Here is a 63,709-nt window from a genome sequence, read left to right as displayed (position 1 = left end):
AAAATGATTTGATCATTATGTACATGTATGTTGATGTATGTCATTATGTTGGATCATTTCTTATTACTTTGCCAAATGTCTTGATTGTTTGCTTATTTTCTTTGCATTGTAGTTTTTAAGTATGCTGTAATAATGTTTCAGCTTTCCTGTTTCCTTACTATAAAACTACCAGCAGAGGGAGTAAGTATCACACAAACCTAAACTGAATCTTGGTGTTCACTTCAACACCACTGCAAGTGAGACAAAGACCATCAACTGCTATTAAATGTGAATCATTTATGAGACAATAAAATAATTCTGTGGTTGGAATTATTTTGTATTGTATTATTTAATTTACTTTCCAGACATTATTAGGAACATTCTTCTTTAAACCATGAAGAAATCAATGAGCAAAACTGTAAGTTTTGTGTTGAATTATATGGCAATCGTGAGTCTTCACATGCTTTTATTTTAACATTTTCTTGTGTTTTCATGTAAAAACAAATGGCACGAAAGTCCCACATCAATGACTTCCACTTATAAATACTGACACCAAGGGGCTTAATAAGTGAACCAACCAACCTTTGTTGATGTTTGTCAAGGAACAAAGCTTGCCTTATTTGACCCAGGTAGCTTTAAATAGGTTAAATTACTTGTGTAAATGTCAGACTATTATTTTTAGCAACACCTCCTTGTTACTACACATCCCTACGTTGTTATTGCCTTACAGAAGCACTTAGGATAATGCGATTTGAGGTTTATTGTGGGGCAAATCCTCTTATGTGTGTGTTAACAGAAACCTTGCAGCCAAAACAGTTCCATTTGACAAAGAACCTCCTCGGCTCAACAACCTCCACTTCCCATCTACTCACTTTTTGTCTGACTAAACTGACAAAAATGGCAAAGGCTATCTTCCTGATAGCACCTCTGCTAGTTTTGGGGAATGTTTTCTTTATCCATGCCTCGTTTGCCCCCGGACTCATGATAGATATGGCAAAAATCGTCATGGACAATTACTGCTCACCAGAGAAGCTGGTGGGGATGAAGGAGGCAATTGAAGCAGCCAGCAGCAACACAGAGATTCTCAACATCCCAGACGCTGAAACGTTGGCTACTGTCCTCAGTGCTGGAGTCCAGACCACAGTCAGTGACCCACGCTTGATGGTCTCCTATGAGCCAAACTACATCCCTGTGGTTCCCCCGAAGATGCCACCCTTGCCCCCTGATCAGCTCATTTCCGTCCTCCAGACCTCGATCAAGCTCGACATCCTTGAGGGAAACATTGGCTACCTGAGGATCGATCACATCCTTGGGGAGGAGGTTGCTGAGAAGGTTGGCCATGTGCTCCTAGATCTGGTCTGGAATAAAATCCTGCCAACCTCAGCTCTCATCTTTGACTTGCGCTACACCAGCAGCGGGGACATCTCAGGAGTCTCCTACATTGTGTCTTACTTCACCGAAGCTGAGCCTACGATTCACATCGACAGCATCTACGACCGTCCCTCAAACACTACCACTAAGGTGCTTTCTATGTCCAAACTGCTGGGGGACAGATATGACATTACCAAACCCCTCATTATCCTTACCAGCAAAAACACCAAGGGCATTGCCGAGGATGTTGCCTACTGCCTCCAGAACCTAAAGAGGGCCACCATTGTGGGCGAGAAGACCGCCGGGGGCTCTGTGAAGGTCGATAAAATCAAAGTGGCCGACAGCGACTTCTACATTTCAGTGCCGACCGCAAAGTCCGTCAACCCCATCACCCACTCCTCCTGGGAGGTTACAGGCGTGACCCCTGATGTGGAGGTAAACGCCGAGGATGCCCTCGCTACCGCCATCAAGATCGTCAACCTCCGTGTTCAAGTTCAGGCCATCATTGAGGGATCAGCGACCCTGATTGCAGAAAACTACGCCTTTGAAGATATTGGTTCTGATGTTGCAGAAAAGTTGAAAGGGCTCCTGGCAAACGGCGAGTACAGCACGGTTGTCTCCAAAGAGAGTCTGGAGGTTAAGCTGTCCGCTGACCTGAAGGCGATGTCCGGGGACAAGAGCCTGAAGACCACCAGCAACACCCCAGCCCTGCCACCCATGGTGAGACCTTTGTACATAAGATTTCTGGTGGTGAAAGTATCTTTCATTTTCAATTATTAATGTTGATTTCTGTTTTCAATCGTTTTCATTTAGTTATTTTAGTTTTTCACTTACACCTCACTTAAGAAAAATGCCCTTGTGTTTAAAAGGATTGATTACATTGTTGTGGTGATGTAGAGTAGATGAACAATGGAATTGTCAAAATGTTTTTTTTGCTTTAAATCAATCAATTAATCAATCAAACTTTGTTTGTAGAGCACTTAAAAAAAACACAGTAGATCAATGTGCTGTATAATACAATACATAAAATACAATACAAAAAAACAAATTAAGAGAAATTAAACATGAGAAGAAAATATAAGGGTGCAGCAGCTCAGAGATGTAGGGTGGAGTAAGACAATTGAGGGATTTAAAAGCAAATAAAAGAATTTGAAAGTGGATCCTAAAATGTACGGGCAGCCAGTGGAAGCTAAAATGGGGGAAATGTGCTTGTGTTTACATGTGCCAGTTAAAAGACGCACAGTGGCATTTTATACCATCTGGAGCTGGGCGACAGAGGACCCACTAACCCCCACATACAGTCAAATTAACACAGAGGATTTTGTAGTGCACTGAATAAACATGCTTAGTCTATGGAAGACATATCAATATTATACATTTGGAAACATTTGTAATATGCTGCAATTGAAGTATATTTCATTTTTATATGTGAAAAAGTGACCTTTTTCTTAATTTATTTTTAGGGATACATATTTGCCATGTTCATATTACAAATTCTTGAGTTGTTGTTTGTTCGTCTCCCACAGGATTATTCTCCAGAGATGTACATTGAGCTGATCAAAGTCTCCTTCCACACTGACATATTTGAGAACAACGTCGGCTACCTGCGCTTTGACATGTTCGGAGACTTTGAGGAGGTCAAGGCCATTGCCCAGATTATTGTTGAGCACGTCTGGAACAAAGTTGTCAACACTGACGCTATGATTGTTGACCTCAGGTGGGTAATCCTGCTGACGAAGCAAGTCAAAGCCTCTATTCAAAATGCAGTGTGTCCATTTTGGTAAACAAATCATCCGCTAAAGCTGTTAATGCTCATTAGACTAAATATAGAGGAAAAAAGGTTTTTTGAGGATTTATTTATTTACCTACTGGTAATCTATACACCATTTTCAAATATGGACCACCAACAAATCTAGAGGATGAACCAATTTAAAGATAACCTCTTACTTAAAAAAACATCTTGACAAATCATGCATGTTTTATCAATGCGTGCATTAATGAAAAGTTCACAAAGGACAATTTCTAAAATTGTTTGTCTAACTGTTTTTGCAGAAACAACATTGGTGGCCCTACTACAGCCATCGCAGGCTTCTGCTCTTATTTCTTTGATGCCGACAAGCAGATTGTGCTGGACAAGCTGTACGACAGACCGTCCGGCACCATCACAGAGCTCCAGACCCTGCCTGAACTCACTGGTAATTTAAAAAAGAATATTATTCAAGTCATTATAGTTTACTCATTGTGGATAGCGTGTGCATAGGTACCTGTTAGCAACCGAGTTAGCTCGTAGCTGATAGAAGTTTCCTTGGGAGTTGATGGAGACCAAAAACAGAGCTAAAAAGAATGTTTTATTGGCCTTAAATTCACCAGGTGGCCAGAAACACGACTTCAAATGAATGCTAACATTGCTCCGTATCTGCCCGATTAGCAATTAGCAACTGTTTGCGAGCAAGTTTGGCTTGTGTTTCTACTAGCACCCAAATGGCCAAAAATCAGTTACATGCAAGTTCAAGAATATAAGAACATAGAAGCACGTGCTTTTTAAGATGAACTGTCCAATTGGCCCAATAAGCCATAAAGCTGTCTGGATGTAATACCTCATTCTTGTTCATGTAAGTGATGGGTATTTAATGTCGTTTTGGTTTGCCAATTCACTATTCAAAGCAGCTTTGGTTAACAAGAAAGCTTTCTTTTCCAATGCTAATCTGTTTTTTGCATTCTTTTGAAAAGGAGGTGTGATTGCTACGAAATAGCTTCGACCTAATAGTCACCCTTCAACTTTTTTCTTTACATAACTCACTTTCATAATCGTACCATGATGTTCATCCATGACTCCTTGCCACTTCCTTCCTTCAATTGAACATTGGCCCTTTTCACTATCCACCCATTCTCTACCCCTTCCATCTCACAGTTTTAACCCTGTTCTGCCTCCATCTTATCCTCTTCCTAAGGCACAAGGTACGGCTCCAAGAAGAGCTTGATCATCCTGACCAGCGGAGCGACTGCTGGCGCCGCAGAGGAGTTTGTTTACATCATGAAGAAGCTCGGCCGCGCTATGATCATCGGAGAGACGACCGCCGGGGCCTCCCACCCACCAGTGATCTTCCGTGTTGGTGAGACCGACATTTTCCTCAGCATCCCCACCATCCACTCCGACACCTCCGCCGGGCCAGCCTGGGAGGGAGCTGGCATCGCACCTCACATACCCGTCCCAGCTGACGCCGCCCTCGAGGCAGCCAAGGGCATCTTCAACAAGCACTTTGCAGGGCAGAAGTAAACCACGTCCTGAACAAGGGGGGGGGGGTGTTTAACATGTCACTCTTGCTTTGGCAGCCAAATAGTTTCAAGATATAGAATAGACTTGTTTAAGAAATGAAGAGTAAGTACTAGCAAGAAGCTTGAGTACAAATTGTAATCGGTTATTCATTATCTCAAAACCTTTTTAAGCCTGTTTGTAATGCAGAGCAAAGGTTCAACAGTAGGATTACTCTAGCTGCTGAAGGTTTTGAGAATGAATGGTGCTGAGAAGTCGATTATTTTATGGCATGGGTATGAATTATTTTGTGTCAAAGATCAGTTTTAACATCGAAACAACTTTACTTCAAATTTAGATTTTTGAGTCACATGCAAAAGAGAGAAAACTAATGAAGTAAACACACACAAATGGTTTCAAACTATGTTTGCTATTCATGTATTATGTTGGAGTTGGGACCTCTGTGTAGTAATCCACTTGTTGCTCTGCTCAGAAACCCATCATGCAATGTCCTCGTTGTGTATGGAAATTACAGTATGTCCATAATGCCAAGTGGGCCTGTTTCGGTTGTATCAATTCCAGTGGTGAGACACAATAAAAAGACAACTGAAATACAAAAGAACGTTTGTTGGTCATGTTTTACATCAACAGAGACAACAGAAATATCTGTTTATAATAAACAGCAGATTTGATCAAGATTGAAAGTGAACTGTACCACAAGCAGAAACTGCTTAAGGGAGCGTTCTCGTGTCAGTGACAGTACAATTGTGAAGATTACACTGTGTTTAAGGGCTATTATATAAAGGCGTGCATGGACATGTTTGGTCTTTGGTGGGTGACAGTTTTGGTGGTTTCAGTGGTTTAGGTCCTGAGTTATGGGACCATGTTGATCAGAACTCGGATTTATGCAATGCATCTCTCCTTGTTCTTATACAAGGTTAATGTTTACATGTACCCTGTCTCGTTTAAAAAAAATGACATTACATTACATTTTGACCAAGTGTTAAGGACCAGCCATGTGGTCTTGGTATGAAAGAAAAAAAAGGAAACATACATAATAACCCATTTTATTGTTGTGCATACTGAATGCCAAAATTGAACCAATCTTTTGTATTAAAAAAGTGCTTTACGAGTGTTCTAAAGTGTTCTATTGTAATCTGAACCTATGAATTCTCAGGTTTTGCAGGACTTGTGTTAAAAACTCCCCCACTCATCTCATCTGAGGCCCACATCCACCACAAAATCATTTCTCCTGGCTCTTTGAGGAGGACTGGACCCTCTACTTCATAAAACAAAGAAAAGAACAGAATACGTCTTTAACACTTTTGGTGTAAATCTTGTTTAGCTTTAAGTTACGAATGTGTAAGTAAAACATTTTGAAATCAGTATTTGGCTGTGTTATTGGAATTTGGTTGTGTTTGTGCAACGTGACATCATGACTTTGCGTAAACATACACGCCACTTTCTAAAGCCAAGTGGCGTGTTATCTGTACGCATTTTGAGCTATCCGCGTGTATGTCTACGCCGTATACAGCGGACGGGTTGGATTTAGGAAAAGAAGAACGGGGCGGTTGGGTTTAGGGAAACAATAACGGGACGCGGGACAACAACGGCACGGTTAGGTTTAGGAAAACAATAACGGGACGCGGGACAACAACGGCACAGTTAGGTTTAGGGAAACAATAACGGGACGTGGGACAACAACGGCACGGTTAGGTTTAGGAAAACAATAACGGGACGCGGGACAACAACGGCACGGTTGGGTTTAGGAAAAGAAGAAAGCGACGGTTGGGTTTAGGAAACGTGGTGTCTCCTGGGTGAAAGTCCTGTGTTGTTTGACCCATCCACCACCCCGACCAACCTCCCTATGTGGATTGTCTGGCTTTCATACTACTCGCTACCGTTCTTTTCTAGGGAGAACTTGGCATAAATTGACATGCAATCGCAAGGTAAAGTCAATAGAGGCCAAACGGCGTTGATAAACACGCTAAAAAGTGATTATGCGTCTTGAGAACACGCCAAAATGGCATACGAATTGGCGTGTCATACATACGCCACTTAGTGAGATCAGTCTGGTTTGTGTGTCTGTATAAAAGAGAATTTCAGAGAGTTTGTTGTGTTGGAGTACAGAAACAGTAGCTTTGTGATGTGACTACTATTTCTAGTCATAGTTCCATTATCTTCATTGTTACAATAGTTGCCACTGGTCATCACACCCCCAACCGCCACCGGCAGATGCCCGCCCACCAAGAGCCTGGGTCTGTCCGAGGTTTTTCCCTAAAAGGAAGTTTTTCCTCGCCACTGTTGCACTAAATGCTTGCTCTTGGGGGAAGTACTGGAATTGTTGGGTCTTTGTAAATTACAGAGTGTGGTCGGGACCTACTATTTCTGTAAAATGTCTTGAGATAACTCTTGTTATGATTTGATACTATGAATAAAACTGAATTGAATTGACTGTCTAAAAGATTTTCAATTGCACATTTCTGGATTGTGACAACGAACTGTCGTGTTACACTTTGCGCAGCTTTCATAGACGTTACCATTGGATACAGGCTGAAGTTGTGGTTAGTTGTGCTACAGCTACAGATGAATCCTAAAACTCCATTCCAAACACTGCCAAAGAGGAGAAGAAATCGTATATCATAGCACATTTTTCTTAAGAAAAATGCTGTTCCAAGAGTGGAGAGCTGCAGACAGAGCCGAGGTTAGCTGATCGGTGATCAGTGATCAGTGTTGATCAGTACTTACACACGAAAGCATGGCGGCATAACGACAACGTCTCTATACATCCATAATGTAGTCAGACACTTATAACAACAATCTGAGTCTGTCAGTCACAAAAAATAAGCACTTTTAGTGGACGTACAGCTCGGTTCACAGCTGCCGGTTGCAGTGTTCTCGCCCACTTTGAAGATTATTGTTCCCATTAGTCACTTCTTAGACACCTAAGTCCATGGGGAAATTAGGGACCAGGGTGAAAAAAAAATCGAAATTCCCCTTTAACAGAATGCAGAGGTATTGATTGGGACTAATTGAATGTTGTAATGCAAAGACGGCCAATGTGACTCAAACAGACTGACTGCAAAAAAAAATGTATCTTGTTTTGAATGAACTTGAGAATCCATACAGACATGCCAGGACTGTTTTTTTTCTTTTTTATCAGCATATTTACACTGGACATAAGTGTTTATGAGTGTGTTGTAAGTATGTTTGTATGTATGTATGTATGTGTGTAAGCGGATGTGAAGATATATGAGTGGATGTGAGACAGGAGCACGGCTCTGGTAAGCACTGGACTTTCATTTGTAAAGCACAAAGATCGGGGGGGGTCAGCACACATATCAACATGTGTTGAGACTTTAAACAGGGGCTTAGGGTTAAGGGGTAGTGTACGTGTGTGGAAGGGGGTGGGGGGGGTCTGAAGCATAAGCCCCACTACGGGATTGACCGTGTGAAGAAGTCCCAGCTGCTACTGCCTTTTTAGGAATCTGTTTGGGCCTGGTTTGTGTAGAAGTGGCAGGACAACATATTAAAGTTCAATCATACAAATATTTCCCAGAGAAAGAGTGGCTCTGGAGGAGGAAACTTTGCTGAAAAAATGCCAAACATAAGGGGTTTGTTTTTTTATGAAAATCTTAAGGATTATAACTTAAAGCAGATACAGATGAATTGTGCATATTCCAAAACTTCATAACATAGCACAAATTTCCCCACAGCAGACCTGGGACCATGTAGAATACCACCATACTGGAATGCTGTGCAAAATGGATAGAGGGTGAGAGGAACTGGGGGTTAAAAGGGGCCCAGCAGCTCATTTTTTTTACCCTGGGGCCCCTTGGCAGGTTATTTTGGATAAGGATGGTTCAGAAGACAAACATGTAAAGTATGTGTCTATAATTGTATTTTCCGGCTTGCACAGCAAGATATAGATTTATATGGGATTGAGAACACAAGTAATCTCTGCAAACGTTACAAATAGTAGGCTAACCCAGGTGATAGTGTCTAGGGCTGTTACAATACACAAAGTATTCAGACTACAATCAAAGTAAACTTGAAGCCAGATTATTTAACTTGTAAAAAAAAAAAACAATCCAATATGTTGGAGCCATTAAACAACTTTGTTTTGTTTCGTTTATATACCACGTTGGTGATGCTAATTAATCTGCAGTTTTATGTTTGAGCACTGGGTGGAGCATGGACCTTTTTTCACGGCAGACATGTTGACATGTCATAGTAGGAAAAGCACAGGTGTGTTTAAAACCATTAATGGTGGCTGCATTTCACTTAGGAGAGGTCCTGGTATTGTGCATGCTGACTCACTGAAATAGCTCACTGGGACACTTGATGGAATTGAGCCATCGTTAAGGTTATCAATCTCAGCTCTGCTTTTCCTGCTATGACAAGTCAAAATGTCTGCTGTGAAAAAGGGCAATTGCCTTTGGGAAAGCATATAGGTCATTAACAGCCAGGGATACACGGGTGTGTGGCTAGGGGGAAAAGCAGACAGCTTTTCCCCATTAGCTATGTTTCCATCTACACGTTTTTATCCGAATTAAGTGATATCGAATGAAAAATGCCTTATGGAAACAGTACAATTCAATTAAATTTTATGAATATCGACTCAAAGGAAATACGTTCGGTCTCATTGGATTTTATCTTGATCGATGTTCGGATTACGCGATAAACGCTGATGGAAACGTTATTTAAATAATGAATTGCGATTAAGTTTTAGGTCATTTTATGGTTGCAACCCGCCACAAAACGAAGAAGAAGAAGTTTTAGTTCATTTCCGCCCAGTATTTCCCCTCTGTTTGCACACATGGCGGGTGTCAACAAAGACAGATGGAAGTGGACGAACGAGGAGACGAGAGACTTTTTGAATTTAATTCACGAGCAAAATATAACGCTGTCGTTCCCACGCCACAGGCCGCCTCCGTTGTCGTCGGCATTTACGTGCATCTGCTTCATCATAGCAATGTGTTGATAGCGTCGTTGTTTTCTTATTACAGCTTGATATGTCGCTATCAGCTGGCACATAAGCACTATTACAACTTGTGCAATATTGATCATTTGTTGGTAGATGGCGCGACCCATTTTGTCTGGCAAAACTTTGTTCGCAAATGTTTGCTTGAATGTCGTGCGATTCAGTGCGAAAATGACTGGAAACACCTTGAAATGTCTCAAATCAATTTGATATACCAATTTGACCGCAAAACAGCATGTGACGTCATTACGCACAGGGTTTTTATTCGCTTTAAAGCCGTTGGATGGAAACACACTTTCACCAGCTTTATTCGCAGGAGTTTTTTTTTACCGAACTTCAGATAATACAATTGACAAGTGGATGGAAACTTAGCTATTGTTTGATTTGTGGGCAAAAGAAAATGAATGGAACTAAACCAGAAATGAAATGAAATGGACTGTGTAGTGGCAATCTGACCACACAAAAAATGCCACTGGAAGGAATTTGAAACCATTTCCAACGCTTGCTGGTGCAAATAATGAGGTCCGCCATCGTCTTAAGGTTAATCCTTTATTTTATAAATGCATTTAAAAACACCTACAAAAAGACTGACTGTGCAAGATTAACAACGAGCAGACGAGATTTAAAAACATCACTCGCACACACAGCTGAGGTTGAAAAACTGTGTGGCTTCCCAGATCCTAATTCCTCAATCCCCTTCTCACCTGTGATTCCCTTTCTAACCTCTGATTAGTACACATTCACACAAACCTACCACACACACACACACACACACACACAAGTTCTTCCCTGGTCTCACCTCATTGGCCTAATGTAGGAGTTGGTAAAAGACTCTACACAATATATCCCTCCATCCTCCGTACTTCAACCAATAATAAGCAATGCAAGGCGTCTTTATTTGTAGACTGTAGCACATTTCAGCAACAGGCCAATTCAAAGTGCTTTACATAAATCATTAAAGAGCAGTTAAAAACAATACAAAATATAAAAACAGATCAAATAAGAGAATAAAAGTTACAGTGCAGTATAAGAAATGAACAATTATTTAAAGAAAGGCAGCATCAAAAAGAAAGGTATTCAGCCTTGATTTAAAAGAACTGAGTTGCGGCGGACCTGCAGTTTTTTTTTTAGGGGGGCTTGAGCCCCCCTAAAATGGGTCTATAATTGCCCATGGTCCCAGATGATCTGAGAGGTCTGGGTGGTTCATAGTGTAGCATCAGATCAGAAATGTATTTTGGCTCAATTATAGGTCAAAATGATCACATCCATATGTTTGATGAACAACAACACACATTTTGTGTAAGTTTGTTGTATCTTGTAAATATAGCTATTTTCCATACACTCATTCCAGCCTCTGGTTTATGATGGTGTAATTACAGAGGATGTTGCTGTTCATGGCCCCTGCTGCTGTAATTAACTGGTACAGCAGCACAGAGAAAGCAAACAAACATGTAGTGGTTAATGAGGACAAAATGCTGGGAAACTACATAAATGCACACATTGGTTTAAGGCATGGAAGGTGGTAGGACTAATTTATTACAATAGGCTTCCGCAGTCAAGAGTGACAGTTCATATCTCATAATTATCAATCATCCCAACCTGCCTTGCGCCGAATCCCCGCGAAATGCGCCAGTCTGCCACGTGAGGGAGGCGCAAAATGGGATCTTGACCCCATTTCTCCTCTTTTCTTCCTCTTCCTTAGTTTGAAATATGAAACCTGGTCCATTTCAGCCAAGTCTGTCCCCCCGGGCTCCCAGTTCCTCCAGCGCCAACGCTGCTCTGCATTTTACCCAGCTTCAGTCCAGTTTTGACACTTTGACAGGAAACTTTTTCCTCCCCCCTTATTTTTTAACGAACCACCCATTCCATCATTCTATCCATTTCTCCCCTGGACGCGGGTTTGGATTTGTATCTGCGAATGCTGTTTTTAAAAACTGCATGTGGATTCTGAAATATCCAAAACTTTAATTAATAGTTTTTTTTTTTATCATTCCCATTGAGAAGAAGCATCTCTCCGACTGGCTCTTTTACCGGGATGCGGGCGGCCATGATTGTAAACTGAGCTCAAGATAAAAGAGACGTGGAAGCATCGCCTTTCTTTTGTCTTTGTTGCATCTCAGCCTCTTTAATTGTATAAGTCTCTGGGATGTAAGAAGACGCTCAAGCATTGCTCTTTGTTTGTTTTTTTCTTCTTCTTTTTATCCACAAGGAATTAACTTTTTATCCCGAGGGGGAAAAACTATGGCGAGACTACTGTTGAACATGCGTCTTGTTTTGGTTTTATTCGGATTATTTTTGCTCTCTTCTCCATCCGCAAGAGCCGAGCCGGAGCAGCAGGACGAGGAAGAGGAGAGTTCCTGCCAGGGCGCTTTTGACCTGTATTTTGTGCTTGATAAGTAAGTGGAAACAGCTTGGAACTGTTTTATATAAACACATTAAAAATATATATATATATCATTGGGATACTAGCCTACAGCAGTTTCCCGGGGGAAAGAAGCTAGCAAAAAACACACACACACACACACACACACACACACACAAAACAAGCTAACATCTGCATTTATATTCATGTCACTGTTAACGTTAGCCTACTTTACGTTATTTCAGCCAGGTGTGTGTCATGCTGTAATATAGGTCAAACAGAGGCAGCTTATTTTTCCAAACATTCGGTGAATGATACGTTGTAGCTTCTGACATTGTTGTTTAAAAAGAGTTAAAAGAAAAGTTTAGGTTAAGTTTGTGTGCGTCTTTGCGTGCGCGTGTGCGCGCGCTTGATGACGCTGGAAAGAAAGGCTGACTTGCAGAGTAGCTTACAGTTTGCTGAATAAGCAAAACGAGGGGTGACGATTTGGATGCAACAAGGAAGATATCTCTCTCTCTCTCTCTCTCTCTCTCTCTCTCTCTCTCTCTCTCTCTTTCTTTGCAAGTTAAAACCCACAGCTTCTTTGTCCACATTATTTTGTCAGAAAAAAAACCCCTCCAAGGCAAAGAGGCTGCTCTTTCATTCCCACCCATGCCAAAGGGACTTTTTTTTTGCTCTTTGCTCAGTGACTTCTCACTCTTTCATTTCCACTCTCTGTACGCCCACATAGGAAAAATGCTGTGGTTGTGTGACATCTTAGTGCTGGACTTCAGCGAAATGAAATGTCAGAGAAAAGCAGGAGAAACGTCTAGAGTGCCTGCTTCTCTTATAATGCCTTTACTGTGAGGTTTATACTGTATGTACATTCAAGTGCAGTAACTTATCATTTCTGACATCCTCTGTGCCATATTGCAACTCGATATCGACTAAAACTCACAGATTAAAGATCTAGATATTTCATTGTTGCATTCATCTTAGAGATTTAAGTATGACTGTAATTACTGCAAACAAACAAGCTATCGTCATTGTAAGCAACTGGGGGCGACTATACTGGAGAATCTGCTTACAGCAAAATAGGAATCTTTATTGCATTCAATAAGAAACTTTATAGCAGCTTTACTATTCCATCTTGACATTACCTAACCCGGCTTTAAAGCTTATTGTGGTATCAGCTCATATCCCTCCCTTTGCATTAATAGGAACAGGGAGAGGAAACAAGATAGGGCAGGAAGCAACAACGTTTATAGAAAATGTGGTCTTGATTTGGAAAACAAAATGTTGCATGCGGGGGGGGGGGACACACCGAACAGACTCCAGTCACCGACCTCGCCAGACTGTCCGACGGCCGATTAAAAAGTCTCATGCAGATTAGCATCACTGGTGACTGTTATATCTAACACTGGCTTTATATGTCAAACCCCCCCCCCCCAGTGACAGTTAGAGTGCCTTGCTGTACCCACTGAACTCCACAGCACCTTTTGACATTTTTTTCCCTGGCTTTTGATTCCTGAATAGAAAACATGGGACTGCTCCTCAGATGTGGAGGGCTGCATTTGGCCTGCGCTGTTGCGGTAAACACTGACACATGCTGCAAATAAAGAAACAGCTTCTTTTTCAATGTCAGATGCTATTGTTAGCTGGTCTGCATGTTTTGGTGAGACTCCGGGGGTGAGTAACAAGGTTTAGACATTGGTTATGGACTTCAAATGAGAGGAAGCTCATTAGAGACCTGCCTCAGCCACCCCTCAACCCCGTCCCTCAGGCATGAGACACGGTCTGAACTCTCTGCCCTGGTTGATCCATATGGAAAGTAACGTGTGTGAGAAGGGGTTTCAGTTAGGGATCGACCAATACTGGTTTTTCAGGGCGGATACCGATACCGATTATTAGTAGTTAATGAAACCGATAATCGATATTTGGAACTGATATGCATTTACAGTGGAAATTAAGATTTTGGAATGTTACAAAATTTGTTTAAATGCTTTAAAGTGCTCCTATTTTGCTTTTTGGCTTTTCCCCTTTCCTTTATTGTGTTATCTTTTTTTGTGCACGTTATAGGTTTACAAAGTGAAAAAGCCCAAAGTCCACCCCAAAGGGACTTACCATCTCCAACAGAAAACACTGTTCACAAACTGCTCCAAACAGCTCTGTTGTAGTCCAGCCTTTACTTCAGAGACAAACGTGCGTCACTTTGTAACACACGTTATAATGCTCGCCTAGCTGCTAGCGTGGCACGCCCTCATACTCTGCTTCTGACTGGCTAGTAGTCCTTACCTAGGTACTGCGAGTGTGCGACTCCCAACAAAGATGGAACAGAAGTAAGATGTCTCACTCTGTAGCTAAAACAGAGAGCTCAACACATAGGGTGAAAAGAGGAGCTGCAGCAATGTGCAGTACAACAAAAATATGTTTTTTTGAAAATTAAACCACATAAACTTATTCTGGTACATCCGCTAAATACAATTATGAACCTGAAAATGAGCATAATATGAGCACTTTAAGCAATTATTTCATGAATTAGAAACTTTCAACTTTTCAACATAATATACAGTTAAAGAAGTCAGATAGTGTTGTGGGCGGGACGTTAAGTCAGACTCAGGGCCCATCCACACGGAAACGCTTTTTGGTACAAATGCACATGTTTTGCATCGTTTTGGCCGATCGTCCAAACGGATCCTGCAAACGCACTGCCTGAAGACGCACTTTTTTGATCCCAGGGTGAAAAAAAATCGAAAACGCCGCCCTCGCGTCTTCGTTTGGACGTTGAAGCGACATACTTGCGTATCGATGATGTCATCGCCACACCCCTCGACCTCTAGCCTTCGCCCTCTTATCCCCGCGACGACGTCTCATAACAACAACAACAACAATGGCGGACTACGTGCTTGTGTAGTTTCTGGTTTCCTTGCACTAGCCATTTTCGTCGTCTTCTTCTTGTGTTTGGTGTCTTCTTCTACTGTCCTGGAATATGAAGTAGCGTGTTGAGTCATTTACAAATGGATCCGTTTGGACGCATATATAATCTAGAAACAATGCCAGGGAAGACGGGGGGGAGATGGTTTTGGTACGTGTGGACGTGGCCTCAGTGGGGAGTGAAACCGAAGCAGAGGGACAGACACAGAGCTGTGGCCGAGCCAAAGTAGACCACTTTTTAATTCCTTAACTTCATCGGTTACCAGGCAAATAAAACGCAGATATACAGAAAATCTGCAAACTGCCAAAAAGTGGACCAATAATTGGCCAGGGGCGATAATCGGTCTATCCCTAGTTTCAATATGTGGAATAGCAGAAAATGCAGGGTACTGAAACGCTCACAGTCATTCCTTCATCAAAGTAAGACACAAATAACTACTTTGTGGAGAATAATTGGTCACCTCCAACGATGCGTGGATGGGTTGCTATTTTGTAAATCACCAAAGGGTGTTGGAGTCAAAGGCGTAATTATACCCCCCCCATAATCGAAACTGGCCAGTGCAACCCACCCCAAAAAAAATGCATAATTCCTTAATATAAATAAAGACCATAAATTGATGCAGAAAAGTCACATATTGTTGTAGAAATAGTCACCAGAAACTGAAGTATTTGACATTAGAAATTTCAATTTTGCTCAAAATTGAAGATTTCAAATACAATTCTATGAATTAAATCATAAACATTTAGTGTCCACTTCTATTCAGGAATCAAAAGCCAGGAAAAAAATGTCAAAGTTGCTGTGGAGTTCAGTGGGTACAGCAAGGCACTCTAACTGTCACTGGGGGTCCTTTAGATAAAGCCATCCACCCAGGCAGTAGTGTTACTTTTATGTAGCAAGGTGAAAAGTAACACCTAACCAGCTGTGTGTTGATAATGTACCTCTCAACCTCTGTGAGGCTGTACTTAGGCACAGTGGTGCTTTGAGCGTGCTTTCAGCGTGCTAGCGTGCTCGCAATGACAAGGCTAACATGTTGAGTGCAAAGTGCAGCTGAAACTGTTGGGAATGTTATTTAGTTTAGTTGAGATATTTCAATCGGAACCAAGTGTGGTGGACAGACAAACATCATTATTGAACATTAACTGGGGCTTTGCACTATTATCCAACATCAACATCATGTCTGCAGATAAGGTTGGTAGTGTTAAATTGGCAAAGCTGACGGAGTTGGGATTGGTCCGTTTGATGAAGTATGAGAAACACACTTTGGGCACTGTGTTGCAGGGTCATGAGTTTCACATTAATGAGAAACGATAACTGCTGCGTTGGCTCATAAAGTCGACTCCAAAGGCATTTATTGCCGACTTGGGCAGATGATGTCATGTCATGGCTCGTACGTGTAGGACAGTGCTGTCTGAGACATATCGGTGGGTAGACGAGTTGGCTAATGCCATACGGTAGGACTGGGTTTGGAAAACCTTTGGTTTTAGTGAGACACACGATCCTCAACTACTAAATGCACTGCAGAGCTGTATGTGATATCCTAAAGGAAAGTACAGGTGTGACAACACCCACTAGGCGTCAAAGGGGTGAGGGGCAGCAACACAACAACCAGGACTCAAAGGCTGCAACCAAATAAATGTAGGCTAGATGTTGGTTTTCCCTTCAAGTCCCAGCAGCATACAGGTGTTAAACTGCAACTTTAATACACGGGAACAAATAGCTAAGAGGACACAGGAGTACGATACAGATGCTGGAGTAAATGGGAGAGTGCTAACACATATGATGGTCAGATATGAGGAAAAGCACCTCACCTCCACCTGCAGGTTGTCAGCTGTGTGTCTGCCTGACATTATACTCTCCGTGTAGAACGGCCAATTTAACCCGCCAGTCCTCATCGATATAATAGTTTCATGTGTCAAGTAGCTCTCCACGAGCAGAAAAAAAGAGAAGCTTAAAACTAGAGCTGTGCAATCTATCGATGTTATATGGATATCGTGATATGAGACTAGATATCGTCTTAAATTTTGGATATTGTAATATCGTAATATGGCATAAGTATTGTCTTTTCCTGGTTTTAAAGGCTGCATTACAGTAAAGTGATTCATTTTCTGAACTTACCAGATTGTTGTAACTGTTCTATTATTTGCCTTTACCCACTTAGTCATTATACACGGGTTTCCTGTTTACAAACATTACAGGGTGCATGCGCATACCAGGGGCAGAAAGCCAGATTGGTGAGCTGGTCCGCTACTGCAACAACCTTAAGTATTGAAGCTTTCCTTATTGTTTGTATATAACTGCTGACTCAATAAAATGTGATTTTAGTTGGATCTGTTTGTCTGTCTTTAATTTTGCAGTGTTACTGTGATATATATGTATGGCTATAATTATCGTTTTAGGCTAATGTAACAGCCTATGTTAGCAGCAGGGTTAACCCTGAGTGTACCCCTATGGTTGGTTTATGCCTTAAAATAATGGCCAGGATTTCCGGGAAAAGTTACGATATGTGTGTCTCCATTTCAAAACATCACTGCAGGGTGAATGTTTTTAGCAGCAGAGGTTGATTGTGGGCGAGAGGGCGCCAACACTGTCGTGGTTAGCTTGCCGAAACTCTACTGCAGCTGTCTCTGCAACGTTAGCTAATGTCCGCTAGCATACGTACAGGCTAACTATAGCCAGTTAGCTTTGTGTGTAACGTAATAAAAACCCACCCATCTCGTAGGAGCGAAGCTTAAGATTTCATTCAATAAAATTATGGTACAAAAGGAGCACTAACACCACAGGTCTTATGTTGACAACGTGAATGCAGATATAAGAAACTCCGAAGGCAGTCGTAATATTTACCTAGCAGGCTAGGCTAACGCTGTTGCGCTAACGTTAGCAAAACATCGGCGTAGCTTTAGCTAGCAGTCTAAACTTATCTCGAGTCCGGACCTTTAGCTAACTGTCTACAGTCCGGACTCGAGTACTACAGCCCTGACAGGTAGATATCACTTAGCTGAGCAACTGAACAAGCTGCAACTTTTGTGATTGATACAATGGGAGCCTGACTCTTACATATGGCCCCAATCTGCCCTTCTTATGGCTTGAAGCCATAACCTCCACCGTTTTTTGGCAAAAGCATGCTTCCCCCTAGGTATGTTAAACATCAGGCACCCATCACTGGCTCTGTTTGTACAATTAACCACGCAACAACTCCTTGGCATTTTGACTTATGCTATGCTGCTACAACTACTAGTTTCACGAAACACGTCTTCTTTCTGCCCCCCCCCGGTTGCGTGCGCAAGCAGTGATGACGTTGCCGAGAAATCCATGTATATCCACATTACTGATGATTAGTCATCTAAAATCTCATTGTGTAAATATTTTGGGAAAGCACCAATAGTCAACACTACAATATCGCTGCGGTATCGATATCGAGGTATTTGGTCAAAAATATTGTGATATTTGATTTTCTCCATATCGCCCAGCCCTACTTAAAACGCAACTTACTGGTTCAAAGTTAGGACTTAAAAAAAAAAGAATTATTCATTTTATTTCTTAGGGTCCATGTACAATTTTTAACATAAATGTTTCCATTTGATGCATTGTACCAGAGTTAGCCTTAGGCTAATTTACATCTGCAAGACTAGCAAGTTAATTAGCAGTTATGAAATAGATTGTATGGCCAATTTACATTCTTATCATGCAAAAGACAATTTTTTACACTTTATATGTTTTATTAATATTGGTTTAACAGATAGGCCTAATATTAATTGGTCAAAAATCGTATTGATTATTATCCATAAAGTTTTGTTATGTAGGCCTAAGTTACAAAAAAAAAAAATGCAATTTAATATTTGTGTATTTTCATCTACCCGCCAACTTGGCCGGTGAGCCAAAAAGTTAATTTCGGACACTGCCTTTAAGCCCTATACTGCTGTATATGTAGCAACAAGAATGTATATTTGCTGTTTTTATATGGAACACAGAGCCAGAGGAATGGTTTTGGGTGTGTTCTTATGGGAGATTTCACCTTTGGGCCAAATGCTGATGTTCACCTCTTGATGAAGACTGCAATTAGCCTAACCATCTTGTTTATCTTGATGGGAACACAAATTAGAAGCGGTTCTTGCAAAGCACTGCTATCACTGCTGCATTTTTGGACAAGAATATCACCGAAGGAAGGAGAAAGAAAAGAATTATCAAATGCCATGTCACAAGCATGCAAACAGACAAATGTTCAAGCTGTCTTCCCGCTCTTTCCCTTTATGTCAATGTCTATCTGCTTTTCTGCCATTCTTTTCCACATGCTTTTTCCATTTATCTGTCTCTCTTGTTTCCACCAGACTCCCATTACCGCTTCAAACCATACTCCTCATTGCCCTACTTGGTGTTGCTGCAGTATCATTGTTTGAAGATGTGAGATATACTATTTTCATTCATTATAATCCCTCTCTGGTAGTCCCAGGCCAAATCACAGTCACTTCTGTCTTTATTCTTCAGAACACTATTGCAAAATGTTGCTGTTGGTATTGATGTAGTCACAAGTTGGCACACCGGTTGGGCGTTGCGCCATGCTGCCTGAATCCTGGCAGGTCAGCGGAAAAACAAAACTGCAGCTGCTGTCCATAAATATTTTGGATATGTCTAGCAGTGGAATACGTTTGAGCTGTGGAATGACACACTCTGTGTTTTCCGCAGGAAGAAATGTCTTGTTAAATGATATCAAGCTGTCAGAAGTCCCCCAGGGACCAAAACAAGACATTAGGTTTTAAAGAGAATGAATGCCTCTACCTCTACCTCTTATCCTGAACCCTGTAATATTTAATATGTGTCTCTGACTTAGTCTACAGAAAAAAAAGTGCATTACATAGTACATTTTAGATGGTCAGATAAGTCAGAAAAAATAAATATCTGTACATTTTGACACCCATTTCACATGCCTCTACTGCTGCTAGTTATCCAATAGTTTTTGGGATAAAAAACAATTCCTCCTGGTTTTGGAATAGACGTGCAGCATTAGCTCAGCAATCATGCAGTAAAGACTTTGACTTCTGCAATGGCTGTAAAAGTAGGTTAGTGGTTTTAAACAAACAAATCCTTGTGCCCAGTCAGTTAAATTGGAGCACCACCATTGGCCGAAGGCTGGGGTGGTGTGGGTAGGCCCAACTGGAATGGCAGACAGCCTCCTAAGTGGAGTTAGGATTTTTTGTTTTTATATTTTTCCTTCTTCAACACTTTGAACCATGAGAACGAAGCTGAGAGCCGCAAAGACTTCAGACTGATGGAGCTTTTTCCCACACGTCGTCATCCAGTTGAACATCTGGGACAGAAGTGCTTGCTGGGTAGTTAAAAATGGACTTGGTTGAATAATTGCAGAAATCAAAACATGCTTCAGCTGTAATATCCTTTGCTACAGTTACAGGATTGCAGGCATAGTCAAAAATGTCCTAAATCTCAAAATGGCCACTTTAGGGCCCCTAACCGTTTTTGAAACATCAACTGTTTTCTCCCTTGAAGGCACCGTAAAGCAGTATTAATTAATATGCTTGGCCATGTGGGAGCGGCAGAAGAAGCACACAGTGATATATTATGGACGTGAATTAATATGAATTGTTGTTAGGAAGCAGTTTCCCATTTACGCCCAGCTAACCAGTATAACTTTAGTCGTATGGAAGTCCAATACTTAATTTCCTGTTTAGCTCTGTTTAGGTCAACGTTAGTCTCCCATTGCCAGACCTGTCTCCACAGCGCTGTGGAGTAAGGCTACACTCTGGATTGTTTGCATTTCTTCAAACCAATCACAATTGTCTTGGGCAGCGCTAAATTCTGGACACACCGTCGGTAGCTCTGCAAAATAGTCTCAGGAAAGAACTTCTTTTGCCCCCGAAAAAAAAAATCATCAGCCCCAAAACATCCCAGTTAGATACATATTCCTTGTAAATCTTTACAATCATTCAACGAAAGAACAAAGCAGGCCTGCATTAATGCACGATCTAAATATTCTTCAAAACTCGCCATTTTCAGCGTGTAGCTTGCTAGCTTGAAGTTTGTTGTTGTTTCCTGTAGCGAAGGGATTTTGAGAACTGCAACCCACAGAGAGGGGACGTTGTTAGGCTTTATCCTGGAAATGTACTTCCGTTGATCCAGACTAGGTTCACACCAACTCATGAGATAAATATCTGGCTCTTTAGCTGATACATTCTCTATCACATCCACCAGCTAGTCGCTAACTCTGTCTGTCTGCCTGTTGGTGCTGGACAGGGAGCTTACAGTGAGGTTTTTCTCTATATAAATTAAAATTGACTTGACAAGTACAGCAGTCTTCACATTAACTGTATAATTACAATACAATAATAATGTAACACTGGCAAGCATAAATTCAGGCATTGATTGTGATGGAAATTAATAGAAACCATTGGACAACTGGAAAGTTAGAAAGATAATATCCACAACTCCTAAACTGTATTGCCTGTATTTGTATCAGTATAAATGTAAAGTAGACACACACACACACACACACACACACACACACACACACACACACACACACACACACACCGGCTATTGCAAAAATCATTCAGTCAGCAGAAAAAGGCATTATTAAAAATGATTGAAGATGTTTTTATTCTTCAGGTCTTTTTGGACCCTTGGGGTAGCAAATTCCTGTCTCCTCTTGACACGGCCTGTTTAGCATCGCTGAACAGTAATGATGCATATATTAGCTCCCTTTGAGCCTACAGCTATTTGGAAACAGTAGATTACTGCCCTGGATGTACTGATGTAGCAGCGGAAAGACTTACTGTAGGTTTCCAAACTATGTATAATTTACATCACGTTATCATTTTTTGTTTTACTTTAGGATTGTCTTTGTCAGTTACAAGAGCCATGAAAATGCTAGCTTGGGCAACACGCTGGTGGTGTGTGGGTGGAGTTGGAGTTGATTTAGCAAGCTGCAACATCACAGCTGTCAATTAAGCAAACCCAACCTCAAATATATTGCTCTGGGAGCCTTAATGTCTTATTAATGAAACCATTTTTACCACCCAGTGTGGATAGTTCTAAATTTCATTTGGCATCTTACTATCTAGATTAAGACAAGACCAACCTTGGTTAGTGGTTCCATAGAAACTTAAATCCACATGGAAAAAACGGGGACTGCCCATTTCTCCGACGCTCCATTGTTCTGACCTCTCAATAACCCGAAAAATTCCCTTTGGTCCTACAGCCCACTAGTCCAACGTCCCTTTGGTGGCGAAATTACGAATCCCACTATGGCCACGCCAAGACCCCGCCCTACGAAGCAGCTCGATTGGTTGGGGTTAGGCATTTGACCTCGAGTGGTTAAGGTTAGGATAGCATTTTGTACACATCAATTGTTTGCACCTTGTTTTGGTTTCCTGGTGGTGTTGGTGCTTCAGGTTTGTATGTCAGCTGTGTTGGCTGAAGCAGGTCGTGGAGTGAAACTTTGCCTTGCTGTTGAAGATTTCATCGAATCATCGGCATGCTTCCTCTGGCAGTCAAGTTTTCGTTCGAGCCAACAGATTTTTCACATTATCTCACTATCACTCAGCTGAATTTACTGTAATCGAACTGCTAAGGCTCTTCATCTTTCCCTTGCTCTTTCCTTCCTTTTCTTTTCTTTTGTTTCTTTTTCTCTCAGCCCTCACATGGCGTACTGCCAGATACGTGCTCTTCATCTTGTTCCGAGAATCTGTCCAATCAAGAAAACACTGTCGCTCGGCTTTGACAAGTTGCTATGACATAACCTCAAACTGCTGTTGGGGCTTGATCGCTTTGTCGGCAAATTGTAACACCCCCTCACCTCTCGAAACCTTTATTTTGTGTCCAAACCCCAAACCGCTGAACTCTAGCACTCAACTCAGACCAATTCAAATTAGATCAAAGGATTAAGATGGAAAAAGGCACCACATCAAATAGTTTCATCAAGAATCATAGAATGAAATGGCCCGCTTCCTATCCCAACGCTGTTTGGACAGGTGAGTGAAACTGCAAGCTAGGCCTCGGTCCCACGACATCAGCCACCTCAGAAAACTGAACTGTTCCAATACAAACGAGCCATTGTGGTGCAGCAGTAAAGATAAGCAGCTGAAAACCAAAGGTGGGAGTCCTCAGAGTCACACTGATGTTAAATAAATACTCCCCGCACCGCTACATGACAATTAGTTGCAGGATACTTTTTTTTAAATTTTTTTTATTATCCCCCCCCCTCCTCTGTTGCTGTAATGGAACAATTTACAGATGAAATTGGCTCATGCCATTCCTTCAGGTCAGAGGCCGTCTGTGTGTGCGCAATCCTTGTGTGACTATTTCTGTTTGCTCTGCACATTTTGTTAAACATCCAATCTAAACATCTCTCCTCCTCCACCTCAAGCTTTTTATATTTTGCAAGGATTTTGTTGAGCTTGTAAGGTCTTGTCCTCTTTCTTTGCTCACTCAGCCTTGATGTGGGGGAACAAGTCATGTCATCAGATCAACAAGAACTCTGAGAAAATGCTTTGGTAGGATGTTTAGTTGACCAGCATTTTTTTTTTATCTGTTCAGTTCTATTTTGTTTCAAACACTGAAGCTTAGATAATCAGTAGATGTTATTGTGGATGTTTTTTTTTAAATTTTTTTATTGTATTTGGAGCAAGGGTCTAGATGTTACCAGCATGGGTGGCCCAAGGGAATCCAAACCTGAACCTCGCAGAGGTGCATCATTGACTCATTCTGCAAGATTCTCGGTGTTTTGACAGTTTTCCTTTTTAGCAGCTCGCCTACTTCTGAGCAATCCATCTGTTTGTTTTTCTTGGATTTTAAGTCCATGAAATTTGAGTATGAGCTGGCTCTCATTTCAGCTACTGTTGTTTGTGTTGATTCTCCTTGAAAAGCATGTAGATGCAGAGCATTTGTTTGTTTTTAAAATGGCAATAAGATAAGCATCTGCAAAAGTAATTGTCAACAAGCTTTCTTGTTCCCGCTTGTGGACTAGAACATTTTGGGACTAGAAGATTACGAACACAGTATTTTTCATAATTTATATTATCCAGTCTACAAAACAGAGTATTTAGAGTCTGGCAGGATGAGACGCCTTGAATGACTTAGGCATGATGGGAAAGTCCCTGGTATTCCCTGGCTATGTCTACCCCCCAAGCCTGGGCAAATCATTACCCCTCTGCTGCCAAGCAATAACACAAAAACACCATAGGGTATAACCTCCGAGAAAGTCAATTGCAAGGCAAATAACATTAGTTACAATTCATTTCCATTTCAACTTTTGGCTAGCAGGCGCTGTATTCCAAAGCAACTCGCAAGACTATGGCTCTGTTGGTTCCTGTATCTTCAAATTATCCAAATAATCAAAATACATTGCACAGAAAATAAACATTGTTGATAGTAATCTAATTTACTTACTACATCAGCCCAAGGCATGAAAAGCACATTAAGCCAGATATACTTCATTCTGTTTATTATGTCTAGACGTGATTCTCAAACAGATCTCTTTTGAGTTAGCTGGGAACTAATACAACTAAAAGGTAAGCTAGGATAACAGAGTCCGTGTTTAGTCTGGTTCCCATCAACTCCCATACACGCTGTTTCAAACTGACAATTTATTGCAGTCAACAATGAAGGTGAAATACCTTAAAAAAAAAGTCACAACCATATATGTTCGGCTTTTACAGAAGTAAAAATAAATTGAAATCCAGCTAAACCCCGTGGATAAAAAAAATGGTGCTGACCTTCTGTCCCATACAGAGAAATGGCAACATATCAACACACTTTATTCTAAGAGCCTCATCCTCTAAACAGGCCTCCAGTTTGACCAGAGTCAATTAGCTCATTTCCTATGTGTCATCTCTTTGGCTAACGGATGATGACCCACTGTCACATCATGTCGGAAGCTCTCTCCCTTAATGCTCACACTTAATTTAATTGCTACAAACACACACATACACACAGTCTGTCCAGAGGAAATGAAGGTAGCTCCGTAGGGATTTTTTTTTTTATAATAGTCCAGTTTTATGGAGCTTCCCCTGGGGAGACCAGGACCTATTTCCTCAGCCTTTAGGGCCTCATTCAGGATACAGGAGGATGCTAAATTACACACCAGACCACATCACCAGCCTCTTTAATCTCAGCACGCCCTTAAAGTATTGTGCAAACTAATTGTTTTAAGTTATTCCCCAAGTGGTGTTTGTGATACATTACTGGGATGGTTATGAAATTTAGGTTTAATTTCCTTCACTCCAAGGTTTAGCAACAGATAAAGGATGTACTAGCTATCTATCTGTTGCTAGCTAGACAGCTCAATAGCATTGTAGCTGTTGATAGCAACTGTGGAATTAGAGTAATATTTCTTTTTGTTACAAATAATTTTGACAGATAGTAAAGTTACTGTAACAAGTTAAACAGTTGTGTTTTGCCCAGAATACATAGCTTGTTCTTATTGTTGTGCTGTGTTGCTGTTGTCGTTTTTAGCTAACAAAGCCATATTTTTCTTGTTTGACCGCTCTACAAAATGGAGGTCAGTGTGTGTCTGATAGATAACTTTAGCCTTGATATTTTGATAGAGTTCTAGCTGAACAAATGATTTGTAACTCATAGATATATGCAGAAATTATATTTTACAACTGCTACAGTCATTGAAGATGCCTGCTATCTTGGATTAAGGGTACATGTGCTTCACAGCTTTTATGTTAGCTGTATTGTGATTAGCATGAAGACACTTTGCTTACTCTTGTTCTTTTTGTTGTGTTTTCAACCACTGTAATCGGCATTCATGACAGTTGAACACAACTCGTGATTTTTTTCAATGATTTTGATTTTTTTTTTTGTCTTAGGTCTGGCAGTGTGAAGAACCACTGGGAGGAAATCTACGACTTTGTGGAGAATTTAGCTGAGAAATTCAAAAGGTAAGAGATATTTCATAAACACATATTTAAACATGTGCATGTTAGTTACACAATGGACTTATTAAATATGCAGGAGGAAAATGGAATGACATAGGTGGACTAACCTATATATTGTAACATTTGACTCTAAGTCACCAGATACTAAACAGCCTTGTTGCCTCTGTACTCGACTTCCTGGAGCCCTGAGATGTAGATCACTAAATATAATTGTTTTTCACAAATAAACAAAAATAGCAACTTTTGAGGGTTCAGTGACATGGTTTGAATGCCAACATTTGAGCCATTGTCACGCACAGAGGGTTCAAATCCTGCACACCGGCACATCTGTGCATGGTGTCACTTGGTGTCCTGAGATGTAGATCACTGAGGAGAAACGCACACTTTACGCAGCAGTCACCGCGGTAAAGTAAATTAAAATCTGTCCCTACAGAGACAGCTGGCCATATGCTAGGTCACTCAGCATACAGGCTAATGTTTCAATCTGTCTCTGCTGAGCTGATGTCTGGTGTCAGTGGGGTTACCAGCAGAGACTACAATGTGTATGAGCAGCCTGGGTTTTACAGCCTCTTTAGAGGAGAGTAAAGAGGGAAGCTTTCAATGGACAAGGCTGACAATCAGCGTTAACACTGCAGCTTTAAGTATCTCAACTTAAATATGTGTCCCTAAAGGTTACTCAGATCTGACATTTGTTAATGAGTGTGTATGGCTCCATAGGAATATTATACAGCTCTTGAAATGATAAAAATCAATCAATCAATACAATTTTTCAGCAGCATGATTGCCCCATGATATAGTCTGAAGTAGCAGACTATAAAATGTATTCATCAAGTGAGAGAAAAGTCTTTAAATCCAGGACGGACAAAACCAGTTAGCAAAAAATTGTCTTTTAAGGTTACAAGTCATTAAGGTTCATGTGATTATCCATAATTTGCATCCTTTTTTTAGCATCAGCCATATTGATTTCATGTGTCAAACATGCAAACCAATCTTTTGCAGTGAACATTAACAGATACTCAAACTGTTCTGTAAGGTGTCAGTATGTTGTACCTTTGGATTCAGGATTGGAGTCTGACAATAGATTTCACATTAAGCTCATATTATCATACGATGTGTATATGATCCCTTTTATTCATCAGTTATATGATGTCAGAAATAATTACAGTGCCATCCTGTATTTATATTGTAACTATTAAGATACTGTAGCTATGACTGCATGCTCTCATGGCTGAAATATGAACGATATGCGATATAGTGCAGTGTAAAATGCAAAAAATGTCAACAGATGGTCTTCAGCTCGTGGGTGGTTTTGTTTTGTCCGTACTGCTCAAAGGCCACAATAACACCTGGAGCTTTGCAGTTCAACCAGAGCAAAGAACCATGATAGTGTTTCAAACGGCGCAAATCTGCATTCACTTACTTTCTCTCACAAACAATACAACACATTTTGTTTACTTCAGATGCGTGTATGTTTACATGCCTTTCTAAATATACAATTTTTTTTCACAAACAAAAAAAATAGCAACTTTTGAGGTTTTCAGTGACATGGTTTGAATACCAACATTTGAGCCATTGTCACGCACAGAGGGTTCAAATCCTGCACACCAGCACATCTGTGCATGGTGTCACTCAGAGTCTTAGTGCAGTGGTTCCCAAACTTTTTCACGCCTAAACGGACACAAATTAGACCACAGACCCAGTCCCAGGGTCCCCCCAACTGGTAGGAGTTTTTGATTTGAGATGTTTTATTAGAGAAAATGACCCCAATAGTCATACATTCTGTCATTGTGGTACTTATGGATAGAATTATAGGGAAATTAAATGATTCCCCTTTTTTTCTGGGAAACCCCTGGAACCCGTTTAAGGACCCCTGGGGCTCCCCGGACCCCACTTTGGGAACCACTGCCTTAGTGTGTTGTTGGGTTGCGTTCAAGAAGCCATTCATACACAGCCTGTTGGAGTGACCTCAAAGCAAGTGAGGTAGTTTGTTCATGAGATTTTCATTGTTTAAAACTTTTGTTTGTCTGGCATGAAAGTAAAGCACAGCTTGGGTTACCGCCAGTTATTTTGTGGTTCTAAGGGAAACAATTTGTTGCTTTCGCAGTATAACTGTAACCGTACGTTTCTGATTAACGTCAGATGTAGAAATGTTTGTATCGTGTTGTGCAAGGTGGGAAATCACCAACCAGCAGCCAAATGCTGGTGAATTTGGTCTTTGGCAGGTATCACTACCAAAGGGTTAATCTGTGCTGTACTGCTGCTGAATGACTGGGTGTCATGATGGATTTTCTTTTCTGTTCCAGTCCCATGCTAAGGATGTCCTTCATAACATTCTCCTCCAGAGCATCCACCATCATGAAACTGACGGAAAACAGGTAAATTAAGTTCAGTCGGACAACTCACGTTTGAAATGTTTATTATAACAGCAGAACATTGGGTTTGGCGGCCAGACTCCGACCTCATCACTCCGAAAACAGGTGCAGGTCAGCAGCGGCATTGGCAAGGCAGAGATGGGTGAAATGTGCAGCATAAATAGACCCCCAAATTGAGGGGGTGTGTTTGGTAAATGATACGGAGACTGAGGCATGTCACGTGTGTGTACAGCGGTGCAGGTCAGGTTGACTGCCTGCACTAGCTCACAGGCATCTCGCCCCATTTATGGCTGATACAGTCTGTTGTTTAACTGCAACTGACTAACCGAATTGAATTTGCGTTGCGTTAAACATTATTCTAGCACGGACTGCTCTTACGCAAGAGGAACGATCAGCCCTAAGGTAAACTCAAACTGTTGCACCAGAGTGAAAGCAGATGCTCTCTGAACTGACATGATTGTATAAAACTGTTGTTGGGTTTCCACTTCCAAACAGAGCTGTCTCCAGCTTGCGTTCATGCTCCGTTGACTAAAATGAATCAGAATCGGGCGAAAACCTTTATAAAGCATAGAGACATATACATCTACACACTTGGCAGCGACCATAGTGCTTAACTGTATTGTGAAGAGATAAGGGAAAAAAGGCAAAACACAAACATGTCAGGGAAATGGATGAGTTTCCACACTGGGACATAATGACACATAAGACAACAAATAAAAGCTGCAGTTTAAATGTTTCCTCGTCCAAACTAACTCTGCTCTTTCTTCTCTGCAGAGTGAACATCAGAAAAGGGCTGAACTCTCTGAAAAGAGAGATTCCCGGTGGAGACACATTCATGCACCTCGGGTTGGAGAGGGTGAGCTTTTGTCATAATGCTTTTTTTGTTGTTGTTATCTTACACTGAGAATCAAACAGATCAAAGTGCATTGACTTACTCCTCCTCACTTTCTGACCAATAAAACGTCTTCTTCTTTAAAGGCAAACGAGCAGATATACCAGGAGAACTTTGGTACGCATCAAAAGACTTTGTTGTTGTGAATACTTACTTCAAGCTAAGTTGTGCATTATGATGTATGGTTATAAATCATGTCCGTGTGCTTCTTCCAGGCACGGCCAGTGTGATTATTGCGCTGACGGACGGAGAGCTGCAGGAACATCAGCTCATCACTGCGCAGCAAGAGGTAGCAACTCCAAACCTGCTGCGGTTATAGCCCTGGAGAAATGAATACTTTCATTGCTTGAATGCCAGTTTTCTGGAACTTATTCTGTTCATTGCCCTGTGTCTTCCAACAGGCAGAAAGAGCCAGGTCTCTTGGAGCTATTGTGTACTGTGTTGGTGTCAAAGACTTCAATGAGACACAGGTAAAAATGCCCAATGTAATACGTCTGTGCTGTGTACGGCAGTTTTACACTTTCACGGCCATTTTATAGCCGCTAAATGTTATGTATCTGGTTTGAAATAAAGATAATAGCACACATGTACAGTACATCATCTGCTCAGGAATCCAGACTTGTGGAAATGCTGTTACCTCCATGTTGCATAGTGTGTATTCAGTGGCCTCTGTGCAATTTGGCTAACCCATAATTTCAAATTTCCTGAACGCCAATCCAAGTGATTATTATTTTTTTTTTTTTAACCCTGCCTCTTAGGATGCCAACACACAAAGCTGGACGGCAGAAATGTCTGTAACTTGAATAATGCTCAACAATTAGCTTCAGCATGATGAGGAGGAGGATGATTCAGGTTCCTGTATGTAATGTGGAGGATTTTTGAGAGCGTTTGAGGGCTGGTCGACCTCAAACCCAAAGTTTAGTACGAGCTCCATTTGATTGATTGTAAATGGACCCATTATATGACTGTGGATAATGTTTGAGCATTATTCCTAATGGGATTCCCTGGATTTACAGTGTGTGTGTGTGTGTGTGTGTGTGTGTGTGTGTGTGTGTGTGTGTGTGTGTGTGTAGGAGGGCTGCATGAATTGAGGAAAAATACACGATAAAGTTGTTGAATATCGCGATAGTACTTTCTATAAATAAACGGATGTTGAAGTGTCCTCAGTTCTGCTGCTTTCAGTGTTCTGCTAAAATACAAATTGCTTGTTGAATTTAAAGGTCCAGTGTGTAACGTGTTTAGTTGTTCATTATCAAAATCTGTGTTGCCCGTTCACAAACTTGTCCTTATTCATGAATATTTACCACCACCATCAATTCCAAGTATAACTATTGGCTTGAAATTTTACATTTGCATTCGCATGAACTGGGGGAGACGCTCCATATTCATGCGCCATCTTGAAATACGTTAGCCGGTAAGGGACATACAGGACATACTGCTCCGCCATTCGCGCTTTCGCTGTCACATGATAAACTCACAGGTGCTGCTAATGCTGCTAATGGGTATCGTAGCTTCCCGGCCCCCGGCAAGTTTGAAGAAGGAAACATGGAGGACCACACGTATTCAAAATCCAAATTTCAGGAACAGGAGTCTTCTTCTTCACCCAGAAAAAGAAAAAGGATATTGAAAAGAGACCGGCTTTTTGAAGCATGAAGGCTACCGTAGCTGTACTACGTACTTTGAACTGCATGGTGCGAGAGAGTTGATATATGATCTCAACGCTAGATGGGAGAAATTCCCACACATTGGACCTTTAAAACAAACGAAAGGAAATCATCATGTCTATAATGTCTGAAATTGTGTCACATCAGTACATATGAGGCCAATTTGGGCTCGTTGTAAAATATAAAATAGCAGTGTCATGTCTGAATGTTGGCGGTGTCTCCCTAACCACAGTTGCAGAAAACACAATTTCCCACAATGTATCCATCCCGTCAATTGTCTTTCAATCGTTTAGTGAATTCTTGTTTAATTTAGTTTCTTAACTCTTCTGACCCTAACCGTCCGTCCCTTCCTCTCTCCCTCTATAGCTGGCCACCATTGCAGACACCATCGAGCACGTGTTTCCTGTGCTGGGCGGCTTCCACGCCCTCCGGGGAGTCATTGATTCGGTACATAAACTCTTCTCTGTGCAGGGAAGCATTCCTGTAGCTGAAGCTCACAAACAGTGGACGTCCACATTCATGTATTTATCTTGAGTCTGTCCTGCATTAGTACAGTTACCATTTTATTACTCCCTTGGTTGTCAGGACTGACTTTAGAAAACATTCGAGTTTTCATCCACCACAGAGACGATACATTGGTTTGCACAATGCAAGAGTTCAAAAGTTACACTGATTTCTAGCAAGAGAGTTTTAGTGGAAGAGTCGAGTCAAACAGACACTGCGCACTATTTTTTTCATACGCGCCACCCCGGCAGAAGTCTTTGTGTACACTGGGCTCATGATATACATTATACAGGCATGTTAAGCCCACTTTAAAGGACAATTCCGGCGCAAAACGAACCTAGGGGTTAATAACAGATGTGTACCCACTCTGTCGTTCTCTGGGACATGTTTTCATGCTAATCGAATGTGTTTGTAGCTTGAAACAAGCTAGCGCGGACCGCTGATTAGCTTACAACGCTAGTATTCGGGGCACAGGGAAAGTAAAAACAAATCTAACAAAAGGATAGTTTAGAAAGACAGTAACTCCCAAGACGGCGGCCGCCTGTATACGAGAACGCGACAATGTTCTCAATGCTTGGGTTAACATTTAGGGACCCTCATTATGCTATAGTGGAAGTCTGGTGATATTTTGAGTCTTTTTAGTGGTATAAATAGCGATTTGTTTGTACTTTCCCTGTGCCCCGAACACATCTGTTATTAACCCCTAGGTTCGTTTTGCACCGGAATTGTCCTTTAACTTGTGTTTCTCATGAGAGAAGCTACTTTCTTCATCAGTTTCCCTGTTAGTTTGTTAAAATAAAATGTAAATTATATATAGAATAGAATCCTCTAATAGGCCTCGCCACACTCAGTTACTGTTGCTGTGCCTGTCAAGCTTCTCAATCTCACATGGCACATTTACAGTTTACATGACGACGGGACAGAGTTACCAAAATTCCAAAGTTCCAAGTTTCAAATAAGCAAGACGACGAGCGTTTTCAAAACTGAGACGCATAATGACACAGTGTGATTAAGGAAATGATTTAATTCTTAGCGAGCCCTAGAACATTTTTTATTGAGGTCTCGACTGCCATTTTTTTTTTTTATAACAGTAGAATTTGACAACAAAGAGGCCAGCATCAGTATAAGCATGGAAACATAATCGCTGTATTTCCTCCTCGTTATCGCTCCAGATCATCAAAAAATCCTGCATTGAGATTTTGGCAGCGGAGCCCTCCAGTGTGTGTGCAGGAGGTAAGGAGCTAAAAACCACACACACACACACACACACACACACACACACACAAATGAAGTAGGAAGCCAGCCGCCCATCATTTCTTAAACTGTGTTAATTTCATTACTGGGTGCCCTGTCTCCCCTACTGTCACTTCAGTAATTAAAATCCCAGACCATAAGAAGAAAAGTGACCATATATGGGCATCCAGCTCACATAGAGGAAATCTAATGGGACAGAGTACCACAGTGGGAATAATAGTATAGGGTCTTATTAAAGGGATTGATCGTGAGAGAGTGGCAGTGGTGATGTCGGATAACGCTGAAATGTAAAGTAGGCAACATCCTTTAGTGTCCTGCCAAGAGAAAGATGATGAAAGTTAAAGTGACATTAAATGGACATTAAAAGGCACGAAAGAACAGATAAAAGTTGATTAAACACTTTTGGCAAAAGCAGAGGGACTTTTACTGCTTCTCACATCTGCTTTTGTCTTTTATCAAGCAGTGAATTACTTTCACCAGTACTTCACTTGAAACCTAATAGTATAGGCTGGTGTGCTGCTGCAGTGTGTAGTGTACTGTACTGTATCTTTGTGTATTTACAGCTGAGTAGTTTCCCTATTACAGGCAGCATTGCAACTATTGGAGTTAATGTCCAACAATTATAACTCAGTCGTATGCTGAGTCGCTCAGTTGTGGGGGTGGGAAAGCTGAACATGTTGTATTTTTGCACTTTGTTAATTAGGATTCCCTCTGCCCAATTACAAGCAAATTGAGGCTTGTGAATTAAAGTCACAGGACGTACTAGTTTGCCTGTTCGTTGGACAGTTTTGGCAAGTTTTCACCCTGCCCGATTATAGATTTCTCCTCACTCAGCATGGACTGTCTGTATCTTTGTGCCTGTTGGTCATTTTCTGTGAATTATAATATTATACAGCATGTTATATATGTTTACATACCAGTGATAATAACAAAACTAAAACATTATATATATATACAAGCATATGCAGTACATAGAAATCCATTCGGTGTTTTTCCTAGGTTTGTGGTAGACTTAGCTGCACGTATTCGGCAGGGGGTTTAGGGTCCTTTTTAGGGTTTTTCAACAAAACAAATATGCAGTTTTACATGATTTTGGACCATTATCATTAGAATATCTGTGTCTAAAACGTTCAAAAAAAGCTAGAGCAGATAATTAAATAACACTCAAAAAGCTCAAAGACAAAACTTGCTGAAGAAGTCCAACTAGCTAACCCTAACCTGAGAAAAGTCATTTAGTTAGTTTTGATGCTCACATTGATGTTACATTCATCTGGCTTAGGTGGTGCCCAAAAGCCTGCCATTTACTGTATATCAGGGATCTTCAACAGGGGGTCCTCAGAGTCAATGCAGGGGGGCCTCCAAATTATTGCAAAATGTAGATGTTTTTTTTCAAAACTTAAAAAGTCTTAACATGAGTCTAACATATTATTAGCAAATATAAATCCCCACTGATGATAGGCTTACTGGCCTATGGACAAGGCAGTCACTAAGATATCAATCCACTGTGCCACATGTATGTTTTAACATTAAAACGTGATTTATTAAATCATGCCAACAATTATTAGGCTTTTTTTTATAGCGTATTCTATGCAAAAAAAGGTATGTATAAAGGTTTTAGGCCGCCCTACACGTTATTGTAGGCCCAGTTTAATATGCAACTTCCTTTTATACAATATATGTAGTAGGGGGGTCCCTGCTCCATCCCTCGTTCAGTTAAGGGGTCTGTTGCGGCTGTAAGCAGTCCAACAAAGTGCTGCCGCGAGGGACTAAACACTGAGAGAGGCAAAACACACTGTGACGCGCTCAGATTGTATTGCAATGATTTATTCCTCCACACGTAACCTTGTGAGTCGAAATAAGTGCGTTAGTGCGGCGGTCAACAGAAAGTGTTCACTCCCAGGCTCACCCCCCTCTCTGTCAAAGCCCAGAAAACCCAGGTGAACAGGTGAAGCAAACAAATATGTTATCAGTTCCGCTCAAACCGCCCACCACCTACAATATAAGTGCACAATATAATAATCAACAAATAACACAAATGAGACCATAAACAACATACAATATGTGGCTCCTACAGGGTCCTTGGCTTAAAAAAAACTTTGAAGAACCCTGCTGTATATACATCTTCATTAAAGACATTGAATTAAAGTAGGAAGCCGTTCAGAGTTTAAACACTGCCCTTCTAACCGTGCTGGGTGTGATCATGTAAAAAATGAGCATCATGAACAACACATGCAGTGTAAAATGCCGTTTTTTTCTTGCCAAAGAGTGTGAAACATGGTATTGTGTGTCGTGTGACCAGAGTCTTTCCAAGTGGTGGTGAGAGGAAACGGTTTCCTCCACGCCAGGAACATCAACCAGGTGCTCTGCAGCTTCAAAATCAACGACACCATTACAGTCAGTGAGTACGCCGACACTGTGCCTTTGTCTTTGAATGTAAACCCAACCTGTCCATAACAAGGTTTATACCAGTCTCTGTTTGGGTCATTTGTAGTCTTTTTGTCAGTGTATGAACCTCTTTGGAAAGTGTATTTTGGAAAAATAACCAACGGATACACTCTATGACTGTATATTAATACAATGTATATTTTCAATATGAATGCAACTTCATCATACATCTAATACTATGGCAGGGAAATAGTCAAATTCAAATGTAAAAAATATTGGCACAAAATATCAGCTTTTGGCAATATTCATTTTGAAATATCTATATAGTATTATAGTCTATATTATTAGTATTAAAGTCTTTTAAAGCACATAGGGATCAAACTAGCTGTTTCACCTTCACAAGTAGCTTTTTATAGGCTGGGTAAACCCAGCCCGATCTGCCGGCGATTCGATTTCGCCCTGCAGCTCAGGCTGGAAACCTGTACGTTTTTCTGTCCTGCTTCCATTACTAATCTGCGGGGACCAATCACAAATCCACCTGGCGCGCTATTGGCGGGTTTAACACGATGGCGATAGAGAAGCGACCAAGCAGCTTCTTGTTTACATTCAACATGGTGGCCGCCGAAGCGCAGCAACCCGTTGATGCCCGCTGTCGCTGCTACATCACCCGGATATCGTTGGTCTGATTGGTTGAAGGACTATCCAAATGCGTACAGAGTCATTTGAACTATGCCCGTTGATCACGCCTCTTGTGCAGTAGAAAATACAGAGCAGACTCCCCAGACTAATGTTCAATCTTAACAGATTGAGCTTGGTCTGGTGATAGCCAGACTAAGCTTTTTACTGAGTGTCCATACCTTACGGAGGAGTCTACTTTGGAGGAGCATACATTACATTTATTAAAATGTTGCCTTTGCCTCCTAGATGAAAAGCCGGCTGGTGTCGAAGACACATTCCTACTGTGTCCAGCTCCTGTCATCGATGAAGTTGGGAAGTAGGTGCCTCTTTTCCATGACTTCAGATTCATCTTAGATCACATTCTTTGCTTCAAACACAAAAGAAAACACATGCATGCATATGTACCGGTGTGTACGGGGGAAACAGACCATAAGAAGCCTGCCGCACATTAGCTCTTTTTTTTTTACGATCCCCATCCGAGGGCGCATTCCTCTTTTCTAGATCCAAGTGCAGCTTAGCAAAATACACGGGGCTCTGTAGCCGTGCCAGCACATACAGTGGTAAACCCTTCATGCATCTGTCCTGCTTCTGCCTGAATTAGAACAGAGCGGTGAAAACAACTGGAGACGATTGGTTTTTGACTTGCATTGACACTAAGTAGGTCAAGACTAGAAATGCACAAATCTAAAGTGAATCCCTCCATGACTCGCTTAGTCTTTGATTTTAAATTTGGTTGACAAGAAAAGAGAGCTGACGTTCTGTTTTTCTTCTTTTCTTGCTCACTCCTTTGTCATCAGTGGAGCGAAAGAGGACCGAAACATTTGTTCTTAAAGCTGCACTAAGTCATATTTTTATATTAAACTATAGATCCAACGACTATGTTTATTGTGAAAGAGGGTCACTCCTAGTGACAAACCCACGGAAAATGATCAGCCAGATCTGCAGTTCCTCTCAGCTCTGTTGAGCATTTTAGCATCTTTCAGCTCATTGGTTTGTATGACCCACATAGTTACTGTTTTGGTCGTGCTGCTCACACGAGTCACTTCCAGCTGCAGCAGGCAGCTGTTTTCTGTGAAAAAAAGTACACTGTCTGCTACCTGCCCAACCATTTGCTAACATGTTCACCATAACAACTTTAAAAGACAATAATGTGTCAATGTGTAAAGCTCGTTACGGCGCCCTTAAGTGGTTCAAGCAGCGTTAGAGGCTTTCAAACATACAAGACAATGCCCAAATGTACCATATACAACTAAGTATAGTTCTGTACGTTTGTGTCATCTTGGTACGTGTACTTTACATGATTAAGGAGAATCCTTGTGCCTCCATGAGCCTCATTGGACACTTAATGGGACTGTATGATCATTTCTGTTCTTTGTTTAACAACCTGCCTGGACTGTGAGAAAACACACATTTTGTCTTCAGTTGTAGTATACCGCTGTGAGATCTGATTGTAAGTGGATTGTATTTGTTAGTTCAGGATCAGGATGTCTATTGACATTACATTTCAAATACAGTATGTGTCAATCCCTTCGATGTTCTCTGGCTCCCTGGAGGAAAAGACGGAGGCAGCGGGATGTGAAAACTAAGACAACTGAGGTTGTTTGACTCAAACATTCACCACACGACAGTCGCGCAATTCTCTGGTGCAAACCGAGCTGCCGGCCAGAGTCGCTTTTCATCAGCTGGTGTATTCTCTTTTTAGAGCCAGGCCATGTTCCAACGCCAACAATCCGCAAACCTCTCTAACCTAAGTATTTATGGGGAGAAAAGTACAACAGGCCGCAGAAGAGACGGTTCAGTGGACAGTGGTTTAAGACTTTAAACTACACGGAGAGACAAAAAGTCAACATTAGACCCTCTTTTCACACACTTTCTTGACCTGTAATGGTATTTCTATTGGTCATAGCCGCATACTTCTATAATTATACAAATTCCTTCCTTTTATTCTCCCATAGAAGTTATAAATCCAATTGACAGTTAATATTTGCCTTGTCAGTGGTGTGGAAAGATAGAGCATTTGATTTGAACTGTAGTGAGGAGGAAAGATTTAACTCTGAAGCTTTAATCGATACCTTAAAAGGGTTGTAAAACCTCCCTTAAACTTCCCATTAAGCCAGTTCAGTCCTGCCTTTGTGTATCTTTTCTGTTCTTGCCGTTGATGTCATAAACTTTCCATCCTAGTAACACTTCACCTCCCGACTCTCCACTCCCAAACTTATCTTTTTTCCCCTCCCCCCTCCCTGTTCTCTCCACCTCTGTCTTCGGTGGTGCCACGGTGGCTCTTTTCACCAACTGCTTTGCCTCGCTTGGTTGTTTTTCAGCCCCCCCTCCACCCTCTTTCTGCCCGTCTGTCTGTTTTTTTTGTCTCTGTATCTGTCTTTTATTTATCTCTGACTTTCTTTCATCCCCTGTCAGTCTCCCACTCTCTTTCAACAGTCTCCTTGTCCAGTTTTGGCTGATCAAAGCCATGGAGAGGTCTGGCCTGGCCTTTTGAAGTGTGTGTGTGGCCATGTGTTTGTATGCAGCTTGATTCTCAGCAGGGTGGAAAACCTTTAGAGAGAGGGTTTAAACTGCTTCATTACAGTAATACTCAGACTAATGAAGTTACATTTTGACTAATTAGCCGCTGCTCAGATCATGAAACTGTGGAGGCAAATTTGACAATTTTCTTGTCACTTCACCCAAAATCCAACTTGTATCATTGCTGCAGTGCAATCTGGTCTATATGTGGATAGTTCAGGTATAGAAATTGGTCTCTCTGCTTCTCTGGATGTGGCATCATGTCATCTAGTTTGGCCAGTTATACAAAGGGGGGAGGGGGGAGGGGAGTAAATAAGTCACGCTACCTTTCTGAGTGTTGTTAAGTGTTTTAAAGGAAATGGCGATAGGTGTAAACCGAGCCCTGGGTATCCTGCTCTGCCTTTGAGAAAATGAAAGCTCAGATGGGCCGATCTGGAATCTCCCCTTATGAGGTCATAAGGGGAAAGGTTACCTCCCCTTTCTCTGCTTTGCCTGCCCAGAGAATTTGGCCCGCCCATGAGAAACAGAGAGAGACATCATGGCTTGCAAACGAGCGAAGCATGGCAGTTGGTCAAGGCTACACCCCCACCCTCCACCTTGCCCCCCCTCTCTCCTCCTCAATAGCATTTAAAGCTACAGACACAGAAATGGCACGTCCTAAGGAAAGCTCATTGTGGGACTGGCTCTAGTGGCTGTAATTCTGCACTAAGGCTGAATTTTGGGAAAGAGACATTATATACAGTACTAGGGGACCACTAAGACCTATATAAAAGAGACTTCAGATACAGTATTAGGGGACCACTAAGGCCTATATAAAAGAGACTTCAGATACAGTATTAGGGGACCACTAAGGCCTATATAAAAGAGACTTCAGATACAGTATTAGGGGACCACTAAGGCCTATATAAAAGAGACTTCAGATACAGTACTAGGGGACCACTAAGGCCGATATAAAAGAGACTTCAGATACAGTATTAGGGGACCACTAAGGCCGATATAAAAGAGACTTCAGATACAGTATTAGGGGACCACTAAGGCCGATATAAAAGAGACTTCAGATACAGTATTAGGGGACCACTAAGGTCTATATAAAAGAGACTTCAGATACAGTATTAGGGGACCACTAAGGCCGATATAAAAGCATCCAAAAAGCCTTTAATGTAGATTTTTCTTTAAAGCCGGGGCGACCCACACCACCTAAATGAGTGACAGTTGAACTCTAGTGTAGTGTAGTGTTTTGTATGTGTGTGTGCGTGTGCGTGTGTGTGTGTGTGTGTGTGTGTGTGTGTGTGCGTGTGTGCGTGTGTTTATGTTGGGACCGCCTGCCCTGTCTGTTGAACTTCCTTGCTTAACAGCTGTCAGACAGGGTGCCCTACAACTAACATTTCCTCCGCACTCCTTTATTTCCTCCACATCCTCAAATTCACACGGGTCAGTTTCCTCTGGCTCCTTCTTCTCTTCTCACCATTTCTTTTGTTTCTGTTCCAGGTTTCTGGGCTTTCTTCTGACTGAAATACACCCAGTAAACGATTTAATTATAAGGCTGGCAATATTTTTGCAATTTCATTCTTACAAAAACCAACAATGTACAAAGTGTTGCCTGTGTTATATCTCCAACACTGGGCAACTCACACCAAAATAATCTAGATTGATAAATATTACTACAGGTAAGAAGGAAAATATGTATTTTGGATTTTGGGGTGAACTGTCCTTTTAAGACTGTTTTGAAGTTTCAATCCCTTAGTGCCCAGCTGTTTGTCGTCAGCAAGGTATGTCTGTTGTTGATCATTAACTTCTCCCACTAGCCCAGCTCTTCTCTCTCTCTGGCCTCCTTTTTAAAAACCCAGACAGACAGCTCACTGAGTCAGAGTAAAGACTAAAGGTTTATCGGTCATGTGGCCTGCTTTCCGTCTGCCAGACCTCATTCACATCCACCTGGTCTCCTACCGAATAAGAACTGGGGGTGGGGGCTGTTTACAACATGTGCTGTTGTTCATCCACATCTGAACGAGAACAGGCTCCAAAGAGGCGACTGGAGGTCACGTGAAATTCTCCGAATTGTTTTTCCCCACTCGGAGAAGGAAGGGATTCTTCAGACCATCAAGAGAGACTCATGCCGTTCCAAAAACTCTAAGAAGGCTAGTAGAGGAGTTTGGACATGGTTAAGATTAGACTAGATTGGAGGGTGGGCAGAGGCATTGTTTTGATTTAGGGTTAGGGTTAGACGTGTTTTGAGTTCGTCCATTATAGAAGAGAGGAGAGAAGTTCTACTTTGGTGTATTTTACATTCCATAAAGGAAATTGTTTTGTAGCTCCAAGTTGAGATCATAGACTGGATGTAAAGAGGGCGAGTTGCAGAGATTGAAATTAGTATGGTGTCATGTCTTGAAAAAATACTTGCCCAGAACCATAAAAACTAAATCTGAACAAGCAGGGTTTTTTTTCTCTCCATTTCTTCGAAGTTCATCTCCCCCCTTGGCCTCCGTGCTTGCTGTCACACCTACAGTTTGTTTATTCTCCTCTGGTTTTTAACCACGGTGGAAAACTTTGGTATTTGGTTCATTTGGGTTCAAATTGCTCGATTACAAGTGAAACAGGACTTGTAAACAAAAGTCACTGGACTCACCAAGTAGCTTATTTATTGGACACAGTTTTAGTAACGTGTTCTCCTGCCAGGTTAGAGTTTGGCGACTGTTTGGCTGTTTTTGGAAGTCTAGTAACCTTTGAAAAAATAACTGAATTGGAGCATTAGTCAAGACGTCTCTTAGTTCTTTGACTCGTAGTCCCTCATGTTCTGTGGCTGTTTCCTGTTGGTTCAAATTACATTCTCACTTCTAACAAACTACCTGAAGGTTTGCAGGCCATTCGGTGACGTGCTTTGGTGTGATCCAAAGTTCATATGACATCATTCTGGTCAAGCGAACAGCTTAAGAAGTAACTGCTTCTGGCTAAATAAACTGCTCCAAACATGCTTGTTTTAAGGTTACATCCCAACATGAAGATCCAGTACTTACTTGCCGTGCGTGTGTCTGTTGTTTTGTTTCAGGGTGATTTATCTCCAAGTGAGCATGAATGACGGTCTGTCGTTCATCAGCAGCAACGTGCACATCACCACCACAGAGTGTGTAAGTCCCCTGTTCATGCATTTAACCTGCATTACTACTGCAAGATTATTCATCATTCAACATGTGGTTCGGTAGAATCATATAAGTGTCTATCAAAACTCGTAATTTCACAAATATCCTCAAAAATGTTAGCCTAGAAATCTAGACGTACGGCAGCAATTCTCTGTTGGCTTGCGAGCTGGAAAAACCAAACTGTAATCAGGCCAATCACATCGTGTATAGAGTCGGTGGGCGGGATCCATGCTACTTGAAAACAAAGAAGATGGCTGCTGCTGCTGGCTAACAGCGGTCTGGAAGACTTGGAGTTAAGCTTTTCTTTGAGAAAAGAACAAAGAACGGCACTGAACTCGCTCTGACTACGTCACCTTCTTCGTTACTCTTCGTTGGTTGTAGCGCTGTCCTATAGCATGCAGAGGGAATTTGAAAGACAACCGTTTATCCCGCCCCTCGGATTGAGCCCTGCCAATGGTGTGTTCCCAGACCCAACATCTTGATGTGGGTCTGGCTTGTCAGGCTACAAAAATGTCAAATAAAGTGCAATAAAAATGGAACATCTTTGCACCTGATTAGAGTGTAATAATTGTGTTTAAATTATTGTCTATACCAGTGTTGTTTCCTCCAAACTGGTGATGAACACTCTTGGGATTTGTATGTTTATGATCAAATTTCCATTTCTTCTTGTGTTGCATGTGGTTTCCACTCTTCTTCCTTCTGCTTCTTCTGTCCTCTCCAAACTCACCTCTTTTCCTACACATTTGTTGTTTTGTTCTCTGCAGTGACTTTCCTTACCCCCCCCTTTATCTCTTTCATCTTCCCTTTCTCAATTTTGTTATTTTCCCTCCTTTTTTCGGGAGCCAAACCACAGGGGTTTGTAGTAGCCACCCACTCAAAAAAAGATCCTCTGAATACCCCCCCCCCCCACACACACACACACACACACACACACACACACACACTCGTGTGGCATGAGACAAAAGGTTAAAGAAGCCGGTTCCTGACTGTGAGGCTTGCCTGTTCAATCTCAACATTTTGTCTGTGAAAGTGAAAGAGAAGCATCAACTGGAGTGTCCTTGTGCAAAAGCATTTCCCCTTGCTCAATGGTGATCTCTTGTAGCCCCCAGGTGTGTGAATGTACAGTATATAACCGTGTCAGCAGGATGGAGCTTTATTCCCTGAAAACCAAGATTAAACAAGATTCAATTCAAGACAATTAAAAGCAATTTAACAAAATAAAACACGTATGTTTGAACATATGGGCCGGAGCCACAGCAGCTTCCCACCCTGCCGAAAGGAAACATGCTCTTTGAAGCTGTTCTCCCTCAGTCAATGTGACATCATATCCATGAAAACACTGTAAATTCAAACAGCTGCGTTGTGGTTCATGATATACAGAGCCCAATTAGACATACCATTGCAATTAGCTGCTTCTCGCCACTAAACTAAACCATATAGGCTGAAGTCACACCAGGCTCAAGGATGCACGACAAGTTGCTAACTTGTGAAAGGCCTGGTGCGACAAACAACATGCAAGCTAAAGTCTGTGGATAAATCAAGAGTAAAAACAAACTCCACAAACACAGGAGACCCCTCCCCAAATCCTCCCAAAGTGCCACTTTGAGTAGCCTTTGTAGTTAGTCCACAAAATGTGCCCATTTAGCATGAGATTTAGCATGAGAAAACACACACTAGTGTGTGCAAGATTGACAAGCTAAACCATTACTTCACCAATTCTGCTCGACAGCTGTTGAAAGTTATAATAAACTGGCTGATTGGAAAATTTCAGAGAAATAATAATGATGTTCCAGAGACTTTCTACGACGGACCCCACTGCTGAGTTCAGTTAAATCCCCCCTGTGTCTCTGCCACAAGATAGATAGAGGAAAGTCTAACCACATGTGATCCTCATCTGTGGTCTGTAATGGGAACCACGTTTGTTTCTCGGACGCCTGCCTCGCTTAAAGTGAGCAAACTGATGGATTCATTCGGGGATCCCACAGCTTACAGTTACCACTGTCATCGAGAAAAACAAGAAAATGAATATTTAAAGTGGCAGAACTGACGAAGAAAGTACTATTAGTATTATTACTGGATGTACAACATCCTCTGTTTCTAATATTACTGCTCCTTTTTTTATTCCCACTACTACTTCTGTTACTCCCACTACTTCTGGTGGCTTACTTTTACAATTTCTTGTCTTCCCTCCTCCACTACTTATGGCATTTTTCCATGACATGGTACCTGCTCGACTCGCCTCGACTCGACACACTGTGCGTCCGTTTTCCATTGCAGATTTTAGTACCGCCTCAGCGTGGCTGGTCGTCTTATATGCCGGCTCGACACACACACCAGCGCACAAGTATTAACATCAGGCCACTTGAGCTTGTTTTACAGTTCTGCGGAGGCTCCACGCAGAGCTTTCGCCGTAGCCTTTGTAAGTGGCCTGATGTTTATACTTGTGCATCGAGCAGGCATGTGTGTGTACGTAGGCTATGGCGAAAGCTCTGCCTGGAGCCTTCCCAGAACTGTAAAACAAGCAGCGCCGCAGTAAACTGCCGTGACCTAACGCGACACACACACAGAACGTCGAAGATGTGTTGTTGTTGCCACAGCCAGAAGACACATTTTGTTTCAAATTAAGCTGGAGGCAGCAAAAAAAAACACAGCTGGCTAAACTATTTAAAAATGGCGGGTTTGTTCAGGACACCCCCGTCTGTCGCTTTCACGTCACCTTTTGGTATCGGCTCAGCTCGCTTGGAACCTCGACGGAGGTGGTACTAAAAAAAGTACCTGTTAGCAGGTACCAGGTACTTTTTTTCGTAATGGAAAACCAAAAAAGGCGAGTAGAGTCGAGGCGAGTTGAGCAGGTACCATGTAATGGAAAAGCGCCATTAGGGGACAGCATTGTCCAACTCGGTAAATGTGGGCGGAAGTTAGCACTTGTGAAGTCAGACTGCCCTGCTTTGGTGCAGTAGTACTGTGCATGTGGTAGTGTTGTAGTTGAGTCACTGTCGAGTCCGAGTCAAGTCTCGAGTCCCCAGTGTTTGAGTCCAGGTCTGAGTCACCAAAGAAGAATCCAAGTTCAGTCCGAGTTGACTCACCATCACTTGAGTTTGAGTCCGAGTCCCGAGTCTCCAGTGATCGAGTCACCAAAGAACAGTCGGAGTCGAGTCAGCTTCGACTCACCATCACCTAAGTTGGAGTCAGAGTCTCGAGTCCTCAGTGATCGAGTCACCAAAGAGGAGTCAGAGTCGAGTCAGAGTCGACTCACCATCACCTGAGTCCCCAGTGTTCGAGTCCGAGTCACCAAAGAAGAGTCTGAGTCAAGTCGAGTCCAAGTCAAGGTCGAGTCATCATTACCTGAGTTCAAGAAAGAGTCACCAAAGAAGAGTCTGAGTCGAGTCTCGAGTCCCCAGTGTTCCGAGTCTGAGTCCAAGTCCGAGTCACCCAAAGAAATCCGAGTCGAGTCATCATTACTCAAGTTCACATCCGAGTAGAGTCTCGAGTCCCTAGTGTCCAAGTCTGAGTCCCTAAAGAAGAATCCAAGTCAAGTCACCATTACCAGCGTTCGAGTCCAAGACTCCTACTCTATTGTGTGTTCACAAACATTTAGCGGTGCTCTTTCCAGCAGTGGATGTAAACTTCCTGACCCGCATCCCTCTGCATCTTTCCAATGTGAACATGTAGTAGGGTGCACGCATCATGAACTACAGTTGCAGGTGGAGGACACACGCCCTGCCCCTGCATCAAACAGTTCCAGACTAAATATAATACTGTCTTCTATGACATTGTTATGACCTATTACACATAAAGGGAGTCCTATTTCATGAATGCTCGAGTCCAAGTCATCAGTCCGCAAGTACTCAATCACTGGCGTGTAGTAGTACTGTACTGATGCGTGTGTGTGTGTGTGTGTGTGTGTGTGTGTGTGTGTGTGTGTGTGTGTGTGTGTGTGTGTGTTTACCCTCTAGTTTGATGGCACCATTCTTCTGATCACCCTGCTGGTGCTGTTCTTGCTGCTGGCCATGCTCTTCATGTGGTGGTTCTGGCCTCTCTGCTGCACTGTGGTAAGGGACCTAAACTACTTTCAGGAAGTGGTTGATTTTAAGAAGTAACACGTGAATTACAGTTATCCAGAGCTTCAAAGAGGTTCGTCTAAACTCCAAAGAGCAAACAGGGGTCCTAACAAAGAAAATATTAAAACCCTTAAGAGGTCCTCTGAGACGTGTAGCAGCTAATGTGATTAATGTGTTTGTGAAAAGCTAAACAATGTCATCTCTTATTGTTCCACAGGTGATCAAAGAACCACCTCCTCCACCTCCACCTGAGCCCGTGAGTCAAAACACACACACACACACACACACACACACACACATATTTACCCACCAACTCTGTAAGTAAACTTACTTATAGTATAGTTTTAAAAAGCAACAATGAAATAAACACAGTCATTTCAATAAATGTGATACAAATGTAGCAGAGTTGATTGATACAGTACGTGTGTTAGAAAGTATATAAGAGAGGGAATAAAATGTTTTTTTTGTGTAATCATTATTTGTGTTTTAGGAGTCAGATGACGAAGACGGCCTGCCCAAGAAGAAGTGGCCCACTGTGGATGCCTCATATTACGGAGGAAGAGGAATCGGAGGGATCAAGAGGATGGAGGTGAGAAGATGTCAAGAACACAGACAATCATGATTAAATCTAAAACCACCCAAATAAAACGGAGGGGGGGAAACTGGACCACTTTAGATGACATTCGCCGCCTCTTTTGTGCTGTATATTCACGTACTGTCTGCTGTCTGTAGGTGCGTTGGGGAGGGAAGGGCTCGACCGAGGAGGGGGCTAAGCTGGAGAAGCCCAAGAACGCCGTGGTGAAAATGCCGGAGCAGGAGTACGAGCCCTTCGAGCCCAAACCTAAGAAACCCCACAACAAGAAGGCGCCTCAGAACCGGAAGTGGTACACGCCCATCCGGGTAAACACAGACTCAGTTTCTCTTCAGCTCCAACAGACAATACATGTTGTCATTCAGTTGACTTATTGATGCATAGAAGCTACAGCGCATCTCACTGGATTCTTGCTGTCCTTTAATGCCAGGATCAGACTACACAAATTTAGCCCGATTTTGACCCGACAGACACGTCGCAGACAAACACTCAAAGTCGTGCCTGATAGTGATGGTCGGGCCCGACTAACTCGTGTCTTTACCTCTCGTAGAGTCACATAATCAAAGATCCACGATCTAATGTCTGGGACGCTTCACGACCACGACGCAGGAAGTCTTGCATGTCAGAATTCTTTTTGTCTTGTTACTTGACCTTGACCAATAGGAAGAGAGAGCGCTCTCTGCCTCTCTGGCGCACATATCTAAACATGAGGCACTGCTGCTGTCTAGTGAAGGAAAGATACACACAGTGCCCATACAGGCTTTTTTTCACGGCAGGGATCGCCCCGCTTCCCAGCATTGCACGCTAGTGGGCTCGCCACTAGCAGTTATCTGTTTCTCTTCACTTTGACCACTCACAAGCAAAGAAAACAGGCTACACCCTCCTGCAACCGCGATCGCTGCACCTGATTGCACGAACGCTACAGTTCAGAAGTGGGGCTCCCGGATTTCAAAACAGACCATAATAGCAGCTTGTTTGCTGCAGTTGCTGAATCTGTATTTATTTCAGATCAATAACGGTCAGTTTAAAAGATTCTCGTGAGTTTTTGAGAGGCTGTTGCTCCACCAAAGCGTTGACTTATGAACCTGCGTGTGATCTTCACGACAGCGCATGATAATCAGTCTGGGGGCTGGTCGGTGTCATACTTGTAGTGTTGCCACTCTTCTGTCCAAGACACAGCAAGACTTTTTGGCAATATATCTGTCTAGTCGGACATAGTGACTAGTCATGAAAGACAAAAACAATCATGTAGTCTGATCCTGGCATAACAAAAAATGTTCAACTTTTCAGGAACTCAGAAATCCGCCTTGTTTACAGTTTAACCATTGTGCGTGTTTGAGCTCTTGCTCAGCGAGTCTGAAATAACTGCGGGTGGCAGAATATTCTCAATCCACAGAAAAAAGAAACTGAACTCCTCCAACTGAAGTTAAAACATGAAAAAGCACCACGACTGGAGCTGCAAAGTTTTGACAAGACAGCGGGGAAGAATAAAGCCTGTTGTGGACATATTTATGTAGAATTAGTTGCATAAGCACAGAATTCTCCAACCATCAATGTGCACACACGGCCAAAGTAATTTGATGGTATTCTCCAGACAGAGAGACATTATTAGACTCGGCGTCAGTGCCGTTTGGGCTATAATCACACACTACAATAACGCTCTGTGTAGCAACACTGGCCTTTCATACAGTAGCAGCACTGACTGTTATCTGTAGACACTGCTACCTCAGGCCTGTTTGTAGGCTGACACAGGCCTACAAACAGAACTGCAGTGATTCATAGTGGCGTTTTACACTGCCCTAACATCACAGTCAGTGTAGGAGAAAGGTGACTTTATACTGTGACTAGTGACTGTGTGTTGGGTGGGTCCTTTTATTAGTCATGGTACTTTAAGATATTGACTTCCTTCCTCTCAAGTACGTGCCACTTAAGCTCAGGAGTCTGCACTTTTTTAGTAAAATCAAATGACAGCAGCATCTTACACCTCCTGTGAGGAAGTAGAATCCATTTATCCTTTTTTTTTTTTTTTCCCCCTCTGGCAGATCGTTGTATTTGTGAAAAGGAATGCTCTGTTAACTGCTCTATTTGTGGCAGCAGTGGAACTGATTCAGAAAGAATTAATATGTCTTAATGTCTTTAGTTAAGCAGACAAGAACCAAAATATGGCCAAGTGACTAATCAGCACCGCTTCAACCAGAGAGGAAGGAACTAATCAGTAGAATCAGCTGCTGCAGTGTTTGTTTGGGATTCAAACCTGCAGACTCTTGGCTTTGAAGGAACGCGGCAGACGGCCGCAGACCAAATGGACGCTGATACAGTAGAAACAGTATTAATAGGATTTGATTAGGTTACGGATGATTGTGGGAGAGTTTGGTGCCCAGATGTGTCCATCAGTTAACACCCCCCCCCCCCCTCCCACCTCCCTTCCTATGTCCTGTACAGGGTAAACTGGATGCTATCTTGGCTCTGTTTCGCCGCGGGTACGACCAGGTCTCCCTGATGAGACCCCAGCCCGGGGATCATGTGAGTACCTCAGCGCTATTTCATTTCATCAAATGCTTTTATCCACACACCCACTCGCCTTCACTTCCCCTGTTCCACATGTTTTGCTTCAACTTTGTCCCTCCTGCTGTGTTTTAGACCTGTGATGACCCACAGTTGCATTGCCCTCTTTTTCCTTTCTTCACCTTTCCTTTCCATCTTCATTCATCCGTCATGTTTTTCTCAGATTCTTTTTACATGTCTCTTCTTTTTGAGATTTTGTTGAGTTCAATGGTTGTTGTTTTTTAAAGGTCCTATGACATGCTGCTTTTTGGATGCTTTTATATAGGCCTTAGTGGTCCCCTAATACTGTATCTGAAGTCTCTTTTATATAGGCCTTAGTGGTCCCCTAATACTGTATCTGAAGTCTCTTTTATATAGGCCTTAGTGGTCCCCTAATACTGTATCTGAAGTCTCTTTTATATAGGCCTTAGTGGTCCCCTAATACTGTATCTGAAGTCTCTTTTATATAGGTCTTAGTGGTCCCCTAATACTGTATCTGAAGTCTCTTTTATATAGGTCTTAGTGGTCCCCTAATACTTGGAGCAGAATTACCATTTCTGTGTCCGTAGCTTTAAATGCTATTGAGGAGGAGAGAGGGGGGGGGAGGGCAAGGTGGAGGGTGGGGGTGTGGCCTTGACCAACTGCCACTTTGCTTGTTTGCAAGCCCATGATGTCTCTTGGTGCGTTCTATTATTTATCCGAGTCGGAGTTCCGACTAGGAAGACAGACGTTGCCTAGCAACACGCACCAACACGCCCCTTTCCTCGGATTTCCGAGCTCGGAACTCGGACAACCGTGAGGACACACGAGCAAGAATTCCGATACGGATTCCAAGATGGCAGCGCCCTGTGTGACTTGTAGTATGAATTGTTGTCATTGTTTTTGGACCGCTTTGGCTGTTTAAATGAAGATTTGAATCACTCGTATTACTGCGATACCTTACTGCGTCCGTTTCACTGCCTGTGGGTATGGGAATCGGTCTTGTTGTGAGTGCAATATTGAATGAAGCCTTGTTTGCTAACGTGGCTAGCGTTGCTAACTCGGCCAGTGCTACCATAGCAACAGCTTTCGGATGCCGTCCATGTTTTTTCTCCGACTCGGACGCGCAAAACCAGTACCAATACCAGAACGCTTGAAGTGTGGAAGTGACGTCATATCCGAGGTCCGAGTCGGTTCGTTGAGAATAATGGAACGGCCCATCTGAGCTTTCATTTTCTCAAAGGCAGAGCAGGATACCCAGGGACGGAGAAACACTGCCAGGGTTTTCCCCCAGTGTATTGCCCCCCACCAGGCCTAAGTCACTGGAAATTATTTTGTAATGTATTTTTAAATACGTTTCTAAACTAGGCGGCTCGGTAGGAAACATGGTCATATTTTCAAATCAACTGGTCAGAATAACTTTGTCAAAATCACAACTTGGAAAGCAAGAAAATATGTGTCTCCTCGTCCTTCCAGAAATGGGTCTTCTTGATCGTACTTGCCATAGGGAAGTTCTCAGTGGATATAAAGGTTTACAGCTTGTGTTGTTGCTGTTGTTTTTGGCGCTGTTGCTTCCATCTGCTCTCTTCTATTTCCGGATCAAAAACCACTGCAGTGGAGTCGGGAGGGGCAGTTATAACCTACGGAGCATGCGCAATCGCGTAGCCCGAGCCTACCCCAGTTAAGGTATATACATGCACCTGTACCCCGGTTACTAAAGGAGTTATCTATGAGAACTCCGATTTTAGCTAGAGGAAGGTGTTAGAGAAACTGTGGTATTGCCTTAACCCAAATATAATCTGTTTTTTAAACTGCATGTAAACGCACTGACAGTTGTGGCGGTCTGCGTCGTCGCGATGTGAAGTTACATTTCTGGGGAGGTGCACGTCAGGCTACAGCGTAGGGTGCGGTGTAGGGTGCATATCTAGGCGTACCTACGGCGTAGATTCAACGCAGGACCATAAATCAGCCTCATGCCACAAAATAATGTGGCATGAAATGCTCCTTGGCCTCGAAAGTAGTGGTGGCTTAGGTCACTACTGTAATCCATCCTTGGGTGGTAGTATTTATCTCAAAAGGGACAAATAAAGCCTGAGAAACCAGTGTTTCCCACAGATTCAAAAGCAATTTGTGGCTGGGGGGGGTTGTAATGTTTGTAACATTATTTATTATACGTTTATTTGATTCACAGCTACTATATAGTGTTTTGACCTCGACAACCCAACTGCATTTTACCGCAAACTTGTGACTAGTTAACTTTCTAAAGCAGGCACAATCGCTTGTTTGCTCAGAGTCGGGTCGGTGATTGTGAATGTGTGATTGTGTAAAGGTGTTCCCGAGATAGATACCAACCTTTCGTGAACTTGTGAATTTCGCCAGCCGTCTTCTCTCCTTTTATGGAGACAGACAGTGTGTGCACGGTGGGCTCGATGGTGTTTTAAGTCTCCAGCGTCGCCTTACAGGCAGCTAACCCTCACCTTAACACTAACATAACTCCTTTGACATAACCATTGCCGCGCTGCCTGGAAGGCGACGTTGGGGGCTAAAAACACCATACACCGCACGGTGGGAGGAGCTGTGTGTGTGTGTGTGTGTGTGTGTGTGTGTGTGTGTGTGTGTGTGTGTGTGTGTGTGTGTGTATGCGAGACACAAGTGACAGAGCGACGGAGGAGAGCAGGGAAAGAAAATGCAGAAGAACGTGTTTTAAATAGCGTTTAAAAAAAAGAAAATGAATACGAAACACAATTGTGCGGCGGCCGGTGTTGATAGTGAGGCGCACCGCCACACATTAGTCTATGTGTGGGAAACACTGGAAACCCAACATTACATTCCAAACTGGCTCAGTTTTAAAAGTCTTCTAATGCGTCTACAGTCTGAAAATGCTTCAGTCATCTGTAGCCATTACTCATCCCGTCCTCCTTCTGTGTCTCCGTCTCATTGACTCCTGGTGTTCCTGTGCTGGTTAACACCTCCGCTGGCCCATCTCCATCCCGTTGAGTCAGCTCACACCTGCTTCACATTAGACGCCATAAATCAGATAAAAAGCAGAACCGCAGCTCGCACCCAGACACATCCTTGTAGTGTTTTTTTCTGATGTGTTCGTGTGTATGAGCTGGTAAAATCTTCTCTCCTCGTTTCATCAGCCACATGGTTTAGTTTTAATGCCTGGAGCCTTTGTATTAAAAAATCCCAAGTTAACAGTTTGGTTTGAATGTGGAGGTCGCTAAGTACAGAAAGCTCTCTCGGGATGTTTTAAATCCCTCTGACACATTCAGCAAAGTCAGTTTTAATATATCAAGGTGATTCTTTATCATTTCCACCTTCACTAATCTTGATGCAGACTGATCTCATTAAGTGGCGTATGTATGACACACCAATTCGTATGCCATTATTGCCGTGTTATCAAGACGCATACTCGCTTTTTAGCGTGTTTAGCAACGCCGTTTGGCCTCTATTGACTTACATTACCTTGCGATTGCGTGTGAATGTACGCCGTAGCGAGTAGTATGAAAGGGCGAAAATACGCATAGGGAGGTTGGTCGGGGGTGGTGGATGGGTCAAACAACACAGGACTTTCACACAGGAGACCGGGGATCGTGTCCCGCGTGTCACGTTTCCTTCGTGTCCCGCGTGTCACGTTTCCTAAACCCAACCGGTTCTTCTTTTCCTAAACCCAACCCGCGTGTGACGTTTCCTAAACTCAACCGTCGCTTTCTTCTTGCGATAACACGTCACGTGGCGTGTATGTTTACGTCCGCTGTATACAACGTAGACATACACGCGGATAACTCAAAATGCGTACAGATAACACGCCACTTGGCTTACGAAAGTGGCCGTGTATGTTTACGCAAAGTCATGATGTCACGTTGCTTGATGGGCACTTTGTAACTGTTGCAGTAGCATACAAACACACCAAAATAAGATGGTGAACATGGGAAACATTATACCTGCTAAACATCAGAATGTTAACATTGTCATTGTGAGCATGTTAGCATGCTCAACAGCAGGGTAGATGCTAGATCGTGTCCAAAGAAGTTTCGAATCGAGAGCAACTGGACTTTGGTTAAAGGTGCTCGAAGTCTTCAGTTCTGACTGAACGGTAGGGAAACCCAGCTATTCAACCTCTGTGGGTTCATTGTCAAGGTGATCGATACGGCTTCGCTGGTTAGTGTTACTGGCTGTTGTAACGACAGCCGTTATGGTCGTTGGAGACACCCAAGGCCACGTCTGAACCACCATTGTCCTCCCTTGGATAACTATGACCTGGATGATTAGGAACCTTTACAGACATCATGCTAGATCGTAGCTGCCAAACATACTGTAACGTAGAGTTTTTCCCGCCTCTATGACATGTAACGTTAGACAGCCAATCACCAGCATTTTTACATCTTGGTATAAGCATGCTGCATGCTTATTGGCTTACTGACGCTGATGAGATTTACTCCTTAGGTATTGAAGTTTGGTACTGAATGACGTGGCATTTTTCGATACTAAGGAGGCAATTCAGTCGGTGCCTAAAAAGTATTGATTTCGGTACCCAGCCCTGAGTCATATGTTCATGTGTAATGAATTATAAAGTAGATTTTTGCTGCGTTTTGGCCTCATATTTATCCACTGCAACGTCACATTGTAATAACTGTGTGTGGCCCAGTTACATTCGGTATCCACTGTCAGTAAGTAGGATCTAGCATCTACCTAAGTACAGCCTTGCAGAGCTGCTAGCATGGTTGAAGACTGAGTCTGCAGGACAGTCTACAGCAGAGATCTTCAACAGGTGGTCCGGGACCCCTAGGGGGTCCTCAGAGTTACTGCAGGGGGGGCCACCAAATTATTAATTTTTTGAAAGTTTATTTTTTTTCATTTAAAATGTTTTATCATGAATCTAACATATTATTAGCAAATATAAGTCAGCCTGTTTGTGAAAACATATTGATAGGCTAACTGGCCTATAGGTAAGGTAGCCACTAAGGTAGCCATCCACAGATAATTAATACTAAGGATCTACTGTGTCACATGTATGTTTAACATTAAAACATGATTTATAATATCATGCCAACAATTATTAATTTGAATAGCTTAGTATTCTATGCACTAAAAAGGAATGTATAAAGGCCTTAGGCCGCCCTAAACGTTACTGTAGGCCCAGTTTAATATGCAACTTAATTTTACACAATTATATATGTAGTAGGAGGTCCCTGCTCCGTCTCACTTTCGGTTAAGGGGTCCTTTGCTTAAAAAACGTTGAAGACCCCTGGTCTACAGCATCATTCTTGAATTCTTCATCCACTCTTCTTCTTCTCTTGCTCCCTTTTCACTTTTCCAAACCCTCCCTCAATCTGTTCTCCACCTTTTCTAGCCCTACTCTCCACAGCCGACTCCCCCACTGATCAGGCCCCGTCCCAAACGCTAATCAAAATCATGCCTTATTAGCAGAAAATTTCCAATGATCTTTTTTAACGGGAATTCCACATTTAAGAGCGTTTTCTTGGCACCAGGAACAGGAACAGACAGGATTGACTTTCAGCTTTTCCTGAGACAAATCAGACAAAAAAACAACGGTCACCATGAGCTTACGATTACATCTTCACCAAAGCAAACTGGCAGTCAGATTAAAAAAAAAAGATTTGGGATTTGATTTCCTTAGTCAACTAATTTCTTGCTGTTTAGCGATGGCTGCTCTGCATGACGCAATGCTTACTTCCTAGAAGTAATCAAGCCTCTCTTTCCACTCAAATGATGTCGCCTCCTCAAGTCATTAGCGGTTTGTAACGAAGCAGCAGAAACCTCTCCCAGGCCAGCAGGCCGCCTCATTTCCAGGTAGTGTAATGTTGTATTTCAAAGAGTGGAAACAAGCGCGGGACACCTCTTCCCTTGCTGTAAGTGTTACCTGAAAAGCTATTTAGTGTTAATTTTTCTGCCACAGTCCCACCCGTAACAGACATTTTAGAGCAGAGTCTCACCCTCCAAAGCTGGCAGACTTTCAAATTAAAAGGAACACTCACTCTTTACATGAGGCAGAGTTGGCCGAGTTCATTCTGGATTCTTCGTTGGTCATTCTGTCGCCAATTGCCACAGCTGAATGTCAGCCATGAGACCGGCCTGGCTACAGTACTGTACAGTGCGTCATGAGTCTGATGTAGTTAGTTCTTACTAATGAATCCAATGACACTAACAAAAACACAAAAAATGTATCTCCTTCTTTAGTGTTCATATCCTGGACTGACTACACGCACACACACACACACACACACACACACACACACACACACACACACTTTCTCCCAGTAGTGAACTCAACAACCCCTCCTCTTGTTTGTGTGTGCGTGAGCCTTTGAGAGTATCATTATAAAGCTCAGTCTCATGGTTTGGCTCACATAGAAACTCAGAACTGTGTGTGTTTTTAATGCCTTTGTGCATTTTGCTTGTGTGCGTGTGTGTGTGTGTGTGTGTGTGTGTGTGTGTACATATACTGTATGTACGTCCATAACCACATAATTTAACCAGTGATAGACCAGAGTTAAGATCACAAGGATGAAGTTATCTACATTTGAGACAGGAGTTTGCCATAATGTGTGTGTGTGTGTGTGTGTGTGTGTGTGTGTGTGTGTGTGTGTGTGCGTGTGCGTGCGTCACCAAACCACATCCATTACACTGACGTCAGGGAGTACAGTATGAGGTAGATCTCTCTCTCTCTCTCTCTCTCGTGCACATAAACACAATCCTCCCCAGGGAAGCATTCAGCTGGCTAAAGGATATGAGGTAATACCTTAGGCAGACAACTGCCAGAACTGTCTCCACCAACCAACCATGTCTCTAACACATACACATACGTTTTGCCCAGGCCTAGACAATTTTATGGCCTTGGTAAGACTGTAGACAGTGGAGGAGGTCAGTGAGAAAGAACGAGCGAGTGTGGCTTTCTTTAATCCAGGAAAATGTTCATAGATTCATAGACGATGTACATGAAGCAAAGCTGTTTTTTTTTTACATGCCCTCCACATGGGGCATGTAAAAAAAAAACAGCTTTGCTTCATTGTCATTGTCAATTTAAAAGTCATTTATTTCTCACACTTTACACGCATTTTAAAGGCCCCTTGTTTTAATAACTAATAGCAATACGGGGGTGTTACTGTACTTGCTTACATAATTAAAGAAAAAGCTTGACACATGCCACTCTCATATCTGTACGCGCTAAATATGTAGCCACCACCAGCAGCCGCTTAGCGTAGCTTAACTTAGCTTAGCACTAATCACCCAGACCTGCTGAAAAAGTAATAAAAAAACCCATTATTTTCAATAAATCCTGCAGTGCTAGATTAGAGAGTTTGTGCGTGTTGCCCAAAGAAAGCACACATCTCCTCTCCGCAGGTATTTTCCATGAGGCAAAGAATTTGAGAAGATCCTCATCCAGGCATTTTTTTTTTTATGTCTAGGAATGCCAGACTGGATAAGTGGCGACAGACCAGAAACTGGTGGTCGCTGTTAGATCCTTGTCCTTTTCTGCTCTGTTTATTCAACTTTTAGTTTTGCTCGGGATGAATGGAATGATTTGTTTGTGACTGTTTTGATTTACTGCCAAATATCGCCTCTATATGACTATATGCGTGATAAAGAGGAGTATGTGGTAGATGTCAAGATGTTTTGGCTAAATGCAAAGGAGGACAAGAGCAGTTGGCTGGAGTAGAGGGCTTTTGAAGAATTGCCTTTTTTAAATTTGGGTTATTATCATTTCTTTCTCTTTCGGGTATTGTTTCCTCTCTTTATCTCCAAAGAGCTTCTCTCCCTCTGTCTTACCCTCTCTCACTTACATTACATTCTATAGTGCTGTATTTGCAAGAATGTTACCCTCCTGTAGATCAACCGTAGTCCCAAAATGGGGCCCTGTCTCCTGTGTTCATTCATGCTTCTTCTCTTTAGACATTCCAGTAAAGAAACGACTTTTAAAAATCAGGTAACACTTTGAGATGGAATGAGCTGTACTCATTCCACACAGCTTTGTGTGTGACATCAATGTCCTCCAATCGTTGGAAGATGTGGACCTGTTGTGGCCCTAGATCAAAAGTCACAGTGCAGATCCACTTTTGCGACACGACTGAAGCGTCGCGACGTAATACATCTGTGGTTGATGCTCCACGCCCCCGACAAGCAGCTGATTGGACGAACGCGTCACGTGGGTCTGGCTACGCCGGATTTTCACAACGACCATCATGGCAGCTCGAAAATAGTTCAACGAAACGTGTTTCTGAAAACTTTTTAAGCGAGAAATAGGCCATACAGTTGCTGAATCTGTCTTCATTTCAGATCGACAAAGGTCAGTTTGAAAGATTTTCGTTTACTTCCATTGCATAGTCGCGTCGCGTTCAACGGATTCATTTGCATAAAGATGGGCATCGGCCAGCTTTTTTTCAAATGCAGCGCCACCTTCCTGGGATGCTTTGCGGGCGCGTTAAAGTCGCTTGACGTCACCCATAGGAATAAAGTGGAGCGCGGCGCAACAGAAGCGTCGCGCGGCCAGGTGGATCTGCACTGTCAGGGATCATTAAAGTCGGTGGGCTTCATCCTCCGGAGACCATGAATGTCTGTATTCAATGTAATGGCAATCCATCCAATAGTTGTTAGGGCTGCTCCATTATGTAAAAAAAAAAAAAAGATTACAATTATTTTGGTCAATATTGAAATCACGATTATTCAACACGATTACTGATTGACTTTTGGAAAGATGTTGCATGTATTGAACTTAAAATCACCAGTGAAAACACCTTGAACTGTGGAATTTCTCTTCATACTTTTCCCGTTCGAACTTTTGTTTTTCATTCAAAACACAAGACAAAATAAAAGGTTTACTTGCAAAACGTAATAGTTGTTGACCTGTAGAAATAGATCCATTCATCACTGGAGCCACACAGATTTTGAAATCTTGCATGTGTCTTTCCTTCCCTTCAGGGTCGATGCATCAACTTCACAAGAGTGAAAGAAGAGTCAGCGGCAGCCAAGGCCCCACCTCGCACCCCGATCCACACCCCCTCACCCCCGCCCCCAGACTACCAGCCGGAGACCCCCTCCCCGTCTCCCACCGCCGCCAGCCCTCCTGCCAGATCACCCCCGTCAGGCCAGGTACCCCCAGGACCGCCACCATCCCGCACCCCCCCGGGGCTTCCCTGTGCACCGCCATCGCGCCCGCCACCCAGCCTCCGAGCCTGAATCACACAGACAAACCCCTCCCTCCTCCCTCCCCCCCAACGCACCCCGCTTTGATATCACAGACTGACCGCTCTGTTGACCCGCTCTTTCACTTTGAAGGCTGTGGTCCTCGCTAAGCCAAAGATACTCCTGCTATAGGCCAAAGATCAGTGTTTTCAATCCCAGTCTTCTGTGTTCCTCTTCTTGTATGGGCTAGAGTGTCAAGTCAAACTGTAAGTTGGCAGTTTAAGTCATTTCAAACATGCTGCCACCAGGCATGATAATGGGGGGGGGGAAAAACGTAGGAAAACCAGGAAAACTGTGTTATTGTTTAAAGGTGCAGTAGGTAAGACTTATAAAACTAACTTTCTGTCATATTTGCTGAAACTGACCCTATGTTCCAGTAGAACTACATGAAGCAGGTCATTAATAGAAATATACGTCTCCTCTGGCTCCACCTACAGTCTGTAGTGGGATTTGCGAAAATCCACAGCTCCCTGTTCAGATGCACCAATCAGGGCCGGGGTGGGTGTCTAACTGCGTATCACTGCTCACGCAAACGCATTCATTCTCCCTCGTGGGGGGAGGGGCTTAGGAGACCTTTTTGGGCTTTAGCGGAAAGGGAGGAGGGACTGAGAAGTTGTTCAAATTTTTTGGCTAAGTCCTGGATCTTCACAATCCTACCTACAGCACCTTTAAGTGGAAAATAAAGAGTGGACCCGCGCCAAATAAAAGCAGTTTGACTTGGCATTGTGCCGCACACAGAGGGTGAACAGGGCTATTCGGGAAAATATTTTAGTCAGTGTTGGCATTTGTGAGATCAGGGAGGATTGTTGCTGGACAGCAAAGCATGTAGGGACAGGAAGTCCAAAAGGGGAATACTGCAGTGGATGAAATTTCTTTGTCGTCTTTATCAACTACTGAGTTAGGCCATTGTCGTCAAGAGTTAAGACGAAAAGTAGGTTGTACATGAAAGTCTTGAGGAACCATGGTAGACCTGCAGAATGGATTGGCTTATTTCTTCATGGCTGTGGTGGTGAATTAGGAGGTTTTCAAAGGAATTGTTAATTGGTCATGTGTTGAGTAACTAAGACAAAACGTGTGAAATGTCGGACATTGTTAATTGTTCTCTGTGCCAAAGGGATTCTTTTTTCTTCACCTTTTTGTGATGTTTTCTTTTATCCAACGCCATGCGGGGAAAATAATCTCTGCCCTTTAAAACAGAAATGATAGTTCCATGATTCTGTGGTCCAGTTGTTGTACCATTCAGTGACAGGGAAGTGTACAGATGTTGTTATATGGAAGGTATGTTTTTACAATATGTGTTTTTGAATGTTAAGTTGGTTGATATCTTTGAGGCTTTGGATTTTGTCCTTAACCACCTTTTCATGTTTCATTGAATTTAGAATACAGCAATATATATATTTTTTATTTTATTTTTTGTTGGTAACTGCGCACATACACTGCTGGACAACTACAGTATGTATTCCTTTTTGTTAGCATTTGGACATTGAAATCGAACAACCAGAAATCACCATTTCTTTATACACAATCCTGATACTGTACTTTGATACCAATATGTTTGTGTTTTTATGTCTTCAGTTTTATCATCACCGGTCACATTGCAACTGCAGGGCAGTTCAAAGAGCATCTAATTTATTTTACTCCCCGAGAGAAACAGAGGAGAGTACTTGAATATCGACAAGGTGTCCAACCACCAAGACGGACACTGTGCGCAGAATTTAGAAACACAACAGCTAACCAGTTAAAAGTCATTTAAGGCTTACCAGCGTTTTCACAACCTCTAAGCTACACTGAAAAACATTTGAAACTGAATGTGATCCCGCCACCGTTAATGTTTAAAAAAAGCAACAGCCAAAAACAAATCAAAACGGTGCGAATCTTGGTGTGTATTACGGTGCCGCGTAGTTCTTGAAAAAAAAGGTGCTGCTATCGCCGTGTACATGTTTGCAGTGACTACATGCAAAATTGGGAGGAGGGTCTGGTTCGTCCACACAGCATTCCGGGTTGGGAGAAAAACGTGCTCTGGTTTATTGGCATTTCTTTAAACCAATCACAATCGTCTTGGGCGGTGCTAAGCACCGGGCAGAGCCACGGTGCTGCTGCAAAATAGTCTCGGGAAAGAACTTGTTTTGGTGGAACATGTGTACGTTCAGAAGTAGTTTTAGCCGTGCAACAGAAAACTCAGATTGGGCAGATAGTCTAGCTAGCTGTCTGGATTTACCCTGCAGAGATCTGAGGAGCAGTTAAAGCAACACTAGAGAACTTTTCCCGCTTCGGTCCCCCTACAGGTTGGAAGCAGAATTGTCCATTACATTACATTATGTAAGTTTGCCAGATCGGGTAGCGGATCTGTAGTTGGAATGAGACATAATGAGACATTACAGACAGCGGTAATGGACAATTTCAGGGGGACCGAAGCGGGAAAAGTTCTTTTAAAATGACAACAAAAAGAAGGTAACGGACTTCCGGGCGAAAAGAGTGACATCCGGTGGAATTTGCGGCGGCACCGGAGCAATCCCGGAGGTGGAACGTCGTGGTTATAGACTAAGGTGGGTGCGATTGTTTGTTTAAAACAAATCGCATTGAAAAGTGACATCCAGATTTATCCACTCACCTGCCAGGTATTTTTGGAAAGTGACCGCCCTTTCCCAAACAATTCGCAATGACGGCTTCTCAGATGGTTCTGTGTAACAAACCATCTGGCTGGTCAGGTTAGGAAAAATGTCTCCCAAAAAAAAACAAGAACCGAACTATGAGATATGGACTTCAAGGTGTAGAAAAGAGGTTTGAAAAATGCTGGTATTTCTTCTGGAATTTTATTTTTTATTTTATTTTGATGTACGTCAATCAGTTATGTCGTGTACCGTTGTGCTACTACATGCATTCCTAATCGCTCTCAGTGCCTTAAAGCTGAGCTGAAAGAATACGTTGCTTCGTTAATGTGTCCAACCACACATATGAACTTTTTGAAAATGTTTTTTAATCTGATTTATAAATCCCAATACAGCTAAATTTAGTTAGAACTGTTTTGAATGACAAGTTGCTACATGTCGCCATCAAATCAAAAGAATTACGATTGGTAGGATTACCTAGCCTGACAAGCCAGACCCACATCCAGATGTTGGGTCTGGGAACTCCCCATTGGCAGGGCTAAATCTGAGGGGCGGGATAAACGGTTGTCTTTCAAATTCCCTCTGCACTCATAGCCAACCAGAGCAACGCTAGTTGATAGATTAAACTTTTGCCGTATCCGGTCGGCAAAACTCCGAACACATCTTCCTTTTTTAAGAATGACTTCAGTGCTTAACTCCAAGTCTTCCAGAGTCGCGGCTAAAGCTGATTCGAAAGACCGCTGTTCTCCAGCAGCAGCAGCAGCCGCCATCTTCTTTGTTTTCAAGTAGCAGGGAATTCACGCGTAACCGTCGCAACTCTGCCGTCCTTATGTTAAGCCCGCCCACCGACTCTATACACGATGTGATTGGCCTGACCAGAATTTGGTTTTTCCAGCTCGCAAGCCAACGAAGAGTTGCTAGACTGATCCTAGCTGCAAATTACATTTGCTGCCGCTAGGGTACGTCTAGATTTCTAGGCTATTAACGATTACCATAAACTAGTTAGACAATCACGTTTTGCTAGCAATTTCTAGCATCACATTTGACTACATTTCCCATAACCCTTTTAGCTTCTGATCAAAAAAAGACACATTTGATTTAAAAAAAAAAAGCTTGGATAGAAACGCAAAGTATAATTACTTTGGACTCGGCAGTGTGCATTTCCTTGTTTTATCTCTGCTCTGATCAGAACATACAGATATGGCTGGTAGATGTTCCACTTATTACTGCAAAACTGTGTTGAACTAAGGTCCAAAAGCATTACTGTTTGAGACTTAAGAGGCTTTGTTTTTTTACAATGTGCTAATTCCGTTCACCTCTGTAACACCCAAGAAAGACATTCAGTATAAACGCAGCATTGACGCAGGATCAGTGTTTAAACTTCTGCAGAGGCTGTCAGAGCTCCATGTCAGTCCTAATCAAGATGAGATGAATTATGTTAATCAGTGTTTTTACACGTATAAACAGCAGTACTGAAGCAAATATGAAAGACGTTAATGATATTTTCTCTTGTTGGTGGACATGAATTGTTTTTTAACAGTATCAATAAAGGTTGACTTCCAAGCTTCTACTGGACAGTGTCTGTGTGTGATTTCTGCTTGGACTCTTGTGTAACACAGGAGTCAGTGTCTCGCCTGTCTAATTTCCCTTTTTTGCAGCTCCACCCCAGCAGGTTTGGACAGTCGATAAGTGTACCATTCACAGTTAGCCCTGTGTACTACCCACACACGCATTTTGGCTACCGTCACGAGCTGGAATTACCAAGCTTTTGGCTATGCTCCAGGTCCTGTTTAGCTTAACCTATTCATATTAAACTGATACTATAGCTGCAAGGAGTCTCCTGAATGCCCAAAATAGGCCCTTTTTTCACAGCAGATGTTTTTAACTTATGGTAGCAGGAAAAGCACAGGTGTCATTAATTACATAAAAGATTGACTCTGTTGAAAAGGTTCCAGTAATCCTGACAAATGAGCCAGCATGCATAGAGCAGTAGGGCCCTTGAACTGGCACACCATAATGAATGTGATGAAATGATCTGCTGTGGGAAGGTCTTTATAGAAATGAACATTATATTCCTGATTTAAGAGGAAGACATGATGGCACCAACAGGCCTTTTTAATGGAAGGTCACAGCAGGAAATGCCCAGGTGTAAATAATCAAATTAACGATGGCTGAATTCCAGGCCCCGTTTACACGTACGTGGTTATTTTGAAAAACTGAGACATTTCCCTTCGTTTGTGCCCTTCGTTTATACGCCAACGGAGAATTCGCCTCTGAAAACAAGTCTTTCTAAAAACTCTGGCCAGAGTGGAGATTTTGGAAAACTTTGTTTGCACGTTTGCATGTAAACTGAGACAAACGGAGGTTTAGGCAGCCGAGGAAGTGAGGAAGTGAAGAGAGAGGAAGTGATTCGTTGCTGTTGTTGCTATTTTCAGGATTCTGATTGGCTAACGTGGGCTTGAGCTTCTCGTTACACTGCCACCTACAGGTTTGGCATGCTCTTGACGGCACTGACGGCATATACACACGGGTACGTGTAAACGAACACTTTTCTGAAAACTGACAGCTGTGCACGATGTTATTTTTGAAAACGGAGAGGTTGAAATGTCCGTTTATGAAAATAGCCGGCCACGTGTAAACGTAGCGCCAGTTATTTGCTTGAAGCCTCTGAACACCCACACAGGATATTTCAGTTATTCTGGCTGATTAGACCTCCGCTCAGGTTGAAGGTGGGCCTGAGCTTTGATGGAAATGTATTAGGTTACTAATCTACCGATTAGACATTTGTCCTGCACTAACAGGTGCAACAGAGCTAACAGGAGACTCAGGAAGATGTCAATCAATCTGTCTGTACACACCCACACAGTCCTAGGAAGAGGTCTAATCAGCCAGATTAACAGAAAACACCTGTGTGGGTGTAAATAGGGGTGTGTGTGAGGGGGATTGATACAGCATAGTATCGCAATATTTTCCGTGGCAACACTATCGATACACAGACGCCAAGTATCGATCTTTTAGTATATGTGTTGGTCAGTTTGTCTGCCTGACAATCCCATTGTCCAGCAATACAATTGAAGTGAGATGAACAAACAGGGAAATGTATCTTTTTAGATAAAACAGATGTTGTCAAAGTTTCCTTTTGGGGACATCGTTTGAAATTAGGAATAAGGTAATAAATTGCAATACATCGCAGAATATTGCAATATGTTTAAAATCGCAATAATATCGTATCGTGACATAAGTATCGTGATGATATCGTATCGTGAGGCCTCTGGTGATTCCCACCCCTAGGTGTGAAGAGTCTTTAAGTTGCAGGGTGCTGGTATTGTGCATGCTGCCTCACTGGGACACTCCAACAGATCAGAGCCCTCGTTAATGTTATTAGTGACACCTGTGCTTTTCCTGCTATGACAAAATATGTCATAATTGCTATGAAAAAGTTGTATAGGGCCACTCACAACCATATTTATTGTCTACATTACAAAAATGAGGAATGCTGATTCGGACACTATATAACTGGATTTTAATCCAACTAAGGCGAACAAAGAAACGTCCA

The 63,709-nt window shown here is 42.4% G+C and overlaps 2 protein-coding genes across 2 annotated transcripts; both read left to right on the top strand.

Moving 5' to 3' along the window:
* Positions 1-766: 766 nt before the first annotated feature.
* Positions 767-5,210, top strand: rbp3 (retinol binding protein 3). Its single transcript, XM_078279906.1, has 4 exons — positions 767-2,070; positions 2,877-3,067; positions 3,403-3,545; positions 4,302-5,210. The coding sequence occupies exons 1-4, from the start codon at positions 877-879 to the stop codon at positions 4,625-4,627; spliced, it is 1,854 nt and encodes a 617-aa protein (XP_078136032.1). The 5' UTR covers positions 767-876; the 3' UTR covers positions 4,628-5,210.
* Positions 5,211-11,274: 6,064 nt separating this feature from the next.
* Positions 11,275-61,723, top strand: antxr1c (ANTXR cell adhesion molecule 1c). The gene is made up of 18 exons (XM_078278718.1): positions 11,275-11,983; positions 25,687-25,758; positions 28,059-28,130; positions 28,902-28,983; positions 29,106-29,136; positions 29,235-29,308; positions 29,421-29,489; positions 31,050-31,130; positions 32,360-32,420; positions 34,741-34,839; positions 35,751-35,820; positions 41,071-41,149; positions 45,118-45,213; positions 45,440-45,478; positions 45,713-45,811; positions 45,955-46,122; positions 48,257-48,337; positions 57,281-61,723. The coding sequence occupies exons 1-18, from the start codon at positions 11,829-11,831 to the stop codon at positions 57,536-57,538; spliced, it is 1,686 nt and encodes a 561-aa protein (XP_078134844.1). The 5' UTR covers positions 11,275-11,828; the 3' UTR covers positions 57,539-61,723.
* The last annotated feature ends 1,986 nt before the right edge of the window (positions 61,724-63,709 follow it).

The sequence above is a fragment of the Sander vitreus genome, chromosome 21, assembly GCF_031162955.1.
Source record: "Sander vitreus isolate 19-12246 chromosome 21, sanVit1, whole genome shotgun sequence".
Taxonomy (NCBI): Eukaryota; Metazoa; Chordata; class Actinopteri; order Perciformes; family Percidae; genus Sander; species Sander vitreus.
The sequence above is the reverse complement of the archived record's forward strand: the minus strand, read 5'-3'. Positions and strand labels throughout refer to the sequence as shown.

What these genes read in the sequence shown, in the direction of transcription:
- antxr1c (XM_078278718.1), top strand. Translation starts at nt 11,829, where the DNA reads ATGGCGAGACTACTGTTGAACATGCGTCTTGTTTTGGTTTTATTCGGA. An exon ending in CTCCAGTGTGTGTGCAGGAG is followed by an intron (nt 32,421 to 34,740) that starts GTAAGGAGCTAA and finishes TCGTGTGACCAG; the next exon opens with AGTCTTTCCAAGTGGTGGTG. An exon ending in GACCCCAGCCCGGGGATCAT is followed by an intron (nt 48,338 to 57,280) that starts GTGAGTACCTCA and finishes CCTTCCCTTCAG; the next exon opens with GGTCGATGCATCAACTTCAC.
- rbp3 (XM_078279906.1), top strand. Translation starts at nt 877, where the DNA reads ATGGCAAAGGCTATCTTCCTGATAGCACCTCTGCTAGTTTTGGGGAAT. An exon ending in GCTATGATTGTTGACCTCAG is followed by an intron (nt 3,068 to 3,402) that starts GTGGGTAATCCT and finishes CTGTTTTTGCAG; the next exon opens with AAACAACATTGGTGGCCCTA. An exon ending in GACCCTGCCTGAACTCACTG is followed by an intron (nt 3,546 to 4,301) that starts GTAATTTAAAAA and finishes CCTCTTCCTAAG; the next exon opens with GCACAAGGTACGGCTCCAAG.